General features: G+C 38.5%; 2 protein-coding genes across 2 annotated transcripts; both read right to left on the bottom strand.

Annotated features, from left to right (window-relative positions):
- Positions 1-4,436: 4,436 nt before the first annotated feature.
- Positions 4,437-28,160, bottom strand: cds2 (CDP-diacylglycerol synthase (phosphatidate cytidylyltransferase) 2). The gene is made up of 13 exons (XM_041786831.1): positions 27,938-28,160; positions 20,804-20,946; positions 18,565-18,661; positions 16,537-16,634; positions 15,926-16,065; positions 13,377-13,435; positions 10,494-10,576; positions 10,201-10,288; positions 9,878-9,946; positions 8,245-8,397; positions 8,009-8,128; positions 7,744-7,847; positions 4,437-5,744 (listed from the first exon to the last, which is right to left on the bottom strand). The coding sequence occupies exons 1-13, from the start codon at positions 28,007-28,009 to the stop codon at positions 5,609-5,611; spliced, it is 1,362 nt and encodes a 453-aa protein (XP_041642765.1). The 5' UTR covers positions 28,010-28,160; the 3' UTR covers positions 4,437-5,608.
- A 15,861-nt stretch (positions 28,161-44,021) lies between these two features.
- Positions 44,022-51,277, bottom strand: zgc:65851 (uncharacterized protein LOC321113 homolog). The gene is made up of 4 exons (XM_041788631.1): positions 50,370-51,277; positions 47,517-47,834; positions 47,272-47,396; positions 44,022-45,222 (listed from the first exon to the last, which is right to left on the bottom strand). Exons 1-4 carry the CDS (start codon positions 51,108-51,110, stop codon positions 44,841-44,843), a joined length of 1,566 nt encoding a protein of 521 aa, XP_041644565.1. The 5' UTR covers positions 51,111-51,277; the 3' UTR covers positions 44,022-44,840.
- Positions 51,278-61,286: the final 10,009 nt, after the last annotated feature.

The following is a 61,286-nucleotide window of genomic DNA, read 5'->3' as shown; positions in this document are numbered from 1 at the left end:
CTCTCTGGAAACGACTCAAAGGGAGTAAATGTAACACAGTGCTACAAGTGTGCGTGTTGCTTCAACTTGCACCGCGACACAGAAGTCGACACACGACAACTACTGGGGAGGAGCCAAGAAAACACCAACCAGCACTAAAGTCACAGCAAGAACTGAAGAAAATACTCCTCTGCTATCTCAATACTCTCTCCAATATGGCAATAATATCTTTAAATATTCCTCTAAACAAAAATACTAAAACACTCAACATGTCTCTTAACATCTTTAAATGTATTATAGAATAACTCTGAAATGATTTCATTCTCTTACAGTACATAAAATAAATACTTTTAGAAAGATAAGCATTAAGACTGGGTGGATTTCACACAAACCAAACATGAGATTTCAATCCACATGAATGCAGTGACATTCAGATGTTGGGTCTGGCTCTGGCTGTACAGAATATGATTCCTCCTGAAACACAAATTCTACTTAAATTGAGTCCCATAATAAAGCAATACTTGGCAGACACTTTGAGTCACTTGCTTGAGAAGACGTACAATTGAAGGACAGAATCTAAATGATAGGAAATTTACAATGGCAAACCAATTCCAAATAACCTGGCTGTTAAAGACAGAGATCCCTGCTACACTACACACTGTGAGGATGTTCATATTGCTCTTTTGACCTTTATAAAATAAGTTAATGAGCCTGTGTCAAACTAACAACTCTACTGAGCTCTTTTGGTTTTCATTGACGAGGAGAAATCAATTCTTTTCTCTGACTGGACAGAAACAAAATGATGACTGTGCACAAACATGATGGACATGAGGTGATTGGTTGATTAATGAGCATTTAGTAAACTAAACACAGGCTGTGTTTGCATGGACTTGAGTATCCCAGATCCCAAATATTCAGGACTTTGTGTTTACATGCACACATAGAAACCTGATTATACATGAGAAATAGTAATATCCCAGTTTCTAATCACAGCATCTTATCTGCACAGGCATGTGTGTTTATTTTTACAACATAAACCGTAGTCATTTTGAAACCAGAGAAAAATGTGAATAATTTTGGGCTTACAAAAATTAAATGCCAACGTTACGTTGCAGAAATGTTACCCCTCATTCCAACAATGTGAGTAAAACAAGGTAGGGGTAAAAAAAAAAAAAAAAAAAAAAACAACAACGGCGGGATGGCAAGGAGTGAAAGGGTGATCTCAAATCAATAGGCTTATCATTATGTGAAAACTTGGGTAGCTCAAAGAGGCCTTGAAAAAGATCAAGCTTTTAATTTGAAAAGAACGCCTGAAGACGTACCTTATAGTGTCATTCTCTGTCTCCAGAGTAAGCTACACCCATGTTTTGTTAATAGCTGAAAAATTGAACTGTTCAGTTCCCTGTTTATCTGAATATGAGTAGGTTTGGACACAACACTGCTGTCAGCTCACACAGACTGATCTGCTGCAGATACAGCAGCCTGATTGTCACTCAGTCTCTCTGAGCAGATCAGACCAGCTGTCCCTCCACCACAAATCTAACATACTTCAAAGTTTCTGAGGTTAAAGAAACAGCTTAATCAAAGTCCAGCCTGCGCAGGAAGTCAGAAACTGGGATATGGCGTACACATGGCACAGTATCCCGTTTTCTTTTTCTGAGTTTTTCCAGGTAGTAAAACAGGACTTCTGAGAGCTAATACATGCACCAACAGAAACTGGGGTATTCAAAAACCAGGATACTCAAGTCCATGTGAACACAGAAAACATTTGCAGCAATGCCTAAAATTCCTCCGTAGCATAATTTCAACAAAACCTGGGATCATTTAAAGATTAGCTTTGCCACACAACTTTCTGGGGCGTCTATACTTAACATGTTTTTAACACCAACATAAATTCTTATAAATCCAAAAGGTTTTAATCCATGTGTGCCCACCAAACAACTTGGCTTTACTAGAGTCAAAAACTCAGACTTCAAAACAAGTCAAGACAAGGTTACAACATTTAACTAAAACTAACTGAATAACTGAAACTTAAATGCAGATAACATTTAAGTTTACTGATACTAAATAAAAACTAAGCTTTAAAAAAATGAACTAAAACTTATTTCTGTGCTTAAAAATAGGAATTTATAAGCAATAAGAATTTTAGGTTTTGAATTGGATAAAAACACCAAAAATGAATAAATAAAATGAAAAGTGAAGAGCTTTTTTTTTGTCTCGCCCCTGACAATTACACATATTGCAGAAAAAACTAAACTAAAACAAAGCTTTGTTGCAAAATTAAAACCTAACTAAACTAACAAACCAGTGGTCAAACTAATTCAAACTAGGACTGTCAAAATTGCGATTAATCTCTGAGTTTCTGTGGTGAACTGTGATTAATGGCACATTTTATATTGGGTTTCTAAAGTCAAATATTTTGCATTCAAAATTGTTATTGTCATTCTGGATTTTTTTTTTTGCCATCTAAAACTAAGGGTAGTTGACTTTTTTCGATATAGAAATGCTTTCATTGGTAGATTTAATAGAATAACATGAAATTAACCATGAAAGAAGAACTTGTTATGGATTGAAAAGGAAATAAGGGGACAGTAAAAAGTGACATCTTTGATAACAAAAGGTACATATGACTCTGATCTGTCCACTGAGCTGTCTGTGAGTTTATAAAGTGAAATACATTAAGGACCAGTGGTGGACTTATTTTTCATCACTGTGGCTGCAGAGAGGTGCTGACATGGATTAACCAAAGTGTGTTGACAGGGACAATAAAGCATGTGATTAACTGCAAAAGAAATTTATTGCACTTATGTGACTAATCTTGACAGCCCTGATAAAAATCTAAGTAAATTTACAGCAGAAAATTAAGCTAATTAAAAAAACTAATGAGAAATCCAAAACTATAATAACCTTGCTTCAAAAAAAATCATATTTGAAAATAAAAAATAGAATCAGATTTTGCTGGTTTAGTTTTGCACTTTTACCAGGTTAGATAGGTTGTAATCAACAAATACTAACAATCATGGGCAAAAGAGAGACATCAGAAACCTCCAATGTTAAAATATGAAGTCAATGTTGAGGTCCAAATCACTGCAGTTTCTCCTGTGCCCTCTTGAACTGTAGAAACACTAGAAGTCTCATCACACCCCATGTAAAAATACCTGTGTATAGAACAGAAATGACCGTAGTTACAGCCTGGTTTGAAAACTATTTGGTTCAGAAAAGTTCATGCATTTATGGGTAAACGCTGTACTGGGGGTGATTATTGTTTATAACCTATCTGTTTTGGTTTAAGAGGTGCAGGTTCTGAACAATTAGAAGCATGGCTGATGTGACTGCAAGCTGGTGCATTATAGCTGTTTGTCAGCAGGCTAAGGACCCACCTAAACTCCACCTCTTTATCTGTTACCAAGCTAAAAGAAGTTTGTTTCAGACGTTTTCAATAAAGGAGAGGCTCCAAAAGACATCTTCAGTAACCAATGGTTGAGTTTTATACACTTAATGGTGCTGAACTATTGTCTTTAGCATGGACGTAATGCTAAATCCTACATTTCTCATAATGCAGTTAGACCTCATCTTCCATTAGCCTGAAACCTCTGTGTCTGTCAAGTTTAAATTTTGTACCACCACACTGTCAGATAGGCTTAGACATTATAACAACACCATCAGGGTTTATGCTTCAATTTTCAAGCAGAACCTGTAGAGAAAATATGACATAAGCATTTCAGTAGAATGAAGTACCTTGTTATTGTAAACTTTTTTCATCTGCAGAGTGCCTACTGCACAGATAGTACCACGAAGAAAATCTTCGCTTTGTCTGTCAGTGGTGGGAAACTGGCAACCTGGGGGCCACATACAACCCCCTCCTTACTCAATATGGTCACATATCAAGAAAATATAAAAAAGTGATAAAATCTGCCACAAGAAAAGAAATGCACAGTCACTTTACTTTAATAACTGATTATTTGTATATTTTTGGTTCTCTGCAAGACATTAGAGATACTGGCTGCAGTTACTGCTGTAAAGATCTTTGATGCGCATCATTAAAGGCAGATATGCATGTAAAATATATACTTATATAACCAGAAATGTGTGAAATGCAATCAAAAAGTAGTTTAAATCAGCTGAAGTTTAGTGTTTGGCTGATTAAATCCAGTGCTATTATTAGTATTTGAGTTAGAAATACAAATGTTTGTTTAATAAGCTGTGATCAATGATTTTCTTATTTGAAATTATACATCATGTTGTTTTAATCCTATTGTTTGTGAAAATGTAGACCTCTGGTAGTGAGAAAAAAAATCATATGGCCCTTTTAGCTACCCCTTCCTGGTCTATATTTTAACATTAAATTAAATGATTATTGGCAGCGGCATCAATAAGACAGAAGTGGAAACATTCCTAAACACTGACTGGAGGTATAAACACTCCAAACTTCAACATTAAATAAGACCTATGGGATAAACGGCATAAACGCTTTAATCAAGCTGACCACTGATGGTCTATTTCTGCTCTGAGCTGGGAACATTGTAAGGAAAGAGCACACAAAAGCAGATATTGGCAGTGTAGATGCATCATTGTGCCCTTTATCATTCTGGCCCCGTCTCTGTAATATTACAAATAAAAACAGCAATCCCATCCATCCTAAGGACGTGTAAAAAGATCTTTCTTAAAGATGAAATGTCTTGAGACAGAACAAATATAAAACAAGACAGCACCCTCATTCTTCTCCTTCTGCCATTAAAACAAAGCGATCAGGTGAGGGGAGATTGTGACTCTTCCTTCAGAGGTTTCTTTTGATTTAAAACACAATCCCATGAAGCATCAGTGACTGCTCCTTGCAACACAAAATCAATACTCTTAGACTGGATTCTGTATTTAGAAGACTGTGATCCCTCCAAATCCCACAGGCTAACTACACTGTTCATCTTAGGGCATTGCTGCTTGATAACTAATGATGTGATGATATGAATGACTTGGCTGAACAAAGGCTTTGACATAAACGACAATGAAAAACTCAAGACTATGACACTTAAATGCACATGGCTGATGTTAAATATGGTCTCAGTCTGATAAAACAGACAGCTTTAAGATATAATAGAACATACCAAATATAAAACCATCTATGTATAAATAGAAACAATCACAACAAAGAAAATTAAAACAAAAATTTGGCGAGGGGGAGCACCTGGGGTAACAATACAGTGAAAAACAGGGCTGAGAGCAGTGCATCAAAACAAAAAAGAACAATAAAATATCAACACACATTATTAAGTACATAGAGGTTATCAGGTAGAAATGTACAGCTGACTGACAGTTCAAAATTGTGAATAGATAGAAGTTGCCTATAATGTGTAACAGTACAGTAATTCACTAACTCAACCTGAAAACACTGGTGTCAGAAACATGATTCACAGACTGCATGAACACAAAAATGCTCCACTCTCATACCCAAACGAAATGGAATGACCCAAGGCTGTAGTTTTTTGATGTTCTTTTTGTTTTTTGTCAAATGTGTTCTAGCTCACTCGAAGCATTGTGAGTCTCCCAAGCTGAGCTCTGAAGCTGCACAGGGCCCTCGGGTGCTGCCCTCCTCTCTGGTTTCCCTCTCGGGGGCGAGCCGGTGTGGGTGGCTCTAGGCGGCGGCCTCCTCCAGAGCTGGCAGCAGGCCCTTCTCCGTCAGGTGAGTCTTCAGGGAGTTGAAGATGTGGAGCTGCTGATCGGCTCGGAGGGCCAGGAGCTGCTGGATCACTTTGCTGGGGTTTGGGCCCCTGGAGCGAGAGGGAGAAGGATCAGACCAACACCTTTAAATCCAAGATTAACCCAGGACTGACCTCTAGCCACTTCTCTAGACTGAACAGAGAAATTAACTGGCTTTGAAGGAGAACCACAGCCTGCTGTTACATTGTGCTGAAAGCCAGTGAGAAGGTCACTCTGAGGATATGTCTGTGTCTACCAGCAGCACCACTGCCTGTGTGTGAAGATGTTTTCAATGTGATCATAAAAGTCCTCTTAATGATTTCAGGCCAATTTGGCAAACAACAAACATGCATATTTATACTGCATGCCATGGTCTGGTATGGGTTGTCATCTGTCATGACTGTCATCCACAGAAACTTGAGTTTCAAAACACTTTAACTCATCTTTCTGGGTGTACGTGCTGCGTGCTGCAAAAGCAGCATAAGGTAACATTGTTTTAAACATTTAAACCTATCTAAACCCCCTTTAATGTTAAATGTAGATGTTTATTGGTGCTTGTTGGTTATTTTAGGCTCTAAAATAGTCTTTAACTTTATAAGTATCCTGTAAAGTCAGCTGGACAGAGCTCATCAGTATTGCACAATGCAGGAATAAATAATATTCACTACATATTTACAGCACATCTTGTTCTGTTTAAAATCACATGGAACAGTACTTTAAATTACCAGATTCCATGATAATATCGTTGGACTAATTTTCTCATTTTACCTCTGAGAGGAAAGGGGAGAAGGAGGAAAGAGAATGCATATGTGCCACTGAAGCAGAGTAAAAATAGAGAGACTTCATCTGATCCTCTGTCCTGATGTATCACAGTTTACCTGTTAGGTGTGTAAACAATGCTTCAACAATAAATCACTTCCAGCGCTCCTGTAAATGTTGCCTCTTAAAGGTCGTCAGTTTTTTTTTTAGAACTGAAGCTCCTGCAGAGGTGATTACGTGTGTATGCAAGCAGGCATCTGCATAGTGTGTTTTTTAAACATCTGGAGATAATACCATATACCTCAGTGAAATTTGGGGAAGGTTTGGCAATTAATATAAAATCAATACTGCACAATCCTAATGTCCAATTTTTGTTACTCCTAATTCTCATTTCTCAAAGCTGTTTCTCTTGTGTAACACATTAGTTAAAAATGGAAAGAGAAAAACCCAAACTAATCCTTCAGTTGCTTTTCCAAGTACTTCAAGAGATGCTCTGATACAAGTACCAGTATCAGATAGTGGTGCCGATACCAATCCTAAGTTCTAACACTTGTACTCCTAAACATTGCAGATACTGTACTCAGTATAATTGCAAATCATCTTAGTTTCTCTTTATGTGTCTATGTTGTCAAAGTCAGAGCCATGTCTGCAGTTTGATGATATTTTACCTTAAATGAAGATGACTAAAGTAGAAGAGAATCAAAACTATGCACCGACAGATTTTCAAGAGGAGCGATGAAGAGCATCTAATAAAAACAAAATGCATGGCATTAACAAGTCTTCATACTTTGGTCTGTATCAGTGAGGACCCAGATTTAAGTGCTTGTGCTCATACTTGGTCTGGATGGATGTAGTATCAGACGCATCCTTACGTTAATAGTTAGCTTTAAAAAGAATGAACATATACACTATTCATCTGGGTTTTATAAAAACTGCTGCAATACTACAGCGACACCAGAGAACTTGTACTGATTTGATGTAGCGTAAGTTTGTACTTAAAATGAAATTTAAAACCCTTTTGCAGTGATCTCATCTTTATACAAGCTTACTGGAAACACAAAGACTAAAGAGAATATTTACAACCAAATGTCAGACTTTCTGTTAATTTAACTGATAAAATCTGTCTCAGTAAACTGTTTTTAATACCTTAATGAAAAGATGCATTAATGTAATCTACATGCTAAAAACTCTCCCTGCTATAAATACACATGCATTTTAGTGATGCTTGTGAAGGTACTTGCTCCTTAAGCAGGGAAAACAGTTGTCAAAGAGTATGTTTATATGTTACAGTTTATAAAGACTAGTGTTTACCTGATGAAGCTAGCTATGTAGACATTGACAAACGTAGCCATGAGGTACTGGCAGTCGAATCTGTCCATGATTCCACCATGACCTGGGATGGTGTTGGCAAAATCCTGAAAAGAGAATAAAAGAACATGCTCTCTAACCTCTGAACATAATAATTCACTGATTTTAATGTACAGATCATTTTTAAGAGAGCACAATACAGGAAGTATTATTTGGAAGAATCTCTGAATATCTACATGAGCAGAACAGCTTCTGTCTTTATTCTTACCTTGATCTTAAAAGCTCTTTTGAAGCCGCTGGCAAAGAAACCGCCAAAAGGTCCCACGATGGAGGCAAAGGAGGACAGAGCGATGCTGTGGATCTGGAATGGATAGAGACGTACCGTGGTCTGTGGACACAAGAGGAAGAAAAAGTTGAGGTTTATTTAATGATTTTACATTTTTTACTACTTTGTAATGCATTGCTATGGACAGATGGCCAAGGAGGAGTGAAGCTGGGTCTTACCCATCCAGTGACAGACTCCAGGATGCTGGGCAGAGCGTAGTCCTGAAGCTGGAACAGCTCAGACGGCTCACAGTCCACCTGGAAACTGTTGGAGTCGTTGTTGAACTCCACAGGACACACAAAGTAACGCCAGCCAGACATCACATAGGACAGCTATGAGGAGAGAGAGGGAGTTAGTCTGCAGTGTCATCACTGGACAGGCAGCTCTTTGTTAGAACACACAGGAAGAAGTTTAGAAATTTCCTGAAGGTACTTTTCTTATGTAGCAACAATCATTGTCACTTCCTTCCACTGTTATGATCTCTTAGAGATGTCTCTCAGTTATTAAGTCAGAGGGAAGATAAGAAAGGTGGACAGACAGACTTACTTTAATCTTTACACTAGAGGTCACACTTACCCATTCACACCACACTGACACACAGATGGCAGATCAGCATTCACTATTCCCACTCATACAGACTCACACAACTGACCAGATGTGGAAGAAGTACAAGGATATAGTACTCAATTTAAGTACACTTGATAAAATTGACCATTCTTACCATTTCGGAAAAATGTACTCTAGTAGAAGTAAAAGTACTAGTGTTTAAATCTACCCAAGTAAAAGTAAGCCATTTAGAGTTTCGAGTAGCTGCTTTTGATACCCAAGAGGCTTGTACAGGGAAATATGACCTTTCCTTAATGTGCAATAATTACAAGTGAACATTTGGCTTTCTCTTGTTTCCTTTTTGTTTTTAACTTTGAACAACCGTTCTGCCTGAAAAAATGGGGAATTAAACAGCCAACACATTTAACAAAGCAACTACAGATGCAGCCTTCAATCCTCTGCTATGAACTTAAACCTCACATTAAATCTGCGTGTTGACTAAATAAGAACCAGACAATTATATTAGTTTACTGTTATCCTGAGACTATAAAAGATAAAAGTAGAGACTGATATGTACCACCATCTTAACTTAAATTTGCACAGGAAAAACAGTGATAAACCAGATGTGTCATCAGTCTCCATCGATTAAACTTTCAGCTTTTTCTTCAGCACATCAAGTAGAGCGGCACCGTTGAACAGACACTGGTAAGCACTTCAATTGCTCAATAATGCATGATAGTTTTGCATAATTTTGCAAATGAGGTTATTTGTTTAGGAAAGCAGCCTCCTGGCTACCTCTTAAAGGTCATTTTGCTGCACAATCTACACAGATGATATCGATTTTCAAATTAGCTGAAAAAAATATCACTATACAATCCAGAAAAATCAGCTTAAATTGAAAACTGTATCAAAGATACCATGCAAGTAGTCTACTTAAAATGTCACATTTAAACCTTTTATTTTAGTTTCATTTCACTTGCTTTTATTATGCACATTGCTTTATTGTTTTATTATTCTGTTTTAGACCAAATAGCCTGACTGTTTTATCACTCTCTGCTAATGCTCTGCTCTGATGTGCAACGTCTTTACCATTTTTTATTTTATGATGTAAAGCACTTTGTAACTTTGTTTGAAAAAGTGCTACATAAATCAAGACTATTCAAGATGAATTCTCATCTCAAAACTGTTTGGGAAAATATTCCACTAAAACAGTGGACACATATTTTGAAGTCTCTCTACAGGCAGGAGTGAATTGTCCCCTCTTACCATGATGCCAAACACGATGGTGGCGAAGAACCCGCCGATGAAACCCTCCCATGTCTTCTTAGGTGACAGCTGCAGAGGAGACAGTCAAGATGTGGAGACCAGGTTAATAAATGACCACTTCGCTCACGGTTCTTTTATTGTATCAATAATTAAAGTCAGTATAGAGACTACACCACACAGGACAGATGTGACACAGTATTATGATAAAACTGAGAAAGAGGATACTCTTCAAATTCTGAGAAGTAATTTATTAGAACCATGTGAATTCGACTGGAGAAAAACAGTCAGAGCATGTGATGCATAAAAAATGTAATAAAACCAACCTTAATGAGAGGGGTGCGGCCGAAGAAGAAACCAAACATGTAGGCCATAATGTCATTACAGATCACACAGGAAATTGGCACAATGAACCTATTCAGAGAGGAAGGAGTGCACTTTAGAGAGACTGGAGTCAAAGTGTGCTTTATAAATCAAGAAAGAGTTGGTTTATTTTATTGTACACAGTAACACAAGCTGAACTGCAGCGTGCTTTAGTTTGACTACTGGACTAAACATCAGAGAGGAGCCATTTCACTGACTGAAAACCTATAACTGAGATAAAGGACTGTTTACTTACCAGATCATCCCCTCAAACAGGTTGTGGATGATAAGGTGAGACTGAGTCACCACTATCAGCAGAGTCACATGGGTCCAACCAAACTGTGGAGACAACACTATAAGATTAACAAAAAACTTTACTGGGAAATTTAACCCTTACTTAACCGTTGCTAATACACTTCAATGACTACATGCAGATATGTGGTAGCAGAGGAGACCAACTTCAATTATGTTTAAGGCAGTTGTTCCCAATCTTTTATCCTTTTAAAGGAAACGAAACGCTGAAGCCTCATCACAACGTCTCCTTGTGTTTACATAAACCATGAGCCAGCTACTGACCCACATGAGTTTGGCATGAATAATCCCTACTACTAACCCCTTCTGTTCTTTAACAAATACATAACTGCATACTTAATAAATCATAAATATTATACATTTCTCCAGGATGCAGGCATGTTATTTTGTATTTTTCCCCATTATATTTAATTTATGATCTCAAATAAGGAGATTTTATTCAATTCCATGTTGATTTTTTATTTTTATGTCTGATTTGCTTTTTTTATTTCAATGTCCAATACACTACAGATCGTACCAGTGATCATATATAGTTTTGAACAATACTGAATGGAAAAAAGTGTTACTGTTACTACATCCAGTTAGAAAACAATCAAAAAGAGAAACCTAGAAATTTGTATTCATTTCTTATTGTTGCTTTTCTACTGTTGTACCAACCTGTACCAAACCCTTACCCAAAAACTGAGGTATAAACAAAGAGCGTCTTTCAGGTCACAGTCTAGAACCAGCAACAGTCATCCATATAATCAGCTGATTAAATCAATATTTGGATTAGCTGTGCAGATGATTTAGAGTGTATTTAGAAGAAGCAGCATTCCTATTTTCATACACAATAGAAGATCACTGGAATATGTAACTGACTAGCAGAAATATTTTTTAAAAATAGCTGTTTTTTTTTGTTTTGTTTTTTTTGTTTTGTTTTGTTTTGTTTTACAAATGTATTTATGATTAATTTTTGAGAAATGTCTGACAGGCTGCTCATAAAATCTTCCTCAGTTTCTTGCTCACATATCCACTTCACTGGAGACTTTTACTGACAGATAGGCCGGGGGCTCTCAGGAGCAGTGTGCGGGTAACATCAATTCCTACATATTCAATATAAATCAATTCCTTTTGAGGTATCCAGATTATGTTTCATATTCATGAGTAACTAAGCATTAGTTCTGCTATTTAAATAATCCAAGAGATTTTCATTAAAGTATCATTAAAGATGCATTCTTTCTTTCATTTTTGTTGCCAAAAAGGGTGTTTAATGTTGATCAGAAGGTCATGTTTTTGTTTTATCAGGCTTTTCTGGGGAGCATATTCCGGTATGGGATGTCAGCCTGGTACCGTAATCTCTCTGTTTAGTTAAAAGCTAAACTTACCCAGGTTGCCCTAATGATATGCTATTTTAGATAGGTGGCACACCTAACTCTTGCCATATATTGAGTTTTTGTTGTTTGTTCTTTTTTCTTCATACACTGCAGTTATGATGATGGCTTCAATAGAAATTGTGATCGTTTTCTGCTTCTTCATCTATTTTTCCCCTCCTCCTTTTTTTGCCTGACCACTTAAAAGTACTTTAACAAGCTGTATGCTCCATTTCCAGAGGAAATCAGGAGATCATATACCCTCACAAACACACAAACAAATACAAAATTTTCCCCAATTTGTTTACAAGATTGCTCAACCAGCTGGCATGGCTGTATCTTGTCTGTTTGCCCTGTGCTCTGTATGTCTTGTTTTCTTGTCTGTTAAATGTTCTCTTTTGTCTTACAATAGAAAAAATTACAAATGAGAAAAAAATAAAATAAAATCTAAACTTGTTTGTCCACCATGAAGGTTGTAGGGAGGACTGTAGACCCCCCTCTGCAGTCCATGTATGAACAGTCTGTTCTCAGACAAGCACAGCGAGTCCTGTCTGACTCGTCTCACATCTTTCATCCTGACTTTTTCAGACAGAGTCTCCAAAATAAACTGAACTGGTTTAAAACTTGTTTGTACCAACCTAAATTAGGATTATGAATGTTTCCTGAGGCTGTAGCCGGATTGTGCAATAACATAACTCTTATCTTTTACCTTTATATTTTATCTTACTATAATCTATTTTTCCTGATTGTTATCTTTAATCATCATTTTTCTTTAATACTTCTATGAGAATCTGTGCAATGTGGGTATGTGAAATACATGTAGGTTATGTGGTTGGAACTTTCATTGGTACGTGCAGCTCTGTGTTTATGTGGATTATTGTTGCTACTGTTGTAATTTGTTCCTTTTGTGTTATCTGGCAGCTTGATGTGTGCAGCACTTGGAGTCCAAGACAAATTTCCCTAAAGGGACAATAAAGTGTATGGCTGATAACAAATCCCTTTTTATAACAGTTCAATAGAAGTATTCAAGTGTTTTAGGAGGAAAGGCATGAATTGCTAACACTGAGTCATTGTTTATCTTAAGAAGTATGTAATGTTTTTATGAGCACTGAAGGCTGATTGGAACACTGGTATCTGTAAATTATCTGAACATCTTTAATTTCATAAGCTCCACTTGAATAACAACTTGTTTGTATTCACTGTGTCAACCCTGTCCTTGTCTGGGTCTGCTTGATGAAAAAGACAAAGGTTTATAATGAAGGTTAGACTCGAGGGATTTTATCCATTAGCTGCTCTTTTAGTAACCAAGCAACACGTTCACTGTACTGTCAGGATGTCTGAGGGCCAGACATTTCTATTAGAGCAATCTCTGTCCCACTTCCCCAGACACTTGAATATGTTTCAGCTGGTATCATCAATAACTCAGCAGCCTCCAGGCCGGGGGGCCAGTGAGGGGGGGGGGGGGGGTCACTTACCATGTAGAACTGGAGCCGGTAGTGCTTCTTCACCAGACTCAGCACAAACATGCAGAAACCTGTAGTAGCATGAGAAAAGTTACTAAGGATAGAATCAAGGCTGTGGTTCCTAAAGAAAGAGTGAGATTAATTAAGCCACAGTCTCAGTCATCTCTGGTCAAACTCTGACCAAATATAACTTGGCCTGTTTCAGACAAAGGCCAGAGATTAATGTTCGGTGAGTTGGAAAGGGATTTCTGGAGCTGTTTCATCAGTACTGAACCCAGACTGAGGTAAGGACGGCATGCTGCAGGACAGACAAAAAGTGTTTTTACCCAAAAAGGAGAAATCAAGCGAAGCTACTGCTGCTCCTTAAACAATTTAAGATGGACAACACAGAGCTTTTCTTACAACATTATCTCAGAGGCCATGCAGTCTCATTTTAAAGCTGGAAGACAAGAGACAAACCGTCAGCATGCTTCCTTCCTCTCTACATCCTGTTTAGTACCTACTGCTGCTGTATAACTCAAGAACAGCACAAACTGACAGCCTGCAGTACAGGAAGTGGGACTTCTTCTGTTAGCATGGTGCCTGAAATGACCAACACTGAAGTGTCTTAAATTGTACACAGATAAGGAATAGAATTTAACATAAAGATCTAGAAGTCTGAAATTTTAAATGTCTATCAGCAGCACTGGAGCAGTTTTCACAGACTTGCTTGTTCAAACTTTTCCCCAACAACAGCTATTTTTCTGTCAGAGGAGGGAGAGGAAATTTGAGGGAGCTGGCAGTAAAAAGTCTGGGCTACATACGCTTAATGCCTTCACAATCAGTAAAATTCTGGATATTTTCAGGCTTTTTCTGCATGTGTTTAAGACTGATTAATGGGTCTCTTTTGAGACAAGCCAGCTCTCATCTTGTCTTCTGTTATCCTATCCTTTTAAACACAAGGACGCTCTCTTTGTAAGACAGAAAGTCTTCTTAGTTTCTTTAAAGCGAAGGTCAGACTACGCTCAATAAACATGATGACAGCCTGACTCATCAGACATAGGGTTTAGGGACCCAAAGGCCCTGAAAATCAATGCTTTTATTGTCTCTGGAGTTTCACAGTGAAAAACACTCAAAGTCACATTTGGGACACCAAGAAAGAAAGTCTAGCACACTTGATTTTTCTTTCCATCTTCTGTGATTAATTTATCACAGGTATATACAAAATAGCAAAGTAAAAGAAGAAAGGTGAAATTGGTGCTGTGAGGCAGAGAAAAAGTTTGTTGAGCTCTGACTAAAACATCTCTGACTTTATGTGTTGTAGACAGAAAACTGAGAAATTCTGGACAGAAATAACAAACTTCAACAACCCAGTGAGTAAGTGATATTAGCATAAAGCTAGCGTATCACTCATCATAAGGTTGAATAGACAAATACTTATTAGTACAGTAAATACTAGAGCTGCAACAGTTTTGTTAATTTTGTGGTATCACAGTGACAGAAATGTATCAATCCGTTGTGAACATGTGAAGTTTTCAAATGACAGGTCTTCAGGGCAAAAGTGTTGTTTTTGTTTTAAGTGGAGCAGAGCAAAGGGACGCAGGAACTACAGTTCTCATCAGCCCTTGCATATCTTTGTGCTCAACTCACAGGCTTAATCTAAGTGCGAAAATGGTGGATGCTACAAGTGGTGAAGGAGGAAATGAGTGACAGATTTTGAGATTCTGGATACTCCAGTGACTTTTATATCTGATGTGTGGAATCATTTTGGCTTCCCGGGTTCAAGAATTGAGAAAGGAGAAAAGGTGATGGACAAAAAATAAAGAGTAACATAAGGAGCCAAGATGTGAGGAGCAGAAGCTTTGGCCAGGCCAAAAGACTAAAAGAAGCCCACTTCCATACAACAGCACGAGGGCTCCACAGATCACAAGGTGTATTGGTAAATATTTCACCAAAGACCTACGGCTATTTTCAGTGGTGGACAAAGAAGGTTTGAGAAGTTTAGGAAACACACTGGAGTCGCAGTTTAAGTATATATTTTTAGGCCTAATGCACATTTTTGCACATATGATATTAAAAGTGGAATTTTTGGGGTTTTTGATAAAGCAATAAATACCATACCATGGACTTGTTACCAAGGTATTATCGTACCATACAATTTTGATACCGTTATATCCCTAGTGAAGTACAGTAAGTACAGTTAAGTCTTTTTAAGGGTTGTCAAATAGAAGAAATTTCACAATTAATCTCAGTATTTCTGTAGTTAGTCAGGATCAATCACATTCTTTTAATCCTTCATTTTAAACTTCAACTATTTTGCATTCAGAATCGTTTTCATGTCATTTTGGCCACAGTAGGGCAAAGGTTTTGAGAGTGAAAAAGCTTTGTGATGCCAAACATCTGACTACTTTTCCTAGCATATAAAACTATATAATAAACATGCCATAGGTCAATAATGATGCTCACAGACGTGATGTTGGAATGCATTTAAAAAGAGAACTGAAAACTCTGAATACATTTTCCTGAGTTTTTCCATTCTCTGACCTTTACAGGCTTCATGTTCAGTCTCTGAGCATTTGTACCTGTGAGGTAGAGGGCAAAGGAGATAAAGCGGTGGTATTTGCTGAGTATGCGAAGCGGCTCCTCTCTTTGCACCAGAGTGAAGAAGTAATCCGTGACAGTTTCCCCGTAGAAGAAGTAGTTCACACACAGCAGGAAGTACCTGTGGCAAAGAGGGTTTCAATGTACAAATACCACAGTCTTAAAACAGCAGCTAATCAGACCCTGCATTCAGTATGCCTGCAGAAAAACCAGAGACAGAGTTTTTTTCTCTCTGCCTTTCTACATAAAAATGTAAGAAAAAAATGGACAAGCACTACATTTATGTCTGATTTTTCAGGCTCACGGCATAATGAATGATAGGGCTTTCTATATAATACTCTACTCCACTGAAGCTAAAATCAAACAGCATGGATGATTCACAGAACTTCAACTGATTTAGTTCATCAGCTTATTAATCTAATATCTACTCTAGACTTAACAGGTCAGAACACAAACCTCAGGAAGTCTGCAACAAAATAAAACATAAGATGACACAATAAAAAGGATGCAATCAAATGCACTGACTGTGTTTAATAATCCTCCAAAGAATGAGAGATAATGTGTTTGTGACTTTGTTTGCATGCATCCTCACCAGCTCAACGTCCTGAACCAGGGGAGGTGGTAGGAGTGATAGACACTGTAACCGATGGTGATGATTTCATGGAAGCACTTGATCTGAACACAGAGGACCTGCACAGAGAAACACAGAGTCATCAGGGACAGAATCCCCAAAGCTTAACGAGTGAGTGTGTGTCCTACATCCTGGTGTCTTAGTGACACAAAATGGCTGACAGACCTATTTTCAGGGGATTCCCTAATGAGAGCAGCAGAAATCCTGCCCGTTATTAGAAGGCTTAGGCCTGGGTTCACATTTTGTATGTGTGTTAAAGTTCACCTGAATGTGAGGAGCAGTTATGAGCTTCAAATCATGCTACAGCTCACTGAGAAAAAAGTGAGCCTGTGCCTTATATAGACACATTAAAGAGTAACTAAACCCCAGAGTTTCAGCTGAGGTGTCTCTACCCTAGAGTTTAAAAAATGAATTTAGAAAATCATGAAGGGCTGGGAGGGAAGGGGGATTAGATATTAGACATGCCCAGTCCCTTCTTCCTACTGTCCCTAATCAGCCACAACATTCAGTCCACGCTGCTTTTCAGATTTGAATCCTAGCCATGATGTCATAACCATTCAAGGTAGGGATGTGCGCAGTTCAATGGTTAAATCTCGATGCAAGATTTATGAGTCGATTAGACTAATTACCATTTTTATAAACGGGCTTGAAATCCTGGTCTACAATGCTCTTTGAAACTGTGATGAACCTCCTGCCACTAGCTGCTGTAACTTCGGTGAAAGGCCGCTGCTTTTCTGTCTGAGCTCTCTCCTGGTGCTTCATCGGATGTAAATATGAGAAGCTCAGCAGTTAGCGTGTAGTAGGAACAGTGCAGTATGACAGTTTTTTTAAATAATAAATTGAAATAAAGTGGTATGTAGGCTGTCGAGGGTTGAACTCATTTATAACTAGACTACAGAAGAGAAAAGACCACATACAAAAGCTTGATATTAATCTAGAAAGAGGAACGAAGGCTGGCGGAGTACCAGCTAATGTTAGCGGTTTGATGTGAGCCCGGTATACTCTATACAGCGGGCTAGCACAGTAACTCTGTGATGAATTTGACTGTTTTCTAAGTATTTTCTTTTTTTTTAGACTAGTCAGTTTAAAGAGATTTAAATGAGCATTTAGCTGAATGGGGAAATAGACGCATAGAAACAATCCTAGCTCTCAGGTATACTTAGTTTTTTGTTTTTACATATTTTACCACAAAGGTCTTCAGAATATAAGATACTGGAATAAACTATGCAGTTACTATTTTTTTTATTGATATACTGACATATTGCTACACATCACTCTAATCCTCAAATATACCAGCTCACTTGAACACGTCATAATGTAACTGTTAGTTAGCTTGTTAAGTGAGCTCTTTTTCACCTCTATCCTCCTGATTTCAACATAAACTTCATCAACAGATTACTTTTTTAACCGCTGTGACCTACTACAACTTTTTTTGAGCTCTTTTTACGGCCCATCTGAGCTGATACGGTAGAAGGAGTCTGTCTATCTGAGGAGAACTGTTATATTTGGGGCTTCATTCAAAATATTCAAGTCACATGGAGGACCTCTTTGAGTGCATAGCACCCCAGGTACCCATAGTGCTCCTAAACTACTACTACATACATACTTATGTTCTTAACTCTTCCTGCCTAGGAACCACAGATGTAAATTACCTCCATAGCTAACCGGCTTAGTTGTGTCGCGCACAGCCGCTGTCATTTAAACTGATAAACTTCACCTAACTAAACTTCATCCTCATATACATAGGTTTTCATCTGGAAGAAGTGGTCTGAGGGTTTATTTACTCTTTAATAAAACAAACCATGGCTCAAACTTTAAATCTTACATCATAAATGTTTTCCATTGGTATATTTTATACCTTAGTCACAATTTGCCAGAATTTTTCTAGAGTTTCTGTTCCCACTGAGGTGACAACTAAAAGAGATGATCTAACATTTTCTGCCATTCATAAAACTAAGAAGGTGTCCTAATAATGTAGTTTGTACTCACAATCATCATAAGCACCATGGGGCCCAGGTAAATGATGATGAAGAAGAAGGAGATCATGGCAAGTGTCAGGATGCCTCGTACCCACCAATTCTTCCACCTTAAGAAAAAAACACAAACATATTTAAGTTTTTTATGATGTTATGAAACACAAAGCTTTAATGTAAAAACAACCTTTGGGGCGCAGATTGCCTGGTAACTTGGTTGCCTCCCATGTAAGTGGGTGGCCTGGATTCACTGCACATCATTCTTCACTCTTTCATCTCTGTTTCAGACTCTATCCACTCATTGTCCTAACTCTAAAATAAACGCAAACAAATCCTCAAAATAAAAATCTTTAAAAAAACACAACCATTTGGCTGAATACATTTTGCAGTGAAGACTATTTTCTTCATTCTGTTTACATTGGATCCCCATTAGTTGTTACTGCAATGAAGATGACTCAGCCTTCCTATGTATTGTGTGAGAAAGAGGTATTTAAATGGGATGAAAGAACTTCCACATGAAACCTCTGTTTTCTTCACCAAGATTGGGATTTACATCCTTTAACACACCACAATGCAGGTTAATAATAATCCACTGCACTTCAAAAACAGTTACATGATATAATGGCACAGTTTGATATCAGTAATACTTCTATCTAATCTGACACGCCTGATGGTTTCATATATACTTTGCATGGGATATATTTCACATCCATCTGGGAAACAGCCCATTTTCTGTGTTTGGGAAGGGCAGAACCTGATTGGATGAACATTCTTTTTGTCACATTTATCATGGGCCAATCAAAGCAATAAAACATATGACCTGGTAGAGGTGTGCAGCTGCTGCTACAGCTACACCTGAGCTCATTGCTTCACCAATCACCATTACTTCGAGTCTTGCTATAAAACAAAACCCCACACATAGCTGCCGCCTTGTTCTCCTCAAATGATGCAGACTGGTCTGTCCCTCTCAGACCAGGTACAAACGTTTGGCTTGAAGGTTTGCGAGATGGATTTGATGATGGCAGATACGGAATCTGGCCAATCCATAAGCTTTGCACAGTTAGCTTTCACCCAGGTCAAGCACAACACATGCAAAGTATTTCAAACCCTCTTATACAAACAGGCAGCTTGAATTATTTCATAAAGCAAGAATACAAAAGTGCCGACAAAGACAAAGTACAAAATATAAATAGGAATGTAAAAAATAACCTTTGTGTATTTTGTGAAATATATGTTTCCAAGGGATTTCTTAGTATGAATCATGACACCTCCACATGTTGCAGCAGTGCTGCAAAGACATTTCTTTTACACTCAGCTCTTTTCAGAACAACATAATGACTCACGAAGCAACTCAGACTGCAGAGCAGTTGCTCACAGAAAAGGTGTCAACCCTCTGGAGTATTTTTAGATTTCATGCTGGCCACTAGTGAGAGTTTACTGAGGAATACTCTGTTTTGGATTCATTTTGAAATCTACTAATCTGTGTTTACAGATTCTACATAGAGCTGTAGAATTGGTACATAGGAATTGTGATTTTTCACTATTTCTAGTGCATTTTTAATCCAAGTTCTATTGAGCAATCACGTATCAGCAGGATTTGGTGTATGCAGGTAATACCTTCTGTATTGAAAACAATAAACCAGGGAACTCCTGATGACAAATCAGCTCTAATCAACGTTATTCTTATGATTTAATTGGCTTTGTAAACAAATATCTGCATAAAAGTGCAGCCAACAGATCTATTATCAATCAAACATTTAAAGTTGAGCCACAAATCTGCTGAATATAAAGCCAATCAGCAGTTTGAACCCCTCACTGTCTGAAACACACAAGAAAGTATTGGAACGAGCCCCATTCAGGTGATTCAAAGTTGTTTTTTCTCCTCTTAAGAACAGATCTTACAAAGCTTGACTTCTAACAAATCTACATGATGTTATTTTAGCAAACCTAATTCACCTGCATTGTGAAAAATCACATTTAGTTTCTTATCTGCTTAAGTGAGAGTGAGTTAAGAGTCTGTATTTTTTGTACAGTCTACTGTGGGCTCATTAGGTGAACAGCGTTACTCAAAGGAAAAGAGAACTACAACACTGGCTTCACAGTATCTAAAGGAAAAATTCAGCTCCATCTCAAGAAGTATAAAGTGTCTACCAGACAATGATAGATGGTGATTGCTGATTGGCTCCAAGGCTGCTAACACACAGTACAGACAGAGGAACAACAGCTTTAATAAACGTTCTTTACAGTGTTTGTACCTTGAGGAAAGTCCAGATAGAGCCTTGTTTAGAACCTCGGGAGTGTCATCTGGAGGGACTGGCACCTCTGGGACCCCTGAGTCCACTTTTGATTCACTGTCCGACACACCATCTTTTTCCACCTTCAGTTCACTGTCAGAACCCTGAAACAAACAAAAGAAAAACATCAATTACATAAATAGTTACAGCGTATGATTGTATTATCATATTATCAGTAACAGAGGACTGCAGCTACAGATATAATGAAGCTCTTCATTTACAGCTTTGTTAACAATTAATAAATGACGCCAAATAAAACACTTTTTACATGATGTCTGCTTCCGGGCCAGCCTTAAAAAAATACTACATGATATGGTATCATGGCTCCTAACATTTTTTAACATTTACAGCAGAAATACACAACCTTTCTTGAACTACTTCCTCTGCTTCTTACAGCAAGAGATGTGGACCCTCCTCAGTGTATTTATTTTGTTTTTTTACTTTTGTTCATTTTAAACAAAGTGTCATCCTACTGTTGAGACAGACAGAGCAATTCATCATTACATCTCGGAAACAAACAGTGGGGTTCTTACAGAATGGATCCAAACGATTGCATAAGAGCACTACCACAATGTTTGTATAAATGTTAATGCATGGTCACTTATAAACATCAATATGGTCCTGTGTTAACCTTTAAATGTTAAAGCTAAGGCTGGACAAGGAATCACAACTTAAATCAGATCATTTATTTTGTGGAATAGAGGTCTGAGGAATATTCCATGCTAGCAAACCATTTTGATCTTTATCAGATGACCCCAAGCCAGTTATCTGGTACTCTCAGATTGACTGTGACAAATACAATGGCGAATTTTTCTTTTTACTTGTTTTTGATTTAAGAGAAACATTTTTCCTACGGCTGTAGCCAAAAGAATCACCAGTTCTTTATAATATTAGTTTATTTGTTGCACTTCAAGTTGTTATGTTCTTGCAATACTGAACGTTATTATTACTCACATTATTGTCTTAGTAGAAACAGCATGTTCCAGAAAAACAGATGATTTTCTTAAAGGCCTGATGATGCGTGTAGATTTAATAAGAACAGAATGTTGTGAGGTAGAGTGGAGCTACATAGCTTTGGTATAATGGCTAAGAATTTCATTAAAACTGGGGGAAAACAATGTTGGATTTTTGCTGATATCCAACATGCCCATATTCACACATTTATTTCAGGTGGAACCGGCATCAGTACTGATATATAAAGTTACTACACACCTAAAACTGCAGTCCTTAAAAAACATTTTTTTAATTTTAGGAATGAGGATAAACTAAGACTTCAGCTAAAGTAAGTCTGCTGGTCCTGCCTAAAACACTACACTCTTATTAATACATACTGTCTATATCAACTGTAAATACAGAAAAGTTGACGGGGAAATAAAGTGTTAGTATATCTGCAGAAATTTATCACACTGTCACTACTAACAATATACTTTTTATGCTGACACCTTCTGATACTGGTATCATGCTGATAATATTGTGAATCCCCAATTTAAACATTAAGAACAGTCCTATCAGATGCTAAAATTTCTGCCTTGTTCTTTGGTTCTTTAAACTTCATGTTTTGCTTTTCACACAGGGTGAGCATTGCTTAGGTAAACGTTATGTTTCTCAGGTTTCAAGTTAAACATGTATGCTTATCTTGTGTGTTATTCAAACAGAGTAACAAGCACAGAGCAGTGCTGCTAATATGAAACTAAGCCATAAGTTGCTTGCAGCCAGGTCCTTGTCAAAGCAAGTGTGGAGGTCCTGTACAAATGCACAGTACTGGATTTTCCAATATTTCTCATAAACTCAGCTCTTATTGCACACAGGAAAATCTGGAGGGCAATTTTTCCAGAGTAACAAATATTTGTCTCAAAAATATTAAAATTTACTTTGTTTTAGTGTATTTGTTACCAGCCACTGCCAGAGTTGGAGTAAAAGCTAAGGGTGTTCCTAAGTGTCTATATACCTATTCGGCTAAATTTACATTTTGTTTAACCGACTAGTCTAAAGAGGAGAAAATTCCTAGAAAACAGTCAAATTCCTCACAGGGTTATTGTGTTAGTGGGTTTGACATTAGCCTGATATACTCTCTACAGCGTGGCTAAAATTACAACGAAGTAAAAATAAGCAGAGGAAGGTATATTGGTTTTGCTTCAAACTTTACAAATTCAATACTCTCTTAGAAAGGTGAAGCATTGTTGATCATTCCCACATTTTGCAGTTCGGCTGTACACATCGACAGAAACCACTATTACTGACAATATCAATATTAACTTATGAAGCTTTTATCTTCTGATACCATTATAATGCCAATAACATCGTGCATCTTTGGTATTTTTCTGAGACATTTGGATAAATAAAGTCTAGTTTAACACTAAAGGTTACAGGTTACTACTGCTGACTTATAAAAGCCATAAGCATTTATGTGTAGAATATGTTAGAGATGATAAATATTGCATTTTGTCCAACATTTGCACTATTAATGTAATTTCATAAATGTGAAATAAAAAGGGCTCTGATGTAACAAAAAAAAAACAGACTGTTTTGGTCTATAGTTCCATGAACATTGATGAAGAAGAGGGACACTCTCTTTGACAGACCCCGTTGTACCTGTTTTATTTGATGAGCTTTGATATTAACCTCTAATAAAAAATAGAGTCAAGCAGTGTGTGTATCAGTAACACACATTGTTCTGTTAAAGGTCTGACCAGTCAAAGTGACTGAAACTGAGCAAACACAGACAAAGCTGATGAAACGCCTCGCTTCTGCCACTAAATTAATAAAACATAAATATTCTTTGTTCTATGAATTTGTATTTGTGACTGAACTTTGTCCAACAATAAGAATCTATCAAGCCGAATGAAATCAAAGCAGCAGTAAAGGATTAACATACAGAATTAATCAAAAAGCAGCAGGACTGCCAGTACAGGGTTATGTGTGGGCGGCTAAACACTGCTGCGGCGATTCTCCTCCATATTGCTGATTTTTCAGAACCATCTGTTTAGTAATGGAGGCCTGTTAAAAACATTCTGATCTCTGGGAACAACAATCAGACAGCTACAGGCCGTCTGATGATGACAGCAGAATCCTCAGTTCATCCTCTCACTCTTCACCCCCCGCTGACCTCTGTGGAGCCAAAGACCAAATTAGGCTCTGCGTTGTCATCTCACAGTCACAAAGCAGATTGTCGTCTGGCTGTGTTTGACGCCTGCTCTGCCTCACGCTGGGGCTTTTACAATTAGGCAAACAGCAGGGCATTTCACATGTTGATCATCTACTTTTAATCTTTTTGCAGTTATAGCAACAAGGCAGCTGACTTTTTTTACTTTACTACATCATCTCATGCTACACTGTTCCCTTTTCCACACATTTATGTTTACAACAGTGCAGCAATCTTAAAACAAAGACTGATCAGGAATATTTCTGCCAGTTTAAACTTCTTTTTAGGGACTTTTTAAATCCAACAACCTACCATATCCAGTTTTTCTTTTTCATTGCATTTAAAGTAATTCAATGTAAGGACCTCACTACACAGGAAATGTTTTTGCAGCAAAAATACCCAAATGATTTAATGTGCCTTTCAAAAAAACTTCATACTGAGCTTCTAGATCAGGTTTTATCAGCTAAAGAATCAAATGTTTGTCTTTATTGTTGTACCATTCCTACAGACACCTCTCTCCTCTGGTTCCACTCAGCCACATAGAAAGAAGGTGGTCTCATTTTTAATGACTAAAACATGTCATTGTTTATCTTTGAATTTAAAGTGAAACACACTTACAGAACACTGTCAGTAGTTTTAAAAAAAAACACAAAATGAGCACAGGCGCATGCACCACAAAACACACAGACCCATTCTCCGCCTACTGGTTTCTATGGAGACAATATCCGTCATTCAGGATGCTTGAGTTAAAAATAGGCGCTCCTTTCACAATTCACTCCTCCCCTTTCTTGGTCCCAGTGGCAACCCTGTCTTCGTTTTGTTTATCTCCAATACACTAGAAGATGATTTAGCTATAAAAGGAGAGCAGCATTTTACTGGGAGCATCAAGCAAGACTTATAAATCCAGAGGAGAACACAGCTTTAACAAATAAAGCAGAAAGATAACCAGGAAGTCTGTGATTCAGGATCTCAGTTGTGAGTTCTGTTCGAAAATGTCTCATGAAAAAAAACTTGTGCAAGATCAGAATGTCATGTAAAATGAGCAAACAATGTCTCTGAGCCAGCCGGTCATAAACCTGATAATGAAACACACAAACATCCAGAAATGGGGCTACACATGGAGTTGTACATTTAATTCCACTTCACTACTTTCCTAAACTTAAGATTTTTTTTTTTTTTTTTTTTTTTTACAAAATGCGCTACTGCCTGTCTTGGCCAGGACACTCTTGGAAAAGAGATTTTTAATCTCAACAAGGGTTTTTCCTGGTTCAATAAAGGTTACAAAAGAAACAGTCATTTCCTTGAGAGCTGTACTTGTGAAGATGATCCAGACAAAACTGCAAAGCATGGTTAGAAATGCTTTATGATCACTACTGATAAAAACAAACTTCAACCCCACATTAACAGGGGATGATCAAATGTCAGTGTGATAGTACTTTAGTTGCAAGTGTCACATCAACCTGATATAATTCTGACCAGAATTTTAGTGCTAGTAAGACTGCTCAGTAATGGCACAAATCAGAATCATGCTGATTTTGACTGATATTGAGATCACATATTTAATAGACAAAACTCTGTTTGTGAATCTTATATCATTAATTCAATCTGTCATGTTACCTTAGGTGGCAGCCACGATTGTGTGACAAATTTTGCAAGTTATTTTGCAACATTCAAGGTGTGACTCCTAAACCCAAGTAGCTCCATATGACTGGGGTTGTTTCATCCACTGGCTGCCTTTCTGTTAGTGCTGTTGCTTTGCAAACTAACCAGATCATGTATCCAGGATGGGATTTTACAGTACTTTCATTGCTTGAATACTCACTCATTATGTAAAAAATGTCACACACAGGGCAATCATACTGTGAGATTTTGATGCTGTTACAAGAATAACCTTACACGAGCTCCCCTGAATGCCAAACAAGCATCTACAGCACGGGTGTCAAACTCAAGGCCCAGGGGCCAAATGCGGCCAGTGGAACGGTTATATCCAGGCCGCGAGATCATATACATTTGTATTATAACTGGCCAACCAGTATGAGGTCTGCAGATTTCCTCCAGTATATAAATGTAAAGTTCAACTTGATTATTCAAAATATCCTTGTTGAGCCATAAAAATCAGAATAATTTGTGTTTTATTTCAGATTTTTTAATTTTGCATCTCAAGATTACAACTCAAACTTATGATCTGACTTTTCATTTCATACTTTGACCTTTTCAATTCATAATTTGGACTTAATATGTCACATTTTTATCTTTTAGATTCCCAATTTTAAATTTTAAGTCATATTTTGACCGTTTCAATTCCTTTCTTTGGCTTTAAATCTCATATTTTGACTTTTAAAAACATATCATTTTTTTTCTCATATTTTGACATTTTGAATAAATAATTGTTACTTTTTAGATCATATTTTGACCTTTTACACTCCCCAATTTTGAATTCAAGTCATATTTTTAACTTTTTAAGTCATCATTTTCCATTTTCAACTCCTAATTTATGGTGTTTTAATCCAATATTTGGACCAATCAGACGCCCAATTTAAAATTTTAAGTCATATTTAGACTTTTAAACTCATAATTTCAAATTTGATCTCATATTTTGACCTTTCAAACTTATGATTTCAACTTTTTCCTCAGACATTTGCTCATTAAAAACATTATTTTTCTATTTTCAAAATCATGTTCTGATCTTTTGAACTTATAAATTGGAATTTTCAAATCTGGAAATCTCAGATTTGAAACTTTAACCTTATTATTTTTACTTTTTTGAATTTCCAAATATTCATCACCAGTTTTTTTTTCATATTTTATTACTGGTGAAATGAGGTTGACAGTTACGGTTAAATGTTGACCCTGTTAGGCCCCTGTTATGATTGAGTTTGACACCCCTGATCTACAGTTAGCACTCTCTGCTGGGTTGTTTTGAATCTCGTCACAACAAAAATCAATGAAAGATTGATTTGAAAAGGGAACGTTGCAGCAGTGTGGTAGCTTTCTAGTTAGCTGTCATTCCTTCTACATGCTCTGTGGTGTTTGTTGTGAGGATGCAGACTTCCCTAAGAGCTTTTAGCTGCTTTCTGCGACCACATCCGCTCCTCTCATCCTGGAGAGATCTCCACATCCATCACACCATCACCACGCCCCTTCACAGGCCCAGACTACTCACTGGGTCACAACTTTGACGTCCGTGTTGACAACACAGATGATGCATGTACGTACTGTCATTTTGAAGCCAAAAGAACGATACAACATAACTTCAGACACTGATATTGTTGTGACAGCGTGGGGTAAAGCTGATGTCAGATAAGCAAGGTTAATGTCACACTGACCGAGTCGTTTTAAACAAGTCCTTCCGTAAACAAACTAAAGTAAACAGATCATTTATGCTAACGTAAAGCTGTCGGTAGAAAACATGCTGAAAGGCGAACAACACCAGCATTTCACCATATAATGGTGCGGATATATAGCTTTTGCTTGAGGCTGCTCCAGGCTTCTGTTGTCGTGATGTTGCTTAACTGGTGTTTGTAACCTTAACACATCCTCCGTTTAATTATCAGCCATATAAAGGAGGCAAGAACAACAGTCAAACATAACTCGAAACGAGTCACCTCGTTTGTTAGCATTTGAATAATGACAATAGCTAACAGTTTGATTTGTATTTCGCATTTAGGAAGCACACCCAGGAAGACCGTAAGAAGCATCAGCCAATCAAGTCAGAAATGTGAGTACAGTGGCGGATGATTTGTTTGTTATGGCGCATATCTTTCAAGGTGAGCTGTAATACTAACCGTTGAGTCACTCTGCTCTAATAAATAAATTCTCAACATGTTGGAATTTTAGCTTTTCTCTGGCAGTGCGTGATACAGACAAATACATCATAACTGCCGAGTAGCTTCTCGGCTAGCTAGCGTTAGCATCGCTTCAAATGGAAGTGAGTGGGTCCGGGCTAACGTTACCTTGTCCTCTGACGTCTGCTGCTGTAACGTCGGCTCCGTGTCTTTGGCCCCTCGGTGCCTCAGCTCTGTCATCTTTGCTGGTCGTGGCTGGACGACGACAGCGAAGGTCCTGTGTTTCCGAGACAATGACTCGGTATTTTGGACGGACAGAGCTCCTGCTGAGCTTCTAGCTGTATTTTTCACAACAACACTTTTCCCTCGAAGAAGCCTGAGGACGTCGAGGTAGCTGGAATTGAAGCTAACAGTACCTTCCGGCTTTCAGAATAAAGTCCGCGTTAAGCCTAAAGATGTTACCACTTTTACAAATAGAAACAGAGTGAAAATAGTGATTCCCACTTATCGTCTTCAGCTAAAAAAAGAGGGAAAAAATGCTGAAATTAATATCTGTTGAAATATATAAATAACTTTACTCTAAATGGAAAATATCATGCAAAAATAATGGTCAAAGTTTGCTACTTCATTAAACAAATAACAGAAACAATGGATAAATAATAAAGACTGAAAGGAAAAAATGTTCATTTTTTTCTCTTGTTAAAATTGGCTCTAAAAGGAGACTTTAAGTTTCTATGCTATGCCTAAAAAATCTGAAGAAATTTTAACTGTCTTGATGTTTGTAGTTATTAATTCTCTGCGGGGAGGTGTATTTTACTGTCAGTGTACCATCCATGGATATGGTGTTCTTCAGGTATACTTATCTTTTTCTGACTGACTCTGTTATGCACACAACCTGTTAAGTGAGTGACAGAACCAAAGCTGGTGTCAAGTGGTTTGGTCTGATGAGATGAGTGCAATTAAAGTCCGTAACATAAATGAATTATCACACTGTGCTTAAATGATGACTTCTGATGCTCTGTTCAAGTTAAAAGCCTTACAATTTGAAATACAATTTTCACAAGATGAAGGGTCTTAGGCAGAAGGCTCTCTTAGAAACTGACTAGAGGATTCAGTTTCCTAATCCTGCTATAGTCTTTTTTGACCATTTATGTACTTGTTTGTTTGAAAAAATTTGATTGAATTCAACTGGAGATACCGTTTGTCTGCCATATATAAAATGCATGCTTTTATTTTGAAGGGATTTTCCCTTGTATTTAGATATATTCAAGCCAACTTGACTCAGTCATCACTGTTAACTGACGTCATGAGAGGTGTGTCCTATATTTAAGGCAAATATCGTAGAAACACTTATTTAGCTTATGACACTGCCCTTGGTTCAATAGTCAGACCTTTAAAGCCTTTATTGTTATTCAGACTAAATATAAGATACAAAAATTAACACAAAATTTCGATTTTTTTTTTTTTTTTTTGTGACTGAAAGTTTTGTTTATTCTTTAGGCCTAATTTGGGGTTCTTTCCCGGGTTTTTTATACGTTTATTATGTGAAATAGCAATCCTCCTGTAGGGTTTACACATTTGGAGTTCTATATTAATAAATGATTTAAAAATACCACAGGACGGAAAACATTTGTACTGTTTTATGATTGGAAGGTCTGAAGTTTTTCAAATTTAATGCACACATGTTGTCATACATTATGTTTGATGATTCTAAAAATTGAATTTCATGATATGTTTGTTTAACACTGCCAACTCTTATTTCCACAACCCCCCTAAATAATATGAAACTTTTGCTTCATAAAATTAACCAACAATAAAATGCACCATTTTCTACAGACTTTAAGGATATGATCTACGTCCATCTCCTAAAAAAATGTGAATATAAAATGTCTGCATGTAAAATATTATCTTCTGCTTTAAAAATCTGATTCTGCTAGCAACATTCAGATGTCTATGTGCCTCTTAATTGTGAAAAATGTAATGCAAGGCTGTCTTGGCAGCATGCCGTTCATCCTCTTGTCTCCCCTTGACTGGTGCATCTAAAAAACTAGAATATCATGAAAAGTTCATTTTCTTCCTCTGATTCAATTCAAGAAGTAAAACTTTATATCATCATTACAAAGTGAAATATTTCATGACTTTTTTATCTTCATGATTACGGCTTACAGCTCATGAAAATGAAAACTCCTTTCTTAAAATATCAGATTATGGTTGGAGCTCCTTTTGCACAAATTATTGCATCTATGCAACGTGGCATTGAGGCGATCAGTCCGTGGCACTGCTGGGGTGTTATGAAGCCCAGGTTGCTTTGATAGCAGCCTTCAGCTCATCTGTGGGGTCCCTCATCTTCCTCTTGACCTTTCTCTTGAGACTGTCCACAGAGTTTTGGTCCGGTGTTCTCTAAAATCTCCTGGTTGATGGCTGACAGTGTTGACTCCTGAAGCTGATTAAAGCACAGTGGACCAACAGCAGCAGATGACACAGCACCTCAAACCATCTCTGACTGTGGAAACTGAAAAAACTTTACTTCAGGCACCTTGGATTCTGGGCCTCTCTATCTCTGATCTTCCTACGGACTCTGGGACTTTGTTTTCCAAATGAAATCAAAATTCACTTTCATCTGAAAACAGGACTCTGGAGCACTTAGCTACAGTCCAGTTCTTCTGGCCTCTGAGAACAGCCTGCCACTTCAGCAATTATGTGGCTTACTGTCCTTGTGAAGGGGGTCAGTTAGAGAAGTGTCAAGTCAGCAGTCTTCCCCATGATCGGGCTTGTGTGTACTGAACCAGAGAGAGAGAATGAAGGCTCAGGAAACCTTTGCAAACTGGACTTTTCCGATTTATTACAATATTTTGAGATAGTGGGTTTTTGATTTCCATGAGCCGTAATCATCAAGATTAAAACAAAAAAGTCAAGAAACATTTCACTTTTAATGAGGTAAATCTAGATTATGATCATGATATTCTGATTTTAAGACGCATTAGTATACTGCAGCAGTGTTTAGAGGCACTGAAAAATAACCAGTTAGAAAAATCACTAACCATTTTCTCAGCTTTCGTGGATCACAAAGAGCCAGTGTTACTAATTTGTCTTCTTAAATACCACTTCTTAGATTTGTAATTATCAGTTTAATGTTGTCTTATGTTTGCCAGTGAATGTCCTAAAGATTAGAAAGCTCAATAACTGAGCTCTCTTGCTTGACTGTATGTAATTTGCACCTTTAACACCAAGTGGCAGTAAAAGCTCACTGTAATTGTGTGTGGGTGTGCATCTGTCAGTGTGTTTGTGTCAGCTCTGTGGCCTGACAGCAGCCAGCAGTTATAAATACTTAATGGCTTACCACTGTTGCAGCCGGAGTGAAAGGGGGCGAGCATTGCAGCCGGAATACAACAGTTCAATAAGATCTGACATCTTAGTGTAGGGTTCACTCTCCACAGCAGTGATGAGTGCTGCAAACAGGGCTGCAGAACTGAGCCATGCAGAAATAGAGGGAGAGTTTCTGTGCAGGTTAATGATGCAACCTTTTCAACGATCTGCAACATCAGAGAGAGATTATAGGATTACACCCGAGAGCTGAAGAGGGTTAGAATCAAAGGATGGGAATGGTTTTTCTTTCTTTATCTTTCTATTTCTGAATTATGTTGAGTTTATTCAGATCTGTCTCTAATAAAACAGAGAGAAGACGAAGTTGGTGCACACTGAATCATGACTCACCAGGTCAATGTGTAGCGGTCGTGTCCTCTCTCTTGATTTGTCTGATGCACCAGGCATAATTTGGCACCAGCTCGTGTTTTATTCTGATAGAAGCAGGTCTTTTAAGACACGCTTGTGGTAAATATAAGCTGAAATAATGTGGAAACATAGATACAGATATTTTATTTTATTTGACCACAGACATCAATAGTGAAGATTTGATTTTAGCTCGCAAAGCATAGCAACATGGTAAGCCAAAAGACAATTCTGTTTCGTAACAGAATGTTAGATACTGATTTGGATCACATGCCATTGACAGGAAGTTAAAACCTCCTTCTATGCACTCCTTATATGTATGGATGCTTTTTAAAGATATACTTTTGGGGTTTGTATGCCTTTATTTAGAGAAGAGGACTGTGGATAGAGTCAGAAACAGGGATGAGAGAGTTGGGGTGGGGCATGCTGGAAACTAGCGTACATGGGGCACAACCTAACCACAAAGCAATCTGCGCCCTGAATAATTGACCCCTTTTAAAATGTAATGAAGTACAATACTTTAATTAAAATATACAGAACTGTGCATAACTTTTAGTAGTTCATGTGCAACAGCACTACAGGTTTTATCAGACGCAGGGATAAATGCCTCGTCAACATCTGAAGACCTTTATTAGGATATACAGAACTGTGGAGAACTTTTAGGCATGTTTGGACCAAAAATTGAAGCTGAAGTAAGGCGTGTAATGGCAAGTCAACCACCTGAGGGCGCCATCAGCAAGAAGGAGGATTCACACAACCCTGGTCATGCTCTGGATGTCCTTGCATATTATCCGGGGCATTGGATAATAACTTGTTAAAAAATAACAAATCTGCACCTTTAGGATGGAGTGTTGTAAGTGGCAATCAAGCATAGCCGAAGGCAGTGGTTCTTACCATGAGTTGACCATTAATTAACTGACCTCCTTGATCCCCCAGTTCAGCTGGGTCCCAGAAAGCTCTCCCCTTTATCCCCCCTTATGTCTCCACCTGACTGTTATTGATTGTGCATGGCTGTGTTTAGCCACCTTCAGGTACAGTGGGGGTCCCCGGTCTCTGGCACCTTTATTTTGGGGGTCGCAGGCTGAAAAGATTGAGAACCCCTGGCCTGGGGTACTATGTGGGTGGGTAGAAGGGTTGCCATGAGCCCCTGGTCATGCTGTGGATGTCCCAAGGGCCTGAAAAACTCCAGTAGTGTCAAGGCATATTACCATGGATGAAAAGGCCTGGACAAAAGAGATGCCATCGAGCTTGACCTTGGATGCCGAGCAACACATGTGTATGTCAACGTGTATGAAGCTTGATTGTGGCTGCCAACTCCCCCCATCTCCAGCCCAGGGTTGGCACATCAGGCCCCATGATGAATGCTTAGCGCCCTGCATGCCTAAAACTGGTGCACATTTACTTAAGTAAAAGTAAAATGATTGATTTAAAAAGTCCAAGTACACTAAAACATTTCTCAATTAGATTGATTTAGGAAAATTTAATGAGTTACTGTCCACCCCTGCTCATAAGAAAACATTAGACAACAGCATTAGTAAGTCTGGCAAATGATGGTAAGTGAAACCAACAATACTGCTGTTATAATGGCATCATGAAGCATTTTTAGGCTGCATGAAATATTGGCATTTAAAGAAATGTTACAACTGCAGTTGACCTGTAGGGCCACCGTACAGTTACATTATTATAACTGTATAATTGTGTCTGTGTAGGATCATGGCTCTGTGTTTTTTTTTTCTTTGTTTGTTTGTTTGTTCAATGTTATTTCCTGCAGTTTGTTACAATTTCACCCTAAAATGAACATTAGAACATGTTTGTCACATTTGTTCTGTTTTTAATCCTTAATCTGTCCTTGAAAAACATCTGAATGAATAGTTTAAAAATCCATTTGACTTGCGTGATAGATAACAATAGTGTAAAAATAAAGTGCACTATTTTCTTCAGGTGTTTTTTTTGTTTCAGTATTCATCCTTGAGGTTATAAAACATCCAAACCTTCTTAAAAAAAAAACGCCGTGACTCAGCAGCTCCTTCAAAAGCAGAGTGTAACTAAAGATCACACAAAACCCAGCAGTGGTTCAGAAAAATAATAAAAGAAAAACCGTCAGCCACCCACCCAGCAACTCTGACTGCAGTGCTTTGACTTTTCTCTGTGGGGGGCACTTCATCCTTGCTGCAGTGATGCTCGGACGTTTAGCAGCGCTGCGCAGAGCGCTGCACATGTACGACCCTGACCCTGTGTAGAGTCCCTGTCATGCTGTAGGTGTCACCGCCCTGTGGTGCTCAGTCACTCTGCTGTTCCTGCTCCCCACAGCTCTGTGTTAGTGAGTGTGTCAGGCAGACAAAATTTTGGCTGGGCCTCTTCAGCAGCTCCTCCAGAACTGCAGGGCTCTGGGACATCTGCAATGCAGAAGTCTAAATATAGACATGGAGTTAGAAGGGGGGGGCAGAGAGACAGAAAGACACAGACAGACAGAGACAGGAAGATGAAGGGAGACAGAGAGGGGGAGGACATGATAGAGAGAAACAATGAATGAGAAGAGGGATCGGTGAACTTAATATGAGCTGGACACTGATATGAGGCTGACAGAATACAGCTTTGTCAACTATCCTCTGTAGTCAGCTGCCAACTTTTACAATGATAACACTGCACAATAAGAAACAAAAATATTGGCACAGTAACTGGGAAATAAAAGAGGAAGAAACTGAGATTTAAGCAGGAAATGAATTAGTAACTAACTGACAGACACATTAACAGGCATGAGTTACTAATAGTTAGATACCTGATTTTTAACCAGGGAAAGAACCAGGAACTGCTGTCTCAAGCATTCCACAAACAAAGATTTTTAAAATCAACAAAGATTTTAAAATCTTAACCAATTTTTTTCAAAGTAAGGGAGACTACATGCTAATGAAAAATCACAGATTTTGGTCAGATGCAACTTTAGAGCAAACAAGCTAATGTGGCTATCTGTTAGCTTCCTGCCACATTCATACCAGCTCCCACCTTTGTCACTTCTTTTGTGGTGCAACCAGGGCTGGCTCTAGGAACTACACGCCAGATCCACCCGGCCTGTTAGATGGCCACATCTGGCCAAGAACATGCACATCATATAAACACTTGTGTTGTTGCCAAAAATCAACACGTTGCTTGCTCCATCAATTCTGGCGTCCATCTAACTTTATGCTTCATGTTTACTGTTGTTGCCATAACTGTGTTTTCATTTTGCTTCCTTCTTTGGCCAGCTTGCTTCCTGATTGGGTATTCCTCTGTTCTTGACAATTCTGCTCATGTCTGCTTGGCTGTTCTCAGTGTTCACCACTCACAACAGGATTTTTGGTTGTAAATATTGAACATTTAATATTTAGCATTTCCAATCATTCTCCGCCCATTTGATAATCGGGCCTTTGTCACCGCTGGTGGATAGAGCCACGACCCCCAACGGGATAAGTGGTAATAGAAAATGGATGGATGGACAGATGTGGATAGAGGGGAATTATGTTGACCATTACCATGACCATCGTGTAAAGAAGGGGGGTCCAAACTTTTTCCACTCAGAGCCACATATGAAAATATATAAGGCTGGTGGGGCCACTTTCAAATGCCTCACCTTGAGGATAGTAAGTTTAGTAAAACCAATCTTATGATGGTTAAGATAGTGGTTGGGTATGCTTAAATGGATAGTTGATGGCTGACAAGCCAACCTTTTTAAGGATTTCAGGGAGGCCAGTCAGATTTCAGGGGGCCCTGGTCTGCCCTGGATACTACTGGCTCTGCTTCTAAAATACCATCAGTACTGCTGATAGACTGTAGAAAGAATTGGACAAACCCCATGTGACGTCAGTCATCTGCTGATCATAGGTGGACTCAAACGGCTCTTGAAGCCAATCCGTGGAGGTTTCCATATTGAAATCGCGGTCTCAACCGAACTTTGGATCAACCTAACGGCCTGCCCACTAAGTGCGACTTCCTGTCAACAAGCTAGCTAGCATTCTGGTTGACAGAAACGGAGCCTCTTCCTGTCGAGCTATCTGTCAATCAAATGAGACACACCAATCAGCTTTCATCCTAAATATAATCCAAACAATCAATCCAAACAATCATGGTACACCCCCCCATCAGTTTAATAAGTTCTCTAAACTAGAAGCGTTTGCCATAGATCTCTGTTTCCATACTGGTAGAATATGTCACAGTAAAAATAATGGGTAATAATGGGTACTTCATGATAAGTTTACACATAATGATGGTTAGGCAGTTTGATTGAATTAATCAGGCAACAAATATGGACCTAACTGCTAGTTAACCAACAGAAAATATTATGAATGGCTACTCATTCAATCCTAACTATGCCAATTTATGAGTACCTTATTGTAAATTGTTCCCTTTGCAGTAACTGACAGTTAACTCCTTATTCCTACAAACTACAGTAAACTTTATATAAACATCATTTTTAGGAAAGTCTTGATAAACTAACCTAAAGAATGTCCACTCATGCAGGGTCATGTTAAAGTGTGTTTTCAGTGTTTGCTTGGCTAACACACTCAAAGGAGAAAATGGAATTACATGCCAGTGAACTCCCAGCTACAGGAACAGGGAGGTTGTTAAATGCTGAGGTTGAGTATTTATTGCTTTATCTTAAAGGGTCTCAGGAGGGCACTGGAGGAGGAGGAGAGCGGTTCAATTATGTATGCACCTCCACAACAACAGAATGTGCTGACAGCAGAGCCAAGCACGCACACAGCAGCAGCAGCAGCATGACCAAATCAAGGACGACCCCGGCTGTCCGGCCAGCAGCGGGCAACGGGGCCCGCAGTGCTGTGGGATTGATCGGACTCTTGAATTTTCCATAAATCTGCCCTCTGACACGCTGCCTGTCTGACTCTCTATCACAGGGGTGCATGCCGAGTCATAACTCTAGTGGTGTCACGGCCAAAGGAGAGAGCATCAATCAGGCAGAGAGAGGAATGCTTGAGCACCAGTGGACTTAGTGTTCACACACGATGTAGTAACAACAACTTTTACTGTGTGAATTCAAATAAACATTATTTTGGAGTATAATTGTGACATTTGTGAATACTTCATCATCATGATTAGGCTGTCAAACTAACTTCAGGTCAGCTCAGAGGATGTGGGCTTTAAGCCTCCTGAACAGCAGGTGTTCATTGCAATAGCTTTCATCACATCAGCCATATCCATACTTGGATCTTGACATGGAACACACAGGGACATGAGCATTTGGAGATGCCTCAGATGCTGCAATCAAATCTGTGTCAGTGAACCGTGAGAGTGTAGAAGTTTTTTCCGCCTACCCTGGCAGTGTTATCTATTGATCCATAGACTGTGAGGCTGAGATCAACCGTGGTCTTGTACTTTCACATGAGGGGATGGTTCACTGAGCAAGACAGTGTGGCATTCCCAGACTCTGAGTCTGAGTCTTTCAGTCCTTGGTCCTCCCAGTCTCTCTATACTCTTGTGAGACCTGGACGTTGGCTGATGGCGAGAGACGCTGACTGTGACAACTTCTCTTTGGTGCATCTTTGGGCATCATTGGTTTGCCTGAGTGTCTAATGCTGATGTGCTCAGGAGAGTGGGGATGGGAAGGATCAGCCGCTTGATATGGGAATGGCAGCTGCGCTTTCACGGGCACCTGGCGCCTGATCCAGTTCACCACAAACTGGGTGCCCAGGACACATTGGACTGGTCCAGACGCCAGGGGCAACCATGTAGTTGTGGAGGGTTCAGCTGGGAGGATACCTGGAGAGATGGGGTATGGGCCAGTCGCAGGCCTGGACAATGGCCATGAGGAGGTCATGGAAGTGCCTAACTGGCATACGCTCCAATACCTGACATAAACTACATGGTTGGAACGACAAGAATCAAAACCTTCTAGTGATTTATATTATTATACTTATACCCATTAGTTGTGTCAATAATTGTGATAATAGAAATATTAAGATTGTGGCCCAGGAGGTAGAGTCAGTTGTCTCACAATTGGAAGGTAATGGACTCGAACCCTGGGCTCCTGCAGTCACATGTCCTTGGGCAAGACACTTAACCCCAGTTTGCTCCTACTGCTTTGTTGGTGGGGTTTAGTACACAAGCTCAAGTCCATTTACAATTAACCAAAACACACTGACATCCCAGTGGCTGACCATCCACCTTTGACTGAGGGTTTCTGGCATTAATGCATTCATCCTGATGTGATTGAAGTCCATAATCAGTACATTAATTCTTTTATTGCATCGATCCCATGCTTTATCATCCTTTTAAGTACACTTTGGTTAAGTAACTGCAATCACAATGATGTAGAGTAAGTCCACACTTCTCCTTAATGTCTCATTTCAGTTTAAAAACTCACAGATGGATCAGTGGACAAGTCAGAAGTCATCTCCACAGTGTTCATTTTGTCAACTAAAACTATGACTATAAATGTTTGTTGACAGCCTTTTTTCCATGAGAGACACTAGACTAAGACTAGCCAAAGATAGATCTGTGATGACTACAACAGACTGAAAGTAAGTTTAGTTTTTGTTGAGATGACTAAAACTAGACTAAATGTGATTTCGTTTTTTTCGACATTTAAAATCAGTGATATTTCTCCACTGTGGGTTAATCTGTCAAATTACAATGCATGTGTAGCTATTTTACCTCTCAGATGTAGAAAGCAGGGACCCCAGGTTTGGCAGGGTGCACAGAACACATTACCACGACTTGGTACCAGATTTAGGCATGAGATTAAACTACCTAAATGCTTGGTCTAAAAACAAAGACTAAAATGTGAAGACGTTTTATGAACTAAAACTAGACTAAAATGTTGTTGAGTTTTTTGTCAACTAAAACTAAAATGACTAAAATGTGAATAGCTGTAAAAAAATAGCTGTTAAAATTAACATGATCTCCAGCTTGTGCTCAAAAATGTACTTTTTTACTATTCCCTTATTTTCCTCTCTATCCATTACAAGTTCTTTCTGTGCTTTATTTTGTAATATTCAATCTACCTGAAGTTACTTCTTTTTCAAAATTTAAACAGGTCTGTATCCAAATAGGAAGTATATTGCCCTTAGCTTAGGATAATATTAGAATCCAGAATTTAAAAAATGTTAAACGCAAAATAGAGGGATTTCAAAATGTTACAAATAAGGAGATAAATTGGTGTTATTCAAAGAAATTCTGACATTTGTCAGTCATTTCAAGTTGACAGCCACAGTTTAATATAAGGTTAATGTCAACTTCCTTTAAACTTTGAACCAAATCAAAATATCATTTTTAATGCTGGAATAATAGTTAAAAAACTTGAATTTGCTCACCTCTGTAGTTGAATTTTTTAAAAACATCACCTCTTGTAATATGTGTGCCGATAAAAACATGGACTATTCTAACCAAAATAATTTGTAAGGAGGCTCCAAACATGTTTATTTCTGCTGTGAAAATGAACACTTTAACATGGGTGTCTGTTACCGCTGGTAACTGTACAGCCAGCCTCCAGTGGACACTCAAGGTACTGCAGGTTTCTGCACTTCTGCAGTAGCTTCAGTTTTCATCACCGGAGGTTGCTGTTTAGGTCCAACTTCTTCTGACTGACCTCAGCATTTCCAAAGAAGTGTTTCAGCCTTTTTTCCAGCCTCTGTTGTATCAGGTTGCATGTCCACTTCCTGATTCTCTTCCTGCTCCTTTTTACCTGATACTTTAGTAAAAAAAAAAAGAAAACATTTGCCCTTGCATCTTTCCCTGTGCTTTCTAACAGTTTTATTGATCGTCCTTTAGTGCTGATAATGTTTAGCTGCTGTGCTCAGTATCTCCCCCCTACATGCTCTACACACATATACATATACACGCTGTGAGCAGGGAAACAAACAGTCTCGGCTGTGATGAAGTTCTTGCTGGTGACAGCTGTGCTGGTGGGCGAGCGATGGCAACTGCCATCCATCTTAGCCCCATTCTTCACCTCTGGGCGCAGGCGGGCAGATCTCAGCAGAGGCTGAGATGAGGCTCATACCCAGAGGACATTATTCAGCTCCACCTAGCAACGATAAGATATCGACTTCAGCCTGAGGGGAGACAGGCAAGCATGTGACAGGAGTAAACAACTTTTATCACTTTGCATGAAAGTAAATAAGTGTGCACCTCTCTGAGAGCCTGAGACATGAAACCTTTACTTTTTCACACATGTTGGTGATATTTGGTTCAAAGGCCTTCAAAATCAATTTTCATGTCACAAAAACACTCAGGTGTAGATATTGATTTAAATTTGAAATATTAATAATATCAATGTGAGTGCCTTGTAGTTGTTCTTATTTTTCTATGTATAGAAGATATTTATTGCCTCTCCTAATTTCGAACTCAGGCTCAGTCATCCACAGCAGGTTTTGCCATAAGTGCCTCACAGCACAGTGGCCCTGCTCCTTTTGTGTAACAGTTGTGACCATGACCCTCTCAGTCCTTTTAGCCTCTTAAGTTCCTTAGTCCCAACCTTTGTTCAAACTCAACTTATTGTCATTAGACTATAAGACCCATTTCTATCACTTAGCCCAGGAGTGTCCGAAATACAGCCCAGGGGACAAAATTTGGCCCTTGTCCCATTTTTAATTGGCCCCCAAAAAATTATTAAAACTAAATTATATAGCCCTCAACAGAACATGAAGCTTGTGCTAGACTGTATTATTCTTCTTAGCTTCAGCACGAGGCAGTGCTACCATGCTAACACTGTAAACAAACATTCTGACAACAACAAAAAAAAAAACAAGTTTTTATGCTGTTTTTTAAGGATAAAATTGAGGCAACACTGTAAATAGTAAACATAGACAACAAAAATAATTAAGATATCTTGATTTGTAATGCCCTAATGGATAATAGCGGAGACAGCAGCACCAATGATGTTCCAGGGGCGGAGCCAGTGCTGGCCAGAGCTGACCAGGGTCCCCTGAAAACTGACTGCCCCCCCAAAATCCATCACCTTGCCATTTAAGCATACCCAATCACTGAGCATATCTTAACCTACATTAGATTGGTTCATTTACTTTCATATCCAGGTGAGGTATATGAAAATGGCCCCACCATCCTTATATATTTCTGTGTGTGGCTCCCAGTGGAATAAGTTTGGACACCCCTGCCTTAGCCCTTATCTTATCCCTACACCTTGGTTTTGTGCATTCACGTCAGGTGAAAGGGTATCCCAATTCTCTTTTGAATCGAAGGCTAGGGCTACATGGCCCTTAAATTTAAGATTTTTCAGGACCACATTTGAAACCAAGGGGTATGATGAATTTCACACCATGCACTGCATTCACTTGCACAACAGACTATGAAGGAGGCATGTAAATGTAAATATTTTCAGCATTGGTTATAGAAACATAGAAAATACAACAGTCGTGTTTTCTTCTAGTCAATCTTTAGCTACCAGGGATGGGGTTTTATTGGATTTTTGGTATGTAGACATGTACACAAGGGCTGTTAACTGTAATAATATATAATAATAATATAATAGTTAAAAAGAGGGGAGATCTACAGAGTGACAGTCAGGTTGAGTATGCTTGTTTGGGTTTTGAGGTGAAATTTAGAAATAGTCAGTGTGTTGATGTTATGGATGGCCGGTGGGAGGGAGTTCCAGAGGCGGGGGGCAGAGCGGCTGAAGGCTCTGGACCCCATGGTGGTCATGCGTGCTGGAGGGATAGTGAGGCTGATAGAGGACGATGATCTGAGAGTCCGGCTGGGTATGTCTATGTGGAGGAGTTCAGTTAGGCATGGAGGTTATGGAGGGCTTTGAAGGTTAGGAAAAGGATTTTATAGGTGATGCGTTGTGTGACAGGAAGCCAGTGAAGCAGAGATCAACATGCAGATCCACAGTATGAAGGAGATGGTGGAAGCTTTATTGTCACCTCTGATGACACATTGTTAACGGGCAATGTGTGATGATAATCAAAAATCAAGTGGCAAGTTGTTTCTTCAAGCAAAATAGATTTGGTGTTTAAAATTCGGTTAAGCTCCTTTATTTTGGGGGTTTAGTGAAGGCGGGTTATTTTGACCAGCAAGGGCACAGAATTCGAGGACATCATGAGGGTTAATGTTGCCTGAAGGATTGGAGGTTACAGGCATTTACTGTTGTGTTTGAGATTTCTCCAGATTCTCTGAATCTTTTGAACTACCCCCCCCCCCCAGTCTTTCACAGAGTGCAAACCTTGTGCCATAATTGACTGCTGAGCGTTTCAGGAGGGGTCCTGTCATACCCAGTCATTGTACTATCACCTGTTAACAACCACAGCACTTGCCTGGGGTGTGTTCAACAGGTGTTTTAAGAATTCCATCACTTTTACAGTCTTTACTTGCTCCTTTCCTAGCTTTTGTTGTAACTTTCAAATTAATATTTACTTCCAAAAACGAGAAAATGTATCAGTTTTGACATTTAATATATAGACTTTGCACCTTATTAAATTTATCATTGGTTTACAAGGATTTGAAATTCACTTTATTGTGTTTTCATTTACATTTACAACTAACTTTTTGGAACAGATTTTTTGTGTATTTCCTTTTAGGAACTCCTATCCAGTTGTATCAATGACACAGAGACGAGATGTTTGGTTAATAAATGTCTTTATTTGGCTTTGAGAGGACATTTTACTGCATGAGATAGCAGCACGTACAGTCACAGTTGTATAGAAGAGGTCTGACAAGAGTCATCACTCCCCAGCCTCTCCAGAAACAAGTGAGATGCAGGTGAAAACATGTTTTATTTTAACTTTCAGTCATGGTTAAGGCAAGGTTTTTTTAATTGAACACACAACAAGCAAAAATCTATCCCATCCAGCAGATATTCAAGCTCCAAGAGTCAGGCCATGCATTCATGCCCGTTGTTTGATTCATTTGTCTTCAAGAAAGCAAGAGGGGTAAAACGATACACAGCACTGACATAAAACCATTCAGGGCAAAGTGATTGAAGGGGTTATGGTGAAAATAGCCCTTATATGCGACTCTGTACCATGTAGCCATGACCTCTGTGGCCCCACCTGCCACTTACAGTCTGAGCTAAGAGCCGTCAGTGTCATCATCAGATGTCTGACAAAGACAGCTATGCTCACCCGCATCTTGTTCCTGCTAAATTAAACAAAAATCACCACTATGTTTCTATGAGGAGAAAGAAACGGGTCAGCTGTAGGGAATTAAACTTGTGACATCAATGAATTTTCAGTGACAAATGAATCACTCAAAGGGGGGATAAGTCATATTCCCAAAATAATGATATATAGCGGCATTTAAACTCTACATTTTTCATTCCCATAGATGCACTTCTTCATGGAGAAGCTGCAGCACTCCTCTCAAGCAGCTGAAAATACCACCCACCCTCCTAACACATTCATATATACAGTGTTTCAGAGCTCCAAGTAGCCATTATTGCCGTGCTGTGACAGTGCAGTGAATTATAGAGAATGGAAAAGGGCTTGAATGGATCATGGTACATTTCGTTTGGTCGTGGTGGGATGAGATGAGGAAGTGAGTAACAGAAGCAGTGACAGAGGGACAGTGGAAAGCGTTCACCTGCTGTGGTCTTAAAAGTTTGAAGTTAAACAGTTTGTTTGTCCTGTGAAGGAGTCCACATTCAGGAATGAGCTGGTGGAAGTTCTGTGTATGTTAAAATCTTTGACCTGCAATACTCCCCAACTTTTATATGTAAAAATCAAATAGCACCGTAAAAGTTGGACTGGCTGTTACTCATGCTCCAAGGTCTGTGCATTTCTCTATATGTGCTGATAATATTGTTACTTTTTGATTGCTCTTAATCATTAATGGCACATTCACTGTTGCTCATATGAGGAAAAACTAAGACAACTTTATGATGTAATGCTCACTTTAAATGGGCCTCATTCACCAACATCTTCCTTAGAGTTTTCTGAAATTTGTTCTTAGGAAAGTTTCTAAGAAAAACCTACGAGGGATTCATGACATTTTCTTAAACTGATGATTTGTTTGCATCTGTGATCTTAAATTGATGAATGTTAGGTGCTCATAAGATGGAGGCATGTGCACATTTCTCCTAATTAGCATGTAGAAATGAAGCTCAGTGTTACTTCAATTATCACCTCCAAGCTCCCCGATCACAGCAGTCCACTTAAAAATGAAACCCTTCTCACTAATCCCTGCTTGCATTAATGCTGATGCACCATATTGCAAAGCTCAACCTACTCCACCCCAGCCACCTCCTTTATAACATAACGCTGTTGTACCCCTCACGCTCAGATTCATGCTACCATTGATTAATTGCTAGTTGTGCACTCCCTGGAAAATTTGCTTGAATAACTTAGTGAGCATCTTTTGGACAGAACCTTCTCTGCCAAGTAAAATTGTAAATCTATTTTGCAGTAAAATAGTTGAATGTATGACAACTGACTGAAACATCTTTTATAGAGGCGTGAGACTGCAGGGCAGTGTGCAAACACAGAAGGCACACAGGAGTGAAGAAGCAAGATTTCAATAATGCCCGAATTAAAATAAATCTTAATAACTATTACAATATTTTGAAAAAGTTGTGTAGTTCTAAAGACGATGCAATCCTAGTCCAAATGACACTAAACGACTGGGTGCATTTGTCAGAAATTTCATGTATGGTGCTGTAAGAAGAAAAGGATGAATTATAGTTGATTGAAAAGTTAAATGTAAAGGGTGAGGGTCATCTTTTTTTGTTTTGTTTTGTTTTGCTTTTCACAGTGAGTATAATTTGATTGAAATATACATTAATACTTATCCCTGATGCTTTAAAATGATGAAACATCATTAAAACACATTTAAATGCCCATGTGTGAAGATAGGTTTTAACTGTTTTAAATAAGTGTCATGATAAATGTGCTAAATTTGCAGGTCAGATCAAATGCTGCACATTATTGAATTATATATAAGTCTTAAAGTGATAGAATTGTGTCATTCTTAATCTGGCACATTTGAGTGCTGATGAGTGCAAAATTAAATATTTTATCCTAACATATCAGCACTCAAATGTTTGTAAGAGTGTTCTAAGAGTTTGCTTAGAATAAATCAGAGATAAGAAAACTATCAGAATCTTCTCAGAGGGTTTTAAGAACAAATTTCCTCTTAAGAACGATTTGCGAACAAGGCCCGGTGATCTCCACAGAGGATGAAAATGATTTAAACTCCTCTGCCAGTGAAACACATTTATTCCTTCCTTTCTTTTCCATCGGATAAACTAATCACGTCAGAGCAAACAGAGACAGAAAAACACAGAAGGTGTGAGGCATCTGAAGTGTTCGTGTGACAGAGGTGATGTGATCAGATCCACAGAAGTGATTGATGAGATGAGGAATGTGTTACTGATAATGATGGAGATGACCAAATAAGCCATTTAACTCTTGCTGTTCTTTCCGGCGGGGGTCTCCTTCTTCTTCTCCTTCTCCTTCTCTTTCTCCTTCTCCTTCTCTTTCACCTTCTCTTCCTCCTCCTCTTCCTCCTCCTCACCCTCGCCCTCTTCCTGATCATCTCCCTCATCTCCCTCATCTCCCTCTTCTCCCTCTTCTCCCTCCTCGCCCTCCTCCTCGTTCTCCTCTCCCTCCTCCTCCTCCTCTCCCTCCCCTTCCTCTTCCTCCTCCTCAGGCTTTGCTTCAGACTTCCTGTAGGCTCCCAGGGTGTAGGTGCGGGCCGACATGTAGGAGAACCCGGGGTAACCAGACTGGACCATGGCTCCGCCAACAGAGCTGAGGCGGCACTCCTCACCTTCTAGCAGCTTCCTGCAGAGACAGATGGAGGACAAGAGATGACATGAGCTCTAGTCTGGTTTTGTTACTATTATTATCTCGGTGTATCTCTCCTGAGAGATCTAATGTCACTGGAGCTGTCTGTATGTCTGCTCTGAGTATTATCAGAGTTATGTTATCTAACGGATTCACTTACTCTGCAGTTTGACAAGAACTTGTTAGTTTGCCAGTAGTTTGCCAGTAGTTTGTCTTTAATATAACAGTTTACTCTGCAGATATAAGTAATGCTCTCTGCACCGCTGAGGTTTGGCATGCAACAGTGGCCCCTGATCCCAATCAAACAGGGTAAATATGTGCTTATATTCTTAAAAAATAGACTAAAATATGCTTCCGAGGAGTTACACTTCAGAACAGTTGGCCTTGTTCCCCAATTTGCCTCAATAGGACTTTGTCCTTAAAACCCTCTTACCCAGTTATCCAACACAATAGAACAACTCTTACTCACATTTGAGTGCTAACATGAGAAGATTAATGTTGCACTCATAAGCAATCAAATATGCTGTCTTAAGGAGACATTTTATCAAGACTACATTTTATCAATTTAACAGTTTTATAAACTTCTATAATATGTAAAAATACACAACTGATTCATGCATTGTGTGATCTAAATTTAACACAGGTATATGAGTTTAAAAGTTAAAGAGTTAAAAAAAATAATAACGCAAATTAATCATATGACCAAGTTTGACCACAACTTCCTCCCATACTCCCGGTTGGACGTTTACGTGCCTGCAGGTGGAAAGTTGAAGGTTCTCGATTGCAAATTTTAATTTCAAAAGCTGCAGAATGGAAGTTTAAATAAAACCAAAGTTGTGTTAGCAAAGACGTTAACATCATTATGGGATCAAGCCATGGTTGCAAGCTTCGTCAACAAAATAGCAACACTTAAGCTAAGTAATGCAATCACCAAATGGGTTGCCAATGAATTCAGGCCTTCAACATCACTGAAGACAAGAGGGTGTTCAGCAATTGTTATTTTATATTTGATGTTTTTATCTGCCAATTAAGTTTGCAGTTTATGGATATTATTGCTCAGCAAATTAAGATATAATTAAAAAAAACATTACAGCTAAGGTGTGATTTTATATCAAGTATAAAAATGCTAGTTAACCATACTTGTACTTTATCTCAAAATGCAGGTAAATGACAGTATTTTTTAAAAATTAATCATGATTAACTAGAACTTATTGTGAGATTAATTTGATTACTTTTTTTTTAAATCTATTACCAGCAATACTTATAAATCTAAAACAATAAAGACATATCTTCACACATCAGTTTGTGTACATGAGCAGACCTTAATCTGTTTAAATAATGTTCCATCATGTTAAAGAATCAGGTTAATGTCTTTGTAATGAGTTCTGATATATTTAATATCCACTACTGGTGCTTAAAAATTGTCCTCTTTTAGAGTCATTTGGAGTGGCACTTTATCTACTTTAGAACTATTGAAGTATTTCAATCAGTTTATTTTAATTTCGACCTTCACTTATCTTCTTCTCCTCTCACTCCTTGTTGCCTTCTGTGTTTGCACACTGCCTCACAGTCCCATGCCCTTATATGGGCATAAAGGGGTGTTTCACCTCATAAAGACAACAAACAAGTTTGTGGAAACGAAACAAACCTATCAGACCTACCTGCATTTTTTATTTCCTTTTTTAATCCACTTCCTCAACTCTAAGTGGCACTTTAACAGGATAGTGCTTTTTGTTTAGCTGGGAGAATAATTTTCTAAATAGAAAGTAAAAGCTCCATAAATTAAAGGGCTCCATGTATATGTCCTGTACTTTAAAGCCCACTGTCTGTCTCTATTATAGCCTCTGAAATCAAAATCTTAAATCTGCAATGCAAATTTCCACAAAAGAAAACTAGGCTAAAACCATTATTATTCTGGTGGTTACTCTTTACCTACGCTTACGCTTACTCTCTTACTCTACTCAAACAATGAGCTTAGGCTGAATCCACTCATTTATTTCAAAATCCCAATCTTACTTCTACTGTACATATATTTTCATGACTCACCTGTAGGCAGCAATCTCGATGTCCAGAGCCATCTTGACATTCAGCAGGTCCTGGTATTCCCGGAGGTGGCGGGACATTTCTCCTTTGGTGCTGCGGAGAGCAGCCTCCAGCTGCTGAATGGTATCCTGCACACACACAACAGTACTTTGTCATATTTCAGGAAAAAAAAGGAGTCAAAAAAACATCAAGATTAATCTACACCTTAGTGAAGACAAAAAAAGAGATTTTCAGTTGTTGAGACATACCTGCATCTCTCCAATTTCATTGTTATGGCGTTCCTCCATCTCAGCAATCTGCCTCTCCAAAGCCTCGTTATGGCCCCTGAGGGCCTCGATCTCCAGGGTGCGGGCCTGCACCTGTCTGCGGTACTCACTCAGCTCCTCCTTGGAGGTCTTGATGGCTTCCTGGTTGCGGGCAGCCGCCTCGGTCACACTGGCAAACTTGGAACGGTACCAGTCCTCTACCTGGGACTGGTTCCTGGCAGACAGGTTCTCATACTGAACCCGGATGTCCTTCAGGGCCGCAGTCAGGTCCGGTTTGCTCATGTCCATCTCCACAGACACCTGGGAGTCACAATATAGTGTAGATTGAGAAGTTACTTCTTCAAATAAATGTACAAGCCAGAACTAAATTAATCAATCATTTTTTAAATATTTAAAAATAGGAAACAGCACGTTTGGTCACGTCTTATTTGATTTACTTTACTCTTATAATTTCTATTTAGTTTTATTTTTAAAACCATCTATTTAACAAACCATGGCCAGTCATGTTTAAAGAGGACAGAAAGCCAGATAATAACAGGAATATCACCAGTTTGAATCTCTAATAAAAAAGAGAGAATGAGATGCAAAGAGCATGAATATTTTAGTTTATCTCTGCTGTGCAGTTGTTAAAGTGCTGTAATAACTGTTTCTGCAGTGGCTGTATTTCAAAGTTCATTATCAGGAATGATGTTGGAATCCTTCAGTACTTCCTTATGCTGATTTATATCACGCAAAATCAGATATTTATCAAATATGTATAAAAGTGAGCTGCAAAATAACACAATATAAATTAGCTGCTGGGAAATGTAATTTCTTTGGGAAATTTGTTATCTATGCACACTCCGCATGAATCTACATTAAACTGGTCTCTCCTGGTGACATCTACATATATGTTAAAGCTGATCTCTGTGTCAATGAGCTGAGTTGCAGTCAAGTGAGGTGGACTGCTGCAGGACTGATGAATCGACTGCTGACTCAGCCCTCTCTGCCGCTGAAAGCCGTGCTGTCAATAGCTTACATGGCAATTATATTCCCTGCAGAGAAGAGGAGAAACCCAGGAGAAATCTACCCGGCAAGTATCACCCTCTACATGGCTTAGCCACACTACTGTAAATTCAATTAATTGATTTCTACTCAAAGTTGCCATTAAAAAAATGCTGCTGCCCATTTTTTTGTTAAATGTCTTTGCTTTCCTCCTTTTTCAGTTGCTCCATCAGCACCAAGATGAAGTCTTATGCTGCTTCATAATAACTCAGATTTCCTCTGAGAGCTATAGTTGTACACGAGTCAATATTATCGATCACTGTGTGAGTAGGAACTACGATGATTTTCTGCTCATGTGCTTGCACTCAGGCATGATCTGGTGAAGGCTACAAAAACTTTTCATGTGTCCAACTTTAACATATTTTTATATGGAAATCAATTTCTGTCTTTAAATAGAGAACTACATGAAAGCTATGCATTGATAAATAAAATATTTTGGTCATAAATCTTAGTAATGAGATAAAGAAGTAAGCTATGCATTGATAAATAAAATATTTTGGTCATAAATCTTAGTAATGAGATAAAAAAGTAAAATTATGAGGGAGAAATCCTAGGCATGAGATATAAGGTCATAATAAGATGAGAAAAAAAGTTGAACTGAGGAGATTGAGGCATAAATTGAGACAGAAAGTCAAAATTATGAAATGAAAAATCAAAATTAATAGATAGTTGTCTGACTTATGAGAGAGTAAGTCATAAGTTTGAGTTTCAGCTATTTTAGTCTCATAACTTTGCTATTTTAGCATATATTGTGACTTTTTTCTCATATTTGCCTTTTTTGTCACTGGCACAAATGGGCTTCCGTACTTTCCTTCCTTGATAAAAGAGTTTAGCTAGTTAGCAATGCTAGTTTACCTCACAGGCTTGAGGCTGCCTCTTGGGACGACCACACCCCTTCATGCTGCGATATTTCTCCGCATTTTTCTCCCCCCTCCTCCCCCCTCTGACATAGCTCTGTACCTCCTTGGGTGAAAACAACATGAACCCTAAAAATGGCGACGTTTACGGTGACATGCTCTACGCCTATGCTGACCGCGGTAATCTTTGTGTATATGTAAAAAGGCGCCTCTATAACAAGATACTAACAATAAATTCCCACAGAGTATCGATAAATGGTTTAAAAAACTACAGGTAACATTAATGTTGCTAATAAAAAACAGACTCTCTCAGCCTCGACGTCTCAAAGTTCTCACGGGGGCGTCAGAGCGCGCGGGACGCTGCAGGGACGCTCGAGCCCCCAAAATGCACGTGAGGGGGAGGGAGAGGGACAGCGCGTGGTGCTGAAACGGAACTGCAGTGCCATCAATTATCCAACTGCGCAGTTCAGAGTCTAAGGAGAGCAGAGACTGTCTTGCTAACAGGAGAGAGACTTAAAAAGGCAACTTTAAAGGCTAACCCTACTGTGACGTCAGAAATTTCCAGAAAACTGCAGGAAATAAGCTAAAGGAAAGCTACATAAATAACAGGACCTGCGTCTTTTAACTTTATAGCTTTTCTTTAGGCTTAGTTAAAGTTAATTTTCACCAGTAAAGGCTTGATCTGGATATTAATTAACACCAGTTATGGTAGGTATTGCATCACATTGTTAACGTTTGACCTCCCATTTAGTTTAACACAGGTTCAAGGTGAAGTTGCCCATAGAGTTCAGTCACTGCACATAAATAAATGCAAGACACGAGGGTGGGGATTATCAGAATGTTTGTGACAGGATGACATTGAAACTCGTGTGACGTCAAATCTGACAGGTGGGCCAGAGCACCACAGGTCATCATACCACAGTGGGGGGTGTACCTGGGTGGCCTGCAGAGACGCCTGCAGCTCCTGCAGCTCCTCTTCATGAACTTTCCTGAGGAAGGCGATCTCATCCAGCAGAGCCTCAACTTTCTTCTCCAGCTCCAGGCGCGCGAGGGTGGCGTCGTCCACGTCCTTCCGGTAGCCCTTCAGGGTGTTCTCCGCCTCCTCGCGCAGCCTGCTCTCCTCCTCCAGTTTCTCCCTCACGCGCTCCAGGGTCTCGTTCATCTGCACGCAGTCCAGGTGCATCTGGCTCTTCTCGTGGGTCAGCTCTTCCACGCGCGCCCGCAGCTCGCGGATCTCCTGCTCGTAAAGCTCGTGCAGGCGCGAGGGCTCGTTGTTGCGTTGGCGCAGCAGCGTGACCTCCGCCTCCAGGACTTTATTCTGCTGCTCCAAGTTGTGCACTTTCTCGATGAAGGACACGAAGCGGTCGTTGAGGCCCTGCAGCTGCTCCTTCTCGTTGGTGCGGATGATCTTGAGCTCGTTGGTGACCGCGGTGGACTGGGTCAGGTCCATCATGGAGTCCTGCATGGAGGAGAAGACGCGGCCAGGCGCCGCTGACCTGCGGTAGGTGGCGGAGGACATCATGGATGGGGAGCCATAAGTGCGGTGACTGCTGCGGTATCCCGCAGAGTGCAGACGGGACGGGCTGCTGCCCAGACCCACGCGGCCGGAGCGGGGGGCATCTCCAAAGATCTTCCTGTAGGAGCTGCTGCTGTAAATGTCGCTGGAGTAACTCATGGTCCCTTTACCGTGCTGTTCGGTCCTGCTGCTCTTCAACGGGGAGAGAGTGTGTGCGTGGAGTTCAGGAGAGAGTGAGGGTGAGTGTGAGAGAGAGAGAGAGAGAGAGAGAGAGAAAGTGAGATGCGAGTGAAGTGTGGCCAGGACAGGTGCTTTTATAGTGAAGGAGCCGGCGCATCATTTGACGCAGGGACAACAGAAGATGAGGGGGAACCTGCAAGCTTTTGCAGAAAGCCTCCGCCCTCTGGGGAGACACGAATTCACTCATGCAGCTCCTCTTTTCTGCCTTGTAGTTGAGACATCAACACACCACAGCCCTGATTGAGCACGTTTTATACCAGCCTGTCAGGCTTCTTCATCTATTCACCAGCTCACGTTTTCCCTTCACGTCCTGCCTCAATGACATGCTCATAAAACAATAATAAAATCATGTTTAACCTCACTTCCCCTGCGCATGTTCTCCCACAGGACTGTCTCATGTTACTCCAGTCCATACACTCCACTGTCATTGCAGTTTTTCTCTGCTGTCCCAGCAGAATGCCAAATGGGATCGATGTATGGAGCTGTGCGCTGCAGTCTGCATCCAGCCGCACTCATCCTCCGACCTCCGCAATATCGGAATACAGGATGAGACTCATTATAGAGGTCTGAATCATGCGCTTACACACCATCATTATCGGCCTCATCTGGAGGTGGAAACACCAGTGATGGATGGCTAAGTAGCAGAACTACGACCTCCTGTTGGATATCATCAGCTTGCATCACAACATAAAGAAAATGTGCAATAAAAACGTAAAAGATGCAACAATATCTCACTTTTTCTGCCACCCATAACCAACAAAAGTCGGAATATTTGCTTGTTTTGCACCATACTCCTACACTAAAATCAAAGTGGCTTTAATATGTTTAATGCACAGATAATCAAAGTTAATAAAAGTTTATTTCTGGTGGATTTTCTCCATATCTAAAAGTACTTATAAGACATAAGATCCAAAGCGACCCATCGCCATACAGTATTCCGTTTCTGCAGGTAAAATAAAGTCACGTGGACTTTATGTGTTGTGTGTCAGCGCTGCAGAGCTGTCGCTGGCCTTGGTGCTGATCCAGGCTGTAGGCAGGAGAGGGACCACGCCCCTGCGAAGAGGAGAAGCAGCCACCCACAGGACTGCAGCCCTCACCACCTCCAAGCACCACTCAAGGCGCCTCGGTGCTCCTGTTTACACTGCCAGTTTGGAAAACAGCCCAAAACACGAGAAACAAAGACACTCAGCCAAGTCATCCTAAATCAGCTTACACCACTTCTAATGCATTTGGATGGGATAATAGCTAAATAAGTGATTTCTGATCTTCAAAGTGGAATCTCTCCACAAAACAGTCTCACTGATAAGAGTCTAGTCACCAAATTATTTAGCATGAATCATGTAGTAAAAGTGATCAGAAACAGACAATTTATTATATTATAATATATTTCTGTAAAAACATACTTTGTCAAATGTAAGTGACATAGTTTACAATCACTTTTATTGACAACCAGTTTGCAGGGCCGCTCATTAGGGGGGAAGAAGGGGAAAGCTTTCTGAGTCCCAGCCAAATTGGACCAATAAAGATCAGCAAAATCCCAGTTCATTGCAGAGTAAATCTGTGAAAACTATATTTTTAAATTTTTTTTTTATTTTAACCTGAATAATAACTACTCTTGTCAGTGCAACAATGGGCAACAACAACAACAAATGGGATTTTAAAAGTAGGGGGAAATGGCTTTAAAGTGTCAAAACATGGTGGTAAAGTAGTAAAAAGCAGCATCAAGGAATGTGCAAAGCAGTGATAATTTTGTCAACTAAAACTACGACTAAAAATGATTTATTTGGGGGCCTTTTCATGCTTTTATTTGATAGAGGAAGGACAGTGGATAGACTGGCCGCCCGCATACATGGGTAGCGTCTCAAACCACTTGTCCACCTGCACGCCCCCAAAAACAGATTTTTGATGACTAAAAGTGACAAAAACCAAGTTTAGTTTTCGTCAAAATGACTAAAACTAGACTAAAATGTAATGTAGTTTTCATCAGACATTCAAAATCTGTGATATTTCTCCACTGTGGGTGAATCTGTAAAAAAATAATGCAGCTGTAGCTATTCTGCCTCTCAGCTGTAGAAAGCAGAGACCCCAGGTTTGGCAGAGGGCAGAGAATACATGACCATGATTTGGTACCAGGTTTAGGCAAGAAAATAAATGCTTGGACTAAAAGTAAAGACTAAAATGTGAGGACTTTTCAAGGACTAAAACTAGACTAAAATGTTTAGAGTTTTTGTCAACTAAATTAGACTAAAATGATTAGAGTTTTCATCAACTAGAACTAGACTAAATGTTTTCAGTTTTCGTCGACTAGAACTAGACTAAAACTTTTAGAGTTTTTGTCGACTAAAACTAGACTAAAATATTTCAAGTTTCCATTGACTAGAACTAGACTAAAATGTTTTGAGTTTCCATTGACTAGAACTAGACTAAAATATTTCAAGTTTCCATTGACTAGAACTAGACTAAAATGTTTTGAGTTTCATCGACTAAAACTAGACTTAAATGTTTCGAGTTTTCATCGACTAAACTAGACTAAAACTAAAAGGATATAAAAGACTTAAGTGTGATTAAAACTAAAATGCAATTCATTTAAAGACTAAAACTAAAACCAAAATTAAAACTAGCTGCCAAAATTAACATTGGTGCAAAGTGGAAAAATGGCCATGACGAGTGGTGAACTATGTTTAAATTTGGCAAAGCAAGTTAAAAAGGCAACGACATTTGCAAAACTTGGTCAACAGAGACAACAATATGCAGAGGTGGCAAAAAATTTCAGGCAGAATAAATGGTGGAAAGGATGCAGAAAATAGGAAAAAATGGGACTGGAACTGTGTTAGTATCCACAAAACATAGACAAATACAGTTTAACATACTTAACAGAACATATTATACCAGACTATAACAGACTACATGGAATTAACAGCAGCATATCTCCTATGTGTCAAAGATGTAAAATTGTTAAAGGAGATCTCTACTACATGATTTGGAGTTGTCCTGTGATAGAAGCATTCTGGAAAAATAGCATAGCGCTAACCTCAAAGATGATTGACTGCAGTATCAAGCAAGACCTTAAAACATGGATACTGGGAGATCTGAGTTCTGTTCTGAGTTCTAAACACATTTAGTTCACAGAAATGTTTCATATTACTTGTTAGTACTGCAACAAAGAAATGAATTCTAACCATTTGGAAATCTAAAGACTCTCCATCAACAAGGGCTTGGATCAATGAATTGGCATCTTACTGCACTCCCAAAAAGATCCTATAAAATGTCAGGAGAAAACCTGAAACCTTTAATAAACTCTGGGATCCCTTTCTCAAGATTTTACCCTCTTTGGAACAAGATGTTTGTGGGGCCACAGCTTTTCCTAGACCAACTCAAAATTAACAAATACAAATGTATAAACAAGCAATCACACATAAATGAATGACAGGAAATAGAGAGCTACACTGGGTAGTGGGGTGGGCGGTCTGTGTTCTGTTTTGTTCTGTTTAGTCCTTCTCTTTGTTTGCTATAAGTTTCTTTTTCTTATAAATGGATCACTGCAACTTTGACATTGATTGCAAAAGGAATCATTTTAGATGAAGCATATTGATCTTGTATGCATGTGTGTATTTAATATTCTTTATAGATTTTTCTGATTTTGTTCCATATTTCTCATGTTTAATTATTATATTTTACTATTAAATTTGTTTACTTTTTTATAAGTGCACTTTTATAATTAGTTAATCTTATGCATTATTATTATCATCATAATTGTTATTATTATCATTTAATGTATTGTCATGACTATGCATGTTGAATGTGCTTTAGTCCTTTTTTTAGTCATTTGATTTAGTTTATTTAAGTCTTAAAATCATTATTATTGTCCATTTCCTTTAACCTGTTATATGTTTACCTATCTTGTTTTGTTTTGTGTTGGAAACATGCAAAAAAAAAAACTGTATATGCCAGCAGTGGAATCAATTTGTGTATTTTGCAATTTTTGATTAAACAATCTTTTTAAAAGAGGGGACTGGAATGTAATCAAATAGTGGAAAAAAACTGGTGTGAAGTGGCAAAGATGGGTGAAAAATGTGGTAAAATTGGATTAAAAACTGGCAACAGGGTGTTAAAGAGGCTGAAATGGACAGAAGAGCTGGTAAAATGAGATTAAAAAGTTGGAGGAAATGGTTTAATGTTGACAAGATGAGTGGAAAATGTGGCAAAATGTGTAAAGTCTTGAAAATGAATCAATAGTGGCATACAAATTGTCAACAAAGGCAACAATAGGAGGGAAGTGGCAAAAAGAGGCAGAAAAAGTGTTGGAAAGGGTTTAAAAGTAGTGCACATAGACAGAAAAGGTGGTGAAATGGTATTTTTAAAGTAGCAACATTATTCAAAGTGGCAATAATGAATTCAAAGAAGCAAAATGTGTTGGAAGGGGTGAGTTAAAGGGGATAACATGTTTAAAATTGGGTAAAAATTGTTTTAAAAAGTGGAAAATGAGCAAATATTGCTCAAAAACAATAAAAAGTGGCAAATTGTAGCGGCATTAATGGGCAGAAAAAATTGTTAAAGTGGTTAAAAAGTGGCACAAATTGATCATGACAACATCAGAACCCAATAATAGTTTGACAGTTTTCAGCAAAGAAGTAACTGTTAGCCAGGATGCTAGCACCAATGCTACTAATCCAGCACACATGCATTTGTTCCATCAATAAATCACAACTGGAGAGGCCCATTCTCCAGTTTTTCAGAGGCCAAGCCAAATCTGTGGGCAGAACTGCCAGTTTGTTTTGCTTTTCACATTTTCTTTACACAAGATATGGTGAGAGTGTTTATCTACCAGGTAAAAAAAGAAAAACTGCTGGTCAATCAGCTGAGGAATATAAGAAACAGTTCAGGATATTAGGGTCGCCCGTTAGGGCGAAAGTTTTCAGGAGCCCAGCAGAGGGGCGGGCAAATTTGAGGTTAGAAAAACATATTTAATTTAAATTTAGGTAATGCTTGCCTAATTTTATTGTAAACTACTCTTCTTAAAATGTTATGAATCTTTATTTTATGTCACTGATGGCGCACAAAAAGACTTAGAGACACTTCAATGATAATCACATTAGTTGGAACAGGGGCCATCTCCTCCTTATTCTTAAACATCTTTGCATGTTTCTATTTTATGAACTTTTCTAGATAGATAGATAGATAGATAGATAGATAGATAGATAGATAGACAGACAGACACTAGGGGGCGCTAAAGCATCAGTTGTCCTTCACGAGTCCAACAGAGCACTGGAGCTGATGCTAAACATCTGAAAAGTCCAAATAAATCCTCACATACAGCTCCACTTTGGATCATTACCTTCTTTTGCACATCGACTGTCAACATATGAAATTCAGCCTGTTAATGGAGTTTTTTCATAAAACATGAAGCTCAGGTCACTATGCCAGCAGCAGATAATAAAGCATGTAATAAAAGAAAATCACACATGCATGAGCATAACGTCAGTTATTCAGTCAGTTATTTTAATGTCTGGCTGCAAGGCACCAGTGAAGATATATAAACATAATGCATAATCTAAGTTAGCTTCAGCCTCATGTTTCTTATCTATCATGTATTTTACAACCTTTAGAGAAAACAAAATGCCACACTGAGGAGAGGAAGCCAGTGACTCAGCAGGAAAAGACAGGAAGCCAGGATGCATTCTTTTTATTCTGTGTCTGGCTCAGCCTCTCTGTCCCAGACAGAACCATAACTAGAGAGAGCCTACATTTACATATTTAATTCTTTTGAAAACATCATATCACCCCTAAAATAATGCCATTCAATCTTCAGTCATTAAGGCAGATGACAAACATCTGTAATATGAAACTGCTGAGTTAACTGTTCTACTACAGACTGAGTCTCAGACACAACTACAGTGTTTTTGCAGCAATAGATGACAGGCATATTAACAATCAGGTGATAAACACGACAACAGCTGGCAAACACCAGCAGTCCTACTGTACCGTCTGCTTTGATGTCATCCAAACAGAAACAGGAAGAGGGCGCTGTTACACCAGCAGAGACAGAGAGGAAGCTGTTAGGATTTGTGACGATTGCAAATGGAGGAAGTGGAGAAACAAGTGTGAAGCGTTATGTATTGATTTAACCAAAAAAAATGTATTCCCTGTGTGAGTACATAAAAAAACAGCCTTAGAGTGCAGTAGGGGAGACCGGGGCAATTGTAACACACTCAATTCCTCCAATTAGAAACAAGCCAGAGTGAGACTTTTAAGACCTTTTAAACACAATGACATGTCCCTGTAAGAATAGCACAAGCCAGGAATACTAGCCATAGTTAATATTTCACCGCAAGGTACACAAGTGCCTAGCTGCCAGTTAACACACACTAAAACTGGCATATTTACTAGATTACAAACAGAGGTGGAAAAAGTAAATGACTCTTCTACTCTTAATTTAAAGTTTACTTTAAGTACTGTGTAGTGAGGAATTGTAAAGTAAAACATGAAGGAAAAAGAGAAAAGACCTCTAAAATAATCACACAGCAAAATTAATAGTGTTATTTCAATGTAAAAGAGTTAGATTTAACACTAAGAGTGCCTGTTTTGGTCCACAATACTTAAACTATATTTCTAAAGTGTTTAACACTTTATAATAAGACAGGGCCTCGCTAACTCTTGAAAATACATATCAAAGTGGGTCCCATCTGGTTAGTACAACAGTCAACCTCATGATGAGGCTGACACAGAGGATGGACTAAAGTCTCAGTCGACAACTCTCCCTCAGTGGCTAACTTCACTTATGGTGCAAATGAGCCTCAGCAAATCAGCAAAGGAATCTCAGCGGATCACTGAACAACAGACAACATCTATACACAACCAAATACATATAAACTCTCTGCCCATGGGCATGATGGGAAATTCAGACCACAGATCACACATCCCCCCAGATATGAAATCGCAGCGCACGGAGCAAACAGAGTTAACAGAGATGGATCAACACTTTTAAAGAACTCCAACACTGGAGACCGTTACCTGTTATTAGGTAACAAATGAGTAACTATTAACCAGCAAATAGGGGATATAAAATGAGTAACTAATAAATGGGTGATCACCAACCACTGAGTATCTACTCATTATGATGCTTCAGTTTCTAAAAGGGATTCAAAATGAGAGACAATTAAGCCGATAAACACAGAGAATCATTACTCAATAGATTTGACAACACCCAAATTATCTGACAACCCTTAATCTACAGTTTTCCCAGAATGCTTTTGGGCATTGTGCTTTTGGACTTAAAATCTAAGGAAACTGTGTTCTAATGTTGCCTGTTATGCAGTAATCAGTGTGAAGGTTCTTTTGTACATGTTCCTGGTATTAGAACCACTTTTGTGGTGCGACACTTTTTGCACCGTGAGTGAGGTTGCCCACTGAGTTGGGCAAGTGCTGTCTGTTGGAATGACAGAATTAACAGTGTATTAAACAGGATGGAAAAGTCTATCATGGATTGAATAACAGCTGTTAAGGACCTGAGATTAATCACAGTTAACTCATGAATTGATAAGGGGGTAGAGATGGGATTTATGGGTCATTGAAGGGAGCCAGATCTTTTGGATCCATTCCTTTCAAAGAGCTGTTCAAAAAACTGGTTCATTTTATATCTTATTTTTTAAGAAGCTAGCCAGGGGTTCACTCATTTTATCCAGGAAATGATCACTGGAAGGAATGATGGGAGACAATTTGGGTGAGAATCATTCAAATACAGACGTTCCGTAAATATATATTCTATCAGTGATAAAGTCACTGAAAGCGTCTTTAAAAAAATGTAGTAAACAAGAGACAAATATAGATACCACATACTGCAGTAGTTCTGTACTGTTAGTATTGCATACATGTATGTAGTACACCTGATTGATTTTAATGCAAATTTTACAGGAAACATTTCACACAAGAATATTTTGATAGAAAAAGATTCAAAAGATTCGGATGGTTCACGAACCTCACATCTCTACAAGGTGGGTGCAATTACTTATTTAATATAGGGCAAGATAGGTTTGGATATTTATACCCTTAATAAATAAAATCATTATTTTGAAACTGCATTTTGTATTTACTTGGGTTGTTTATTAATTCTGTATTTGTCTCTGAATTTGTATGGTAATTTTTTCTCCCTTTTTTACATGCTTAAGATAAATATTTCAATCAAAACTCACTCAAGTAAAAGTAAAATCAGTGATTTCAAAATATACTCAAAAAAGTAGAAATACCCCCAAAAGCTACTCAATGACAGTAATCCAAGTAAATGTAAGTAGTTTCTTTCATCTCTACTTAAATGTACCAAAGATGACGTAAGACTTCAAATTAAAGCTCATCTTAATTTAAGAGTTGCTTTTTCATTTGAGTCATTTGTGAGTACCCTGATTCTGTACACAGGTAAATATTCTTTCTGAGAAAATGTACAGTTCTACCATCTTTCCTGTTTTTGTTTAAAAGGCTGGTCGTTTGTAGATAAATAAAAGCAAGCTCAGATTGAAGTAAGTAAAAGCAATGTGAGTTTTACCAAACGCCAACACAATCAAACCTGTTAAAGCCTTGTAAGGGCAGGAAGTAACATGATTGTTGCTTAAAGAGGAACCATGATGATCTTCAGGACTATTCTGAGTATCTGTGAGAACTGGACGCACAAATAGGTTTAAAAAATCACCTGTTAGTTTCAGAGTGTTGACATCAGTGTGAACCGCACATATGAGCTCATGCCCACAGGAAGAATAGGAGCCTCAAAGAAGGTGAGGGAGGTTTACTGATGACAGGAAGTAAATACAGTATTTCTCTTAAAGGTGATCCTCTTCTCAGGCTTAGACGTGCAGCACGCAGAGAGACAGACTGAGGAGCAGAGATGGATGGAACCAGATGGACACAAATATCTTTATTTCTGATACTGGTGATTCAGTTCACAGGTAATGTCACATCTAAAATGGTATTTTAGCTGAGATTTAGACTTTTTTAATGAAAAATAAAAAATGATATTATTGAATTTGTGTTGCACCTAGTTCAATTTTCCCTTAAATGTATATGATGTTTGAAAATCCACTGACTGTTAAATCAAATCACAGCCCTGTTTGGCTGACGTATCATCATGAAATGACTCTTCATGTATCAATAATGAAGTGTTTTGTTTTTAATTTACTCATTTTCTCATAATTATTCATCATTACTATCTTTAGGTGTTTGTTTAGCTTTTTGTTCTGAAAATGAAGAGGCATGAAAAAGGCAAAAATTTTCTAAAATTTGGTTTTTAGTTGTTAGATAACAGAATTGATTTCTTGCACAAATCCATTTTTGTTATTTTTTCTAGAAAGATATGGTTTCTATCAAATTGTTTGGTGTGGATATAGATCATAATGTGAGAAGAAAACCATTTTGATTAGGTGCAAATACATGCACTTTACACCACATAGGATCGTTTTTAGATGGTTTTGTTCTGACAGCATTAGAACAATGGGTAACAAGCTATTAAACAAAAAAACAACATTAATATTTGCATTTTTTGTGTTTAAAGCATCACACAGACACAGAACAAGGGCACTGAACTAAGATGTTGAGAAAAATCTGATTTAGTAAAAAGTGACAACAGAAAGCTAACTCTCCAACCCTTCCACACGCTCTTCACATTCATAGATGATGCAAATACAACGTTTGGACATATCTGTGTCATTGTTCTATCAAGGACTGAAGAAAGTTGAAATGTTTTGTTCATGTTTGGGCCTTTAAATGTTTGAGAAAGTCACACTATACCTCACCTTTTAAGAACATGTGTTTTGCTATCAGCTGGTAGAGCTGCTTGATCAGGGCAAAAATCATTTTCCCAAGTATTTTGGTCAGGATTGTGTTTTCTTCGTTTGGACTACATGTTCGTTGTCCTTGCAGGTCAAATTTGACCCACCCTGGCTAATATGATAACATGAAGTGTGTGTTATTTCTGTGTCTCCTTATTATCATGATCACATAAGAATAGTTAAATGTCATCTATTACCCTTATCATTATGACTATTAACACCGTTCTTATCACTATTAATTAACTTTACTATCACCAACATAATTATATCTGTTATAAATACA

The sequence above is a fragment of the Cheilinus undulatus genome, linkage group 5, assembly GCF_018320785.1.
Source record: "Cheilinus undulatus linkage group 5, ASM1832078v1, whole genome shotgun sequence".
In the NCBI taxonomy this organism is placed as follows: Eukaryota; Metazoa; Chordata; class Actinopteri; order Labriformes; family Labridae; genus Cheilinus; species Cheilinus undulatus.
The sequence above is the reverse complement of the archived record's forward strand: the minus strand, read 5'-3'. Positions and strand labels throughout refer to the sequence as shown.

Coding starts and splice junctions, on each gene's coding strand:
- cds2 (XM_041786831.1), bottom strand. CDS start 28,009: ATGACAGAGCTGAGGCACCGAGGGGCCAAAGACACGGAGCCGACGTTA. Junction 13,436..15,925: donor CTTTGCCCTCTACCTCACAG/GTACAAATGCTC, acceptor ATGCTACTACAG/GTTTCTGCATGTTTGTGCTG. Junction 8,129..8,244: donor TGGAGTCTGTCACTGGATGG/GTAAGACCCAGC, acceptor TTGTGTCCACAG/ACCACGGTACGTCTCTATCC.
- zgc:65851 (XM_041788631.1), bottom strand. CDS start 51,110: ATGAGTTACTCCAGCGACATTTACAGCAGCAGCTCCTACAGGAAGATC. Junction 47,835..50,369: donor CGTCTCTGCAGGCCACCCAG/GTACACCCCCCA, acceptor TGTGACTCCCAG/GTGTCTGTGGAGATGGACAT. Junction 47,397..47,516: donor ATGAAATTGGAGAGATGCAG/GTATGTCTCAAC, acceptor GTGTGTGTGCAG/GATACCATTCAGCAGCTGGA.